Raw genomic sequence first — 63008 nt, 5'->3', positions numbered from 1 at the left:
AAGTTAGCTCGCTAGCTTCTATCTAAATACAATATAGCATGTCCTGACTGTGGGGTTTTGGAAACAAATTAAAACGTACAGCTCTGCTATCACTTCCAACATAAATGAAGACAGAAAACTAAACAGCAGTGACGTTTGTAGGGTTACTGAAGTTTGGCTAGCTGGTATATAATGATGTGCTATGTGACCGCTAGCGACACAAGTTATGTTAGCATAATATAAACAAGCTAACTTTTTTCCACTCGATAAAAGTTAACGTGAGTGTTCTCGGTGGTCAGGAACAAATGTAATCGCATGGCAGGATGCTGTAAAAGGACCAAACTTCAGCCAGGAGAACAATTGAGATAATCCATCCCCAATACGAGGTTAGTCATTCATATACTGCTGCATGGGCGGGGCTGTAGTTACATCCTAAGGTTTTAAAAACTAAGCTTAAATAAATGATTAGCGGGAATAAAAGCCGAGGGAGGTCAACAGTGATCACTGACTGTTTTAGGAGCTTTTTGAGATTAAATAGAAGAAAATATAAAACATTAAACATGTTAACAACACAAAAGCCATATTAAACGCAGACTACTTTAGGGCCGGAAGTAGGATTCGTCACGTCATCACTTAATGACCGGATAGGGATATTGATACAGTCTACAGTTCTTACAGTCTACAGAAATTGTGTATCACTATGGAGGAGGAAGAGTAGTAGCAATCTATATACACTGAGAAAAAGAACAAAAAAAACCCCCATGATAACATATCTATACATCCCAACTGGTTTCTTATATTTCAATGCACAAAGTGTACATAAGACAAAGTGTAAAGTTTTTATGAGTGCTTAATGACTACTTAATGAAGACATTGCTATAGTTTCAATGGAATCTGACGTGTAGTCAAAAAAAGAGGAAATTGACACAGCTTTCCATATTGATCTCTGATATTGTATGTCCTGTGCATAATTTTAAAAACATTAAACAGAAAATATTCTTAAGTAACTCCAGAAGTCATGCAGTTTAATAGGAACAGGTTCATACTTTAATAAAAGGGTATTTTCCCTTGGCACAGATCTGCTATCAAATAAATAAAGCAATTAATCAAATACAATCTAATATAAACTAAATGTCATGGAAATAGAAAAAAAAACATTAGATGACCATGGAAGATGCGAGAAGACAGCTAGAGCTAAACAGGTTTACAGCAAACAGCAAGTGAAAGTGTATATCTCTGTGGGTGAACAGACAGATTTCCTTCCAGATAAGTGGGACGGTCACTGTGGATACTATGGGACAGCAGGAAAATGAAAAACCTTGACAGTTATTTAACTATAAAAAAAACCCTATCTTTATATATGATGCTGGTTTAACCTTTCTGCAGTCCAATATATACATCAGGTTAAAAACAGTGATGATACATAAATCTTATAAAGCAAATTACTGGTGCATTAGATACTACTGTGACTCAGAATACTGACAGTTCAACAGGACCAAAGTAGGTGCATCAAAAGCAGTTTGTGTGACACAGATTAAAATGTTATGTCTGAAAAGCGGCATTCATACATTGAAATTCATGTTACACTCATGCCCACATAACAATCTGCCAAAAAGAGTAATAAAAAATACATTTTGTTAGATTTTGAGGGACAGCTGAGGACTTGGCTGCTAAAAAAAGAAACAACAACAAAAAATCTGAGTTTTCTTCCTCACAAAATATAACTCTGTTACCTTGGTGTGATAAAAGAAACAATAGGGATAGCAACAGTGCTGGTTACAGAGGGAGGTTGTAAGAACACAAGGGTTTCTTAGAGGTTGAGGTACGCTCCCTCAAAGAAAGTCTGCTCGACAAACCAGAAACGCAACTGCTTTCCCAACCCTTAACAAATGCTGTTGAGGCACATGCTATCAAGAACATTTGAGGTTTTTAGTGAAGGTTAGTCTATGAATGTGAAGCGGGGCATTAAAAAAATTCAAATGAAGAGAGAGCTCTGTGTGTTCAGTCAAACACTTTCGGGGTTAAAAGAAATTTTAAAAATTCCAACCTGGCTTTGGGTCTGACTCACTCGAATTCCTTCAGAAGCCCTCGTCCACCATGACAAATGAGACCACCCTACAGTCGCCTGCTCACTGTCCATTACCACGGGAGAACCATTTTCACACTCGTATTTGGAAACTAGTATCTACAAACCTACAGCGCTGAGAGGGCTCCAGTAGAAATGACTTTTTATCTAGGAAAAACAGTAAGAGGTGAGAAAGCTAAGGCATGGAGCACAGCTGTGACCCCAGCCTGAAAATGAGGCCGTCATTGCCACCAGGTCCCATGAGATGGCCCGTCTGATGGCTTCTGCTGAAGACAGGCTACAGCTGTGAGACAACACCACAGGGCTAAGGGCAAGACTGGCATACGCTGCATTCCTGTGTATTACAATCACACACACCCTTACAACAAACTAAGACAATCAAACACAATCCTTTCAGTGTACTTCAAATGGATGCATTGTGGACAATTATGAGCCCTGGGGCCTGATTTGCAAAAGCCATATGGTGAAAACGCCCTTCCTCTGAATGGAGTACATTTTCATTGCACAAGGCACTTAAACACAGAAAACTACAGCTGCACAGGGGCAAGTTCTTTTCAGTGTGACACTGACACTTCTGAAAAGTGATTACCTAGAATTAAGGAAATCAACACCCTCATATCAGCAGCTAGTAGGTTACTGCTTCTGTCAGAGCTGAGATGGCACAGGTATGGTGATGCTAGTCCCCTCGGGCATCAGGGGACAATATGAATAGACAGTCCCCGGTGCTGGCAGGACAGCAGCAGTGAGCGGTGAATTATGGCTGCAGTGGAGACTGCAGGGCCCCATGTCATCCAGGACTAGAGGAATGAGACAGCTGAAAGAGCACCACAAACAGAGCCTTGTTGGCTGAGCGCTGAGGCCACATGGCGGCACGGTGAAAGACCTGCTGACAGCTGAGGGACAGGAAGATGCCATGGAAACAGAGGGAGAAGCCGTGCGACCCTGGGCAAGGATGACAAAGCTGCTACCAATTGGGGAAAGAACTAGACTTGGAAACAGAAAACCAGAGTGCGCAAAACTGTGAACAAATTCTGGGAGTGTGAATATCTGTATCTGCTAATAGCCGAAACACAACACTTCGGAAATATTGCATGCATGCTCAGCAAAGCATTTTTGCTGCATAAATAATAAACTGTAAATAAGTCTTGTTAAAGGCCACACTGCACAGTGATGAATGAACGCACCCACCTTGTGCTGGTAACAAGGTTTCAATTTATGCAAACATGCCACTAAAGCTATGTGATTTATCTCTAACATTTTAAATATTTAAATAAAGAAAAAGCTTCTTGGAGCGCATCGAGATCTTTACACCAGATGTATTCTAAAAGCTAACTGCTGTCTGAAAAAATCACAGGACATAACATAAAATAACATAACATTTTAAAAACACTGGCAACTCAGCTTTGCTTGTGTCATGAGTTAGAGCTTCTGAACAGCACTGTTGAGGGTTGGGATTTTAGTCACTTGCCATAATTACAGGTTACATTTGGGTGAGAGTTGAAAGTCAGTGTGAAAGAGTGTGTGACACTGGATCACTAACAGAGTTTGATAAAAAAAAAATGAGGCTGCTAGTGGTCTTAATAAAAATGCAGTTGTGAAGGAAAACACAGAGCTTCAGATAGTGAATACAAAGATATCACATTATCAATAAAGCTTATAAAATTGACAGCAATATTTACTTTATGTACAGCAAATGTTAGTTAATAAATGTAAGGAGCTATTCAACATTTCAGTACTGCAGATTGTGACAAAAGTACATTGAAAATAACCTCTGAATACTTAGTCAAAGTCACCTTTACAACAACAATTAGGATAAAATTAGAGGTAGCAGCGGATTTAGGATCGCTCTTCTTTTTCACTTTAGAACATTTCAACATTTTCCTTCCCATTTTTGCTGACGGGGCGTTGTATGCTTAAATCAGAATCTTCATAATCGTCTCTACAGCCTACATTAAATACTCACACACAAACGAGTGCACTTCAAGTGGTTTTCAGCAGACAGCGGTGTTGACACTCAGACACACACACGCAGACCCTTGTTTACCCATGCATTCACACAAAATTCCGCTCTCACACACACACACACTGCACCCTGCTCTGCAATCACTTAAATTCCTTCATATGTTTTCATCTTAATGTCACTCTTCCTCTTGTCCCTCTTTTCCTTGAAAACCTTTTGGCTTAGTGGTCTGGAAGGATTGTGGTGCTGGTTTGGAGTTGTACAGTTCATCCAGTAGAGGATCAGAGAACCAGGGCGAGAGGAACAAGTGAGCAGCTCCTCTTTGCTTCCTCTCAACCCCCCACCCTCAAGCTCCTTAGTCTTATATTACTGTACTGTGGCCTCCTGCTGCATACCCAACCTTCTCTATGTTTGGCAACCTCTTTAATAATACTGATTAACAACATGTCAGTATGTGCACCCGTCCCATGATCCTCCTCTCCACCTCAATGTCTATCAGCATGCCACTACATGGGTAACTGCCCAGAGTTTAAGGAGGGAGCAGCCTGCACTCTGTGTCTGCTGACCAGGATGGGTTTTGTGGCCTTACAGGAGTGCTGAGCTGTTCCAGGCAAGATGGAAATTCAGGACTGGTAAAAATGGTGGTAGTGGTGATGGTGTTCATGGTGATGGTGATGCTCATGCCGCTGCACAACTTGCGCCAGACCCCCCTCATAGAGCAGGACGCTAGGTAGGTCCCTCACCTGCTCTTTCTCCACCACTGGCCCAGGTGCTGGTAGAGGGCCTAAGGCTCGGTAGCCCTGGCTCTCTTTGGACCGTTGCTTGTGTTTGCGGTACGGAGCTGTAGACTGATGAGGAGGAGTCTGACTGGGTAGAGCTGGAGGAGGGGGAATACCTCGGCTCCTCATCACTCTGCCATTGATCTGCGCAGGAGGTGTACGGCTGTGTGTCTTTGGAGAACGGAGGGCATGTTTCCCTGAGTCTTGGCCTCGCAGCCGGGCAGAGTGGAGGTTGTCTGGAGCAACGGTGTCCACAACAGTCTGTAAGCGGCGGTGATGGGGATGGGAGTGACCATTTTCTGGTTCATGGGAGCGAGAACGAGTCTGGTTAGATGACCTGGCCTGAGGCTCTGCTTTAGTCATCTCTGCAGCAGGGGCTGTGGAGGAGAGACAAAAATGTTTATTTTAAACAACTGCAAACAACTAAAAACTATGATGGGGTCACAGAACTGACATTCAAAGTGAAATGGGCCCTTTAAATTCAGTAATAAAATCAGAGAAAATGGAGCAACTCAATGACTGAGGGGTTAGAAAGCATATTGTGTGGCAGAGAATGGTATAACCTCCCAGTCTGTGGCATCTCATTCCCCTGCTCTCTTTACCCAAATTTCCCATCTATTCCAACTCTGCTATCTTAACAATGGCAAATGGCAAAAGAAGAATTTGATCAAACTAAAGTGAACCACAGTGTAAAAAATGCTGTGTGACCAGCTTTCTAATAAATTTTGACTTAAGGTTTGACGGTAGGATTCTGGCAGCCACGTGTCAGGTTCTTTCTCCATGCAGATAACCCTGAAACAACTTGACAGAGAGCAGATCTCTGTTAGCACTTTCCTGACAGAGCTAACATTAAAATAATCACATGTCATCACTAACCATCAGATCAAGGCTGTTGCTCATTACACCTAATACTTCACTTAACAACAGCCCACTCTGTTGATGGGCTTTAGCCTTGAACACTTGATGTATTGTGCTTGCCTGAGCCCAGATGTTTGTACTGGCGAGGAGCGCAGTGGGCTGCTAGTTCCATCTAATGGCTCCAAGCAGGTGCCGCAGTAATGAGGGCCCCTGGATGCAGCTTCAAAGGGCCACCGTCTGCATTTCTCCCTCCCCTCCCCTTCCACTGGCCCCTGTCCACTCACCGGCTCCGAAGCGGGACGTGTAGTTTTCGATGCCTGCCAGGTCCAAGTAGTGGTTCCTGCGTTCCAGGTTCTCATCCACACAGTGGCGCTGGCAGCCAGGCTGGGTGTGGTGGTCACTGTGGTGGCGCCTGTGGACACAAGCGGCACCGCTCATTAGGTAGCAGTTTGGGCCACTGAGGTTCACTTTGGTAATGTTTGGAGAAAGTAAAACAAGTGTTCCTTATGATCAGCCTGTGGCACGGTAATTGTTAGAGAAGTGAGATTGTGATAGGAAAATCACTGGTTTGAATGTCAACTGGGAGTACTTGAACAGCACAGAGAGTGAAGTGTCTCTGCTGTTTATTCTTCCTCATTGCAATGCACTGGGCACAGCTAATTAGAGAGTAAAGGAATATTACAGAACCCATGTAAGAAGTCCTCCTAAAACAAACTTTGCCCCTAGACGTGTTTTGTAGGAATGTTTCTACTTTTAGATTGAAAAATCAGTGGCACAAGCCTTAACATGCTGCTTATTCATATATAACTGTATACACTACAACCAGCAGACACTGAGACACGTACAAGAGAGATGGGTTTACCTTAGGAGTGCTCGAGACTTCTTCTCTGCACTCTTGGGGTCTTCAATGCACTTGTCATTTTTCTCTCTTGGGTGGGGTAAGTCTGAGTATGTGTGAAAGACAGGAGGCTATTATCAAAGAGAGCAACACAGAGCTGCCACACACACACACACACACACACACACACACCCAAGCACGAACGACAACAGTCACACAAGCCTCAGAAGAAAGCAACCTTTGTTTTGGGGTTTTACTTTGAAGATCTATAGAAAAGGAAAAACAACAGTGCTTCATTTATTCTATTTTCAACTCCCAGTCTTTTATAAGGCGTGGAATAAAAAAAAAAACATGCAGACTTCAGAAATAGTTTATTAAGGATGTGAGATCTGATGCGGTTTGAAATTAGCATGAAGTCAACCAGCAATCTTTTCAAAGCATGCTCTGCCTCAATCTCTTGACAGATATTTATAGCCGGAACAATAGGACGCAAACACACAGGAATATATACTTTTTGAGATATTTCTCCCTGACGACTTGTTTACCAAGTCGTCAGTGAGAAAAGTTAAGTTGAACGCAGCTATATTTTCCCAGCAGCTCTGAGAAGGGGGGGGACGAAGAGAGGGGGAGCAGGGGGGGAAAAAAGGGAACTTTGGAGAAAAGAAAAATGGCTGTGGTTATCAAAAGGACTCAGCACATCTCTTAAGGTTTCTTTCAGAGTATTTGAAGGCGCTGAGGGAGGGGGCTCTCTCTTGGCTCTGTCACTCCCCCCATCATTAAAAATGAACCCCATTGAGTGGGAGAGATGGAGCGACGCCGAAACTGCAAGGAACAAAGCGCTGACAGGCCTGAAGAAGCCGCCTTTCTGCATGACAACAAACACATGTCTGGATGAGCTGACAGCATGCAACACAAGGGGGACCCCGAAATGCCCTCTCTTCTCCGCTGCTCCCACCCACTGCGTTAATGCGAGCTTTACCTGTGGCACCCTGCGTGCAGCTCCTCCACCGCTGGCTGGAGTCAGGAGCCACAGAGAGCTTGACACGTAATGTCTTGCTGCTGCCAGGAGAATGGTTGACTGAAGCGTCGACAACCTCGTAGATGGTGTGCAGCAGGCTGGTGATATCCTGCAGGAAACAGAAGATGAGAATTTGTTAGGGTTTTTTTCATCTTTCATTAATTAAATGTTCAATCTTGCAGATTCTTAATCACACTGGTACAAATACAGATTTTCAAGAGAAATGGAACATGGGAGAGTATTCTTATGCCGACACTCTGAATCCATGAATCTTAAGCTTTAAGCATTTAGACCATGCATAATAAATATCATGCTAGCGAAGAATTTACAGAAGTGTCTTAGACAACAGTGAACAGAGAAACTGACATCAGTTACTTCTGCTTTCCAAGTGAAGCGATCAAGTTGGGTGTAAAGACAAGTTATAAATTCATAAAAACAAATGTCTTGTCAGTGGCACGGAAGCCTGTCAGGCCTGATATGAGTTGTATTAAGCTGTGAGCGCTGCACTTTCTATATTTGTTAAATTTGTTGAAGATACATCTACAGTAGCGGCAACATCTAGGCATAGTAACACATACAAACAAGGATCAGATAAATACTATGCTGAAAAGTGGAAAAGCTAAAACTGTTTATACAAACTAATAACTTTTGTTGTCAATGCTGTAAAATGAAAAAAGTTCACATAGCAGTAAGCATAGCTAGCTCTTGTGGCTCGTTAATCGGTATATTTTGCACTGAACTAATGACTCCCGCTTAAGTATCGGGAACTATGATGGATTCTTTCCTAGGTACAGAAGTAAAATGTCCAGACTCGTATCATGTGCTGCATCTCAGATGTCTTTAGGAAGTAAGAGGGTTTCACTATAACTGCTAAGAATCAAGACTGAACCACACAAGACTGCAAAAGCATGATTTTTACTCACTATACCACTATGACTCATAAAAAGGACTATTATAAATTCTACAGGGATCAGTTCCACATACTGGTTTCAGACACAGACAAAATGTAAAAAATTTCAATTAAAATAAAATAAAAGCTTCCTGTGTCATTTTTGGGTTTCCTTTTCTTTTTATTTGTGTGAATGGATTACAAAAAAAGAGAGAGAGAGAGAGCTGGAGAAGAAAGCTTTTCTTTCCCCCCTCCAAGCCGCTGTCTCATGAGCCGTGGAGCCACAGGCAATGCCAAAAAAGCTGCACAGCCAACCACACAGAGGACAGCTCCAGTCTCTTTGCGCTGTTTCAAGTTGTTCTCAAAAAACACGGGCCTTTCTCGATGTTCTCTCAGATCTGTACCAGGCAGACGCAAGCCACAAGGTGCCTCACAGGAGCGGAAACACATACCTTTGCTGGATTCAGTTCTTACAAGTAAGACTGGGTTAGAGGCTTTTTCTATCCATGCTTCCCTTTCGGGTGTGGCGATACCAAAAAGAAGTGAACAGGGAAGTTATTGATTTTTATTCCAACCTAAGGTGGGACATGATTCAGGATAAGCAAACTGCCGGCCAGGCTTTTTCTGTGCAAATCTCTTTAATGTGTGAAACATGCAGGAGAATAAACAAATGCGGATTTCACGTTTTAAGGATTTCAATTTAAATTTAGTGCATGTTTTTGGCAGTTATTTGGATGTATTCACTGTCTTATTATCATGTCGTCTTTTATTTATTCATTAGGCAATTAAAGGCTTTTCCACTGAAGCAGACGATTACCTCTCGCGTAACTTTGCCGCTGTTGTCAAAGTCGTAGAGGGTGAAGGTCCACTCCTGCCTGTTATCCTCCTCCACCGACACAGCGCACTCCAACTCCTGAAACAGCCCAGCATTGAATCAGTACCATACAGCGTGTGAGTGTGTATTTGTGTGTCCTGCTATTGCCCTAGTTTCATCCAGAGGGGGAAGTAATAAATGTCCTGTTTTGTGTTGACACTCACTTCAAACTGGAGCTGTTTCTGAGGCCCTGCGGGAGATTGGCTGTCCCTCTCCTGCATCTTCTCCTCCACACAGCAGCTGTCTGTCTTCTCCGGGGGTAAAGCCACTGCAATGGCACACACACAGACACACACAAAGATAAAAGAGAGAGCCTGAGGATGGCAGCATTGGGTGCAGCCATAACCTGAGGATATGTCGTCGCAATCAAGTGCGCCTTGTAAGCTCTGACTTCCGAGTTTGGCAGCCACAATTAAGACATGTCATCCATTCCAGCGCTCCTGGATGTAAAAACACAGCCAAACTCTTAACCATTTTTGCCTTACAGTTTTTATCATTAAATTGTATTTTTATTTATTTGATCCCAGTTATATATTTTGCAAGCAGAACAGCACTTTGATGAGCTTAGGAACAACTTGCAAATTAGGTTGGATTTTTTGTTTGGTTGGGTTTTTTTTTTTTCACTGGGCTGCTGAGGTGCACTGAAGTTGTAGGTTTTATTTACACTGTTTTTGATCATGCTCAAAGGCGGCAGAAAATCAAGGCACAGTTTGGTTCTCACAGTTCAAAAATGCTTTTTGGAGCATTTCATGTTAGCAATCAGAGCAAACTGATCCATGACAGTGTGGGGTCAAGTCCCTACAGCGATAAAAAAAAAAACAAGGATGTGATTCTTGTTTTTTAAAAGACATTTAAAGGAGCCTCTACCAGAAACTGAAAAAACACTTTTTCTGCATGAAGTTAGGCAAAGAGTTCATTACTTCATCATTCCATTGAGCAGAAGTACTACAGAATCAAAACAATAAAATCAAGGCTGGGAGATGAAACGTTGAAACTGTGACAGCCCTAATTCTCTGGTGGCAAAAGCTCTTCCATCATCCACACACATAGTAATAGTTTTAAGCCGTTAGCTACAATATATTGCATATCATCTCAGTAGGTTCACCCTAAGAGGGGATGTTAAACATGAAACTGAATGGCATAACATGACTAAAACATGATAGAATATGGCAACCAGCATTTGAATATAAATGGTGGAAGTGAAAGAGCTGAAGGTCTCCAAGAGGCCCCCGAGCCCAGCTCAGTGCAGCAGAGCTCACCATTTTATTGGAAAGATATATACCGTACATCACCATCCAGGCTCACAGTTAGACAGTCTGTGGAAAATGTGTCGCATACATTTTACCAATTAATATGACATCGTTATTCACCTCTTTACTGTACTAGTCTTTACTGAACACAGAGTCACCTGGACAGGGTTCAAAGTAACAGTGTTGTGCTAATACAAACCACGAGACCTAAGCGTTCTTTCAACCCCAAATCAGTGAGCATAGGTGAGGCTATGTCCCGCTGTTTGATCAGAGGTGCTCAAAGTGAACACTGTGTGTGAAAGCAAATCTACCACTGATGTGAATGCATCTGCACTGGCTCCATGACTCTGCCTTTTGATGAATCAGTTGGCACAAATGTCTGTATAGAGTGCTTCAGGGATGATGTGTTTTTGTAGGCCAACCATGAAGAAAGCATCGCCATGGTTACCTGGGGAAAAAATCCATTAAGATTTTTCAAAAATCTTTGGTTTACTCGAGAAAATTTGCTTATTATCTTAAACATATTCTCCTCAAGTTAATTCAGCTGTGACAGTTGTGACATTATATGCAATTACCAAAAGTCACAATGCAATATTAGCTTACGAACAAACAACATGACAACTTCAGCATCACCACCACTGATCTCTAATCTCATTTGGTGTGATGATGTTAAATGTCTCCAACAACATGTTTAGTTTCGTTTAACCTTGTATTAGCAAGTGCCTTTTCTGGGATACATAAAAGCTCTGAAATTCACCAGTGGAGTATTTAAATGGTAAATGGCCTGTATTTGTATTTACACAACCAGTCATCCACCCATTCACACACTGGTGATGGTAAGCTACATTGTAGCCACAGCCACCCTGGGGCACACTGACAGAGGCGAGGCTGCCGGACACTGGCGCCACCGGGCCCTCTGACCACCACCAGTAGGCAACGGGTGAAGTGTCTTGCCCAAGGACACGACCGAGACTGACCAAGCTGGGGCTCGAACCGGCAACCTTCCGATTACAAGGTGACCTCCCAACTCTTGAGCCACGATCGCCCTGTAAATGTTCAAAGAGTTGTGTTAACCACTCTTTGTATGTTTTGGCATCTAAAGAAAGACAAATTCATAAACCTTAACTTTGAAATGAGTGAAGTGGAAGTGCCTTTAAACATGAGGTCAAAGTTGAGGAAGGAGTTGTTGTTGTTTTTTTACTGTATTACAAGGTTCAACTGTCGCTGTTCAGTTCAAAGTCTAACTTTCAGTGTTGGGTGTTAGCCCAGATCTAATGCAACCAAAATTGTCTTCTATGCTTTGAAATCAAGTATTTGTTTAGAACATAAGGCCACAGACACAAACAGTATGTAACTGAGAATCAGTAGGTGTACCAGTCAGGACCTTTACAACTCTATGAATTACCCAGACACATCATTACCTTATTCTAACAGATGTATTCTAGTATGAGCCCCTAGTATGTTTCACCTCTGGTCATTTAGGTTTCCCCTTCCACCATCCCCATCACCCAATCACAGCCACGAAGGCTGTATCCACCCATAAAGCCACACCCCTCACCCCCACCCTCCCCAAACCCCTCCCACCACACTTTGAAGTTCCATTCTCAAACCTTCTGGAAGAGGATCAGACCGGCTGTAAAACAGAATCACTAATTAATTAAGCCAAGTCAAATCTGAAACACTGTTTGTTTGCTCGCCAACAGAGCAGACACAACAGCCCAATTTCTTTCCTCCTGATCCAAAGCAGATCAAAGCAGACCTGTCTCATCCCTGGGTAGGGGAAAATGCCAGAAATGAAAGGCATCATCCCAGGGAGCTTTTACCAACTTTTTGGAGAGAAGCAGCATTTGGGGTCCTGCTGTTTGATCATCTGAGGTGCTCAAAGGGAACATTGTGTGCGAAGGCAAATCTGTTCCGAAGCAGGCTCAATATGGTGGTGAGATGCTTATCTCACGGCTAATGAAATGCCGGGAGGAGTAACAGTAATCTGTTATCACCCTCCTCCCCCCCTCTGACCCCCTCCCAATCACAGACATAAGCCCACTCTTTATGAGTGAAGCTGCCGCTACGGGATTGGCTGCACATCAGATCTGAGGGGCAAGATGAGGGCAGTCGAGTCTGGCACCCTCCATGCCAAGGCCGTTCCAGTGACAGAAATACACTTGTGCATGCATACGCGTTACGCAAACACACACACACACACGCAGAGAGCATCGCAGGCAGGTTGGGAAAGCTGCCACACACTGTGAGCAATCACACTCAGTCGGCTAAGCTAAAATACTTTATTACACATAGCAGCCCCCCACTCCTCCCCTATATGTACAGGCAGAACCAGCATGATTTCGGGAAGGCCTGGATGGGATGCTTCTTGTATTGAAAGGTAACTTTTCCTCCAGCAGTTTTGTGACCAGCTGTAATCGCTGTGTATCCAACACGTGAGCCAGATGTGAAAGGAGGTGATGATGGAAAGGACTGTTTCTCTTTTTTAACAAAAGGTTAAAGAGTATATTAAAAAGTTTGCAACGGTAGGTTTTCTTGAATCCTAGCAGTACAGATGTAAATAATCCTTAAGCTAATTTCATCACTGAGCTTTTTTTCCTCTTCTCAATTTTTGCTGCATGTTTTCTTTAACTTACTTCCTTAAGGCAAGGCAAGGCAAGGCAAGGCAAGTTTATTTGTATAGCACAATTCAACAACAAGGTGATTCAAAGTGCTTTACAGAGACATTAGAAACAAAAACAAATAAAAAGCATGATTTAAAATTGATTAAAACAAGCAAACAAACTAACTAATTAACAAACAAACAAACAAACAAAACAGTATATAAAATCAAAACAGATAAAATCAGAACAGTAGATAAAATCAGTAGTTAAAATGTAAGTTTTGAGTGCGGATTTGGTGCTTTATTCAAATGCAGCTGAGAACAGGTGAGTCTTCAACCTGGATTTAAATAAACTGAGTGTTTCAGCTGATCGGAGGCTTTCTGGGAGTTTGTTCCAGATATAAGGAGCATAAAAGCTGAATGCGGCTTCTCCGTGTCTGGTTCTGACTCTGGGAACTGATAAAAGACCGGATCCAGACGACCTGAGGGATCTGGAAGGTTCATACTGGGTCAGGAGGTCACTGATGTATTTTGGTCCTAAACCATTCAGAGCTTTATAGACCAGCATCAGAACTTTAAAGTCTATCCTCTGACGGACAGGCAGCCAGTGTAAAGACCTCAGAGCTGGACTGATGTGGTCCACTTTTTTGGTCTTAGTGAGGACAAAAGAAGCCCTTTCTCTTTGTTGTTCGTACTGTCATTTCTTCTCTCTCTCTTCCCATTTTATCTGTTAATTCTATAAAACCTCCACAGCTACTTGTATCAGGGACCTAGTAGTCCCTTTTTATGTGTACAAAAGGTCAATTTATTCAAGACTGAAAACAGACAACATGAACATATCAAATGCCTATAGAAATATTTTAACAATTCAAGCTATAATCAGCTTTGCCCAACTTGAGATCTAAGTAAGATCTGTAACTACTCTGTTTCTTAAACAAAAACAAAATTTTTTAGAGGTCAGTACTATGTAGATATTGACACATAAACTATGAAGTCTTTTATTAAGCTGTCTTGAACTGTGGCTATTAATCAAAGTGAATGAAGAGAGCAGCATACTCTAATTAGCAACATCTGTCTTGAAGGGAGGACAGGCTTGGCCCATACACAGTTTAGCCCAGTTGCTAAAAATCATTTCAAACTCCATTTATCAGTCACATTATCTCTTGTCTCTCTGCTATTATCCACTGAAGTGAAACTGAAGTAAAACGGAATTTTCTGACATGCCTCCAGATTCTGGCTTGGTCTCATTCGACCCTACATTTTTGCCTGCACCTCACGTCCAATCGTGTCTTTAAATGGGAGGGAGAGACTTTCTCCTCCCAGAGCTCTTAATCCAGGATCACATCACATCAGGGAAAAAACATGGGGGAATGGAGGCACTTTGCAGTGCACCGCTGGGGAGGGGCGGATGAGAGATGGAGGAGGTGAAAAGGCAGGAGGGAAAGTAAAAGGGACTTCATCAGCACATTGCTGGGGCTTAGAGAATGGGTGTGGAGCAGAGGAGGAAGGGATGAAGCACTGGATCAAAGAGCCACACAAATACCTGAAGTTCAATTCCAAATAGTGTTTTTGGGATAGGGTTTTTTTTTTTCCATTCAACTGAAACAGTACTCCAACTAATTTCACCACAGAGAGGAAAAAGATTGGGAGAGACCTACCTTCTAAACGATAGTGTTCATTACCAATCCCCTCAGCACATGCTTCATCCATGGAGTCCTGAGAAAGAAAAAGACGCATATATCATTGTTTAAGTCACATAAAGCAAAAGTCGTCATATTTTTGTCACATAAAAACAAACATCTTTAACGATGCAAATCCACAGCACTGCTTTTCAACGCAGAGTGACATGGCCGAATCGAAATTACAGCTTTTATATGTCTATATATGAACAAAGTTTGACAAGTGCGCGCTGAGCTTAAACAGCAGCGGAAAGTTTAAGAGGTTGGTAATTGCAGGACTGAAACAAACTAAGCAAAAGACTGGCAGTCAGATTTGAGACTATGAAAGAAATTTTTAAATTACTACCACTGACCCGTCAGCGGGTTCTGAGAAAGACTGTTGGCTATTTCAGTGTCAGACTCTCACTACAGCAGCAGGCTTGGGGATTTCTTTTTATCCTGGGACATTTTCACCTGGGACCCCTCTTCTGGAAGCTCAGACTGTTAGTGCATACCACAGAGGCTGGAGGGACATGTGATCCTTAGAGTTTACTAGCTGAAAATCATTACTCACAGGCTGACAAATGCATATAAATGCATGAATGTTTTTCGTTGCACATAAGCCCCTGCAAAAGAAAAGCTGCTCCATTGTTAAAACTGCACAAAATGTGTTAAAAAGGAGACTTGTCACTGGCGATGATTAACCCAGACAACTGTTAACGAACTTTATAAAACAACGTGCATGTTTATTGTGCCTTCTGTGATCATAAATGTGAGAAAGACAGGTGTGTTACAGTGTGAGAGCAGATTTCTGAGTACTCCAGTGTGGTAAAGGGTCAAATTGGCTGATCCTACTCTCCTCAGTCTACTACTGGCTAGGTTACAACACCGTGGGTGGCCTGTGGAAGAGAATACAACTAACCACAGGACTAGGGCTGACAGACTAATACCCCAAAGCAGAGACCTGGGAAAAATCTGTTTGTTATTGGTATGAGTAGGTCAACATAGATTCCAACTTGGCTTCATGACCCTGCTCTACAGAAGATGTTTGCAAATCTGGGCAACTCACACCTGGCTGATTCACAGGAGAATCGGCCAGAAGAAAATTATACGAATTTGATTTTGAGGTTACTTATGCCTGGGATTTCCAGTAAATGTTCTAGTAAGCTGCAGTTATCTTAAATAAAGTATCATTATAGGTCTGATAATACTAGTGTTTACTAGTGGAAGTTTTAATTTCTTATACAAAGTCTCTTGTTTTAAAGAAAATTATTCAGCCTGAGTTCGGTTAATCACTACTTGCCCCCGTCACAGAGACTCCCTTCCACAGTACACATATCTCACTACTAAAGTGCTAAAATGATACAGAATAACACTGCATGGTTACTAGATAAAGTATCGACTTCTCTTTTTATATCAGTATACATAATTCCACCTCATTTTTAAACTCAGATAGTGAAAAAGCCACAAAGGAGTGAGCCTGTTGATGTGTGCGAACCTATTCAGATGGTTTACAGACACTGTCACAGTCACTTAACCCCAGAAAAACAAAATCAATCCACAACAAACATTCCTTTAATTCCTTACGCACCAAAAAACAGACCCTCGCGCACGCACACAAACAGCATCTTGAATGCGTTTCAGTTTTTTGATGAATGATCCAGAATTATTGAGGGGTTAGCCAAGAACATGAGAAAAAGGGGGAAGAGGAATGTACTAATTGGTTGTTGTCTGTGGTGATGGATGGGAGCTATATTATTAGCATGCTGGGGTTACTCTCTGGGATTTGCTCTGGTCAGTGTTAAGGAGAAAATATCCCAGGATTTTTTTCTTTTTTTTGTAATTTCACATGCACACACCCACACACAAGCAGATCCAAACACATTCGCCTTCTCCTCTGATCAAAACTCTCTAACCACAAATAGATGTGAAAATACCAAAAGACCAAACAGAAATAATTCTAAAACTGGAACAGAACAGCCTTATTTCTCCTCTAAAGTGCATTTCCCTTTTCCATGTAGCATGTCAATGATTATTTTTGACAGTCTAATTAAAAACTTCATGTTGTAAAGCTGTCAAGTATAAAGATATAATGGTTAAATCTGACTTACAAAAGTACTTTACCTTGAAGCATAACTTCTGTCTTTGGCAATGATGGATCAAATCACCAAAATGCCATTTAGTTCTTAAAATAAACATTGTTTGCTTCAAGGTTTCCCACCACTCAATTGGTCACAAGAACAATAAAGCAATTTTTTTTGTTTAGCAACAGAAAAGGGAAGATTTATACTGCAAAACTAAGATTCTTGGATTATCTGTGCGTTTTATGTGACCTATTTATATAATATGCAGTCAAAGTTTCCAAATAATGAGGTCAGCATATATACAAGTAATTCTCACAAGCCAAAACCTCAGTAGACTCTGCTCTTCAGTCTTTATGAGGTCATCTCAAACATGCTGCTATGGATGTAACAACCCAAGCCCCACCCACCTGCTGTTTAAACCTTCTGTTTGCAACAGGCGGCCAATTAGAAGAAAGTTGGCTTTATGAGAGGGTGGCTTTAAAAGGGAGAGAGTGAGCTGAGGGAATTCACAAATGGCCAATATGAGATGGCCAAGATTATTCTGAATAATTGAAGAAAAAAAGGTGGAGCTGGAAATAAGGTCCCTGTTTAACGTCCTCAACACAACTGTTATGTCATTCCAAATAAAAGATTTGGAATGACACAAAGATTGTTTCTAGTTATCTTTTCTTTTCAGCTAGACAAATATCCTTTTTTGTTATTTTATCACCCAATTCTAGATGCAATACGAGCCAAAAACTCCACCAAAAAACACCTGAAATAGAAACAACAAATACTCATTTGCACATAATGAATACATAAAAATGCAATTAAAATCACATACTAGCAGCTATAGTTGATCTTAAATATAAAAGTCACATTTTTCAAAACCACAAAAATAAAGGTTTGAACTTATTCGTGCTGGTTGGATTTGAAATGAAAAAGCTCAACATGGATTTGCCCTAAACTGCGATGCTGGTCATCCTCTTGAAATGTATTTCTGAACTAATGAGTGGAGACGAGGCTCGACTGATGCAACATTTACAAACACGTAATGAGTCTGAATGCTCAGGGCTATCAAATGAGAAGACCGTGTCTCATTTCTCAAATTCACACACAGTGCGTGTCCGCAATAATCTTGAAAATGCGTGTAAAACAGTAACTACAACAGAGCCATCAATCTTATTTGGAAAAGAAATGAGGCAGTAATGGGAATCTACGGGACTCTTATAAATTCAGAGGGCAGAGGTCACTGTGACAGAGCGCTTCAAAGAGAAGACGCCCTTTCACCCCTCTCATCTACAGTAGCACAACCTCAGCTTAGACAAAATTTAAACCTCCATAATGACATAAAATCCACACTGACGCACTGTTGATCTGACTTATACAATAGGTGTTACAGCGTTAGGTGTTTGCACTCCTGTTTCTCATTGAGGCGGTTTTATGAAAACTCAATCATGGAGTTACTTCCCACTAGTGTCTCTGTGGGATTCAGCCCAAACTGCAGCCTCCAGGGCACAAACAAGCGTTTTTTTCTCGACTTAGGACCAGCTAAAACAATTTGCTGACATGATGTTTAATGTTCTGTGGAAACCAGAGACTAAAGCATTTCGCGTTCAATAGCAGCCCGTTCTTTCAGAGCTTCTTCGAGCGTTTTAGTGTAAGCGTACACGTGTGAATCCTGTGTGCTTTAAAGTTGTTCAATCCCCTTCACCAGAAAGTGATTTATTACTGGACTGTAACACAGAACACAGTGTGCCAGTCCCATTACAACATCCCATCTACATTGCTCGCTGGTCTGAAGGCCTGTTTAGTTTGGCCATTGGAACTGTTTTGGAAACCTCATCAACGGTACACTTTATAAATATGGATTTGGAAGTGCCAAAGATGGATGAAATGTTTAATAATATTTACTGTGCTAACATCATATACAGTGTTACTACTTTAAATGTCTTTTATATGTCTTATTTATTAACAAAACTGCCAGCTGTTAGATGTTATAAAAAAGAATGCCAAATTAACATCAGCTGTTTCATTGATTGGGGTTACATTAGTATAAAGCAAACTAAAAATAAAATATTATCTGGTGCTAAAACTGTGTTGAAAAGATTTCAACCTTCCAAAACCCATTAGTCAGAAAATGTGTGTTTAGATAGTCTAGACATAGATGGCGGGTTTACACACCTCTTTGTTCATGTTTAACTCTTTATCAAAGCTGTTTTATATTTTACTACTTATTTTGTAATTTGGCTGTTAAATTACAAAAAAAGAGTGCTCGTAAAAATGGGCGGGTCAATGGTAAAAGCAGGTTAACGTCACACTATTTTATTTAAATTGGCAATATATGTAAGATAGCAAAGTCCAAGTCCAAAGGTAGCAAGCTACAAAAAAAGGATGACTGATACAAATTTCCAATATTTATTTGTTAACTAAAGGGAAAATGATGAGGTCACTGTTTATTAACTTCGTAGCAATGTATTTCAACCACCTTACAACTTATCATGAAGACAGCACTTGATTCAGCAGCACCTTTTGTTCAGCTGGGATGTGTACTCGGCTTCATATACTGCAAACAGTGCTTACGCCTGTTGTAAACAAAGCTTCCTGGGTAGCCTTCGCAGGAGGCAACACACATGAAACCACTAGCTCCCTGTGAGTTCACTAGGCAGTTCCCACACAGATGCAATCAGACATCTTTGTACAATGGAGCTGGCAGGCTAAAGACTGTTTAAAGTTTTTATAGCAGTGTGCATGAGACAGAATCAAAGTTAATATGGATATATTTGTCATAGCCCAACCTGATACGAAGCCAATTTAATTCTAAATAATTTGTTGTAGCACATTCTGAAGGAAATTAAATTAAAACGTCACAGTCCTATTAACACATTTTACAAATTATTTTCATCTTGCTTCGGTAAACAACCTCACGGTACTAAAACGTTGGCCTTGTTGGCAGTTAAAATAATATTTTCTGAGATTAATGTCGGTGCGGAGTGAGACACATGGATTGTGTTTTGGCTAGATCCAAACGTGGCAAAGACCTGACAATGGGAGGGAAGGAGCACACAGTTTACTTTAGTAACACCCGGAGCGCTAAAGGCGGATTTGGAAAGGAATCGGTGTTACGAACAGACCAGGATGTCAGAGTGAAACGAGAGACAGCACTGATGGAACCAATGGAGACAAACGAAGGCTGACGACCAGAAAGTATCCGAGCTCCTGACGTGAAAGGAACGAAGAAAGCAGGTGAGGGATCTTCCTTTTGAAGCCATCCCCATGGTCACCTGACTACTACCTGAAAATTGTAAAAAAAAAATAAATGACTCAAAGGATCCCTTATTTGAATCCTGAAATAATCAGATAAGTCCCTGATGCAGTTCGTGATGTCTGGACAGACCTTTTATCCAGCCTAACCCAGATAAAAGGTCTTAAAATACCTACTGGAGGCTCTGTACCTGCCTATCATATCCACCATGCAAAATCATCTGGAAGTCTGACTGGCAACAGTTTTATTTTTCAGCATGACACTAATCCCAAACATATATCAAGGCAGTAAAGGCATATCCAGGTATGCTTTTACTGCACTGGCAGTAAAAGCATACCTGGATAGGTCTGTGAAGGTTCTCAGTCATCCAGGTCAGTCAAAGGAGCTTGCAAAGAAAAGCGTCTGGACTTTAAATCAGGTTTAAATCTGGGACTCTCCGCCATTTGACCTTAGAACTGAAGAAGCTTCTCGGATAAGAGGTCAAACGTCTTCAAGCAACTTAAAGAAGTCCAGACGCTTTTCTTTGCAAGCTCCTTTGACCATACCTGGATAGAGAAACACAGTGGAACACTATCACTCATGGATTGGCCTCCCCAGAGCCTGGGCCTCAACATTATTGATGAAGTGCACAATCATCTTGACAGAAAATGAAGCAAAAGGCAGACACATCCAAAGAAGAGCTTTGAATGTCTTTCAAGAAGCCTGTAAACATATTCCAGAAGACAACTTAAAGAATTTAGAAGAAAGCTTGTCTAAGGGAGTTCAAAATAATAACAACAGTGGTCATATCAAATATTCTAGCTTGTTACAATCATACAAACTCTGCTTTTGCCTCATATACTGTTTTTCCAGTAACTGAATGGGTTTGTTCTTGCCTCCCTGGATAGAGCAAGGAGACAGCAAAAGTGAAAAAGTGAGCACATGTCAGCACAGAACCAACTTGCAGAGTTAAGTTAGAAAGTTGCCTCTAGTGTCATTCTTACACAGGCACTGCAGACATGGACCCCACTGGGCCACTTTTTCTGCAAGTCTGTGTTTGAAGGAAAAGGGTACATTAAAGTGCAAGTAATATGTACTTGTATGTGATTGTGGGGAAAGTCCCACAAGACGTCTTGGTCTCTATGCTGTCTGCCTTCATGACCCACCACACAGGCTGACAATTTATGCGGCTGACGACAGCTCTCCCTGATCGCGCGCCAGGGCTCAGTGGAGTCAGGCCTCGAGAGCAATGGCAGCACTACTGGCACTCCATCAAAACCCAGGAAAAATCTCATTAGAACTGCGGCCCTCCCTCCGTTGCAAGAAAACACCTTCAGAGCTGCACAGTTCTGAGCAGCGGTGCGGACTTGAAGCGGCGAGCAATGCACACAGACAGCCATTTAGCCAAACAGGCAAGACAGGCAGAAAGTGGAAATAGCAGCGATGCTTCTCCAAGTATGGCTGCTTCCCTGAGTCTTTCAAACACGGGAGGGCTGAGGTCACTGACACTTACATAAAAGCCACCAGGCACTGGAGGGGGTGAAGAAGAGTACTGCAGAAAGTGAGAAGTGATGACTCTCACTTGTAAAAGATTCGTTATAACCACAACATGTTCAATATTTGCATTTATATATGTTAATTCACAGGCCATATCACAGAATACAAGCATATGACTTGCGCGTCCTCATACCAGGTATGTCAACACACACTGAAGTTGTCACCATATATTTATACATATTTCCATAAATCTAGTCCACTTGGCAACCGGAATGATTTTGACTGATTCCGACTAACCTGGACTGAAGCCATTAGGAAAGTTCATGAATTACTAATGGAGAAAACAGCTGTATAGCATGGGGATTTTTCCGAAGCTCCAAAGCACACACACACAGCCCCAGTGCTGAAAACCAAGAGTAAAACAACCACAAAAAATCTTATTAGTTTTAGAACTGCAAATTAGCTTATAGGTGTAGTGTTACCTCAAGAGAGAACCCCCCCCCCTTCCCCTCACCATCCTAAAAAGTAAAGTGAGGCAATTTCAAAGGACTGAGCTACACACCTCTTGGAATCTGGAGCAGTACCTATCCTGCAATGTATGCTAAGCGTCACGGTGGTGCCGCTGAAGGGAAAAAAATGGACCACCAATCATCATCAAAAAACAGTTTAGACCTGGATTCAAGCTTCTTTTTCAGCTCTTTATGCTGGAGTGCTCCTCACCTTCCAGCAACATTAAACAGCCTCATTCAAAACACTACATAGCAGTAAAACATGACGCTCTGAGATGGAGCCAAGATAGAGGGTGTTGATGTGAGGTAGTGAAGCAATGCACTGCCTCTGAGTGAGGCTTCAAAGGGGATCGGTTTTCACACATGAAATAAAGATCTCAGATAATCATATAGCATAGCAAAGCTGACGTGAGACGGTCCCATTTATGGAGGGTAGGAAGATGGGGCCATTTTTTAAACCACCTACAGCCTGAGAGCCATGGCAAATTAATGTCTCTGCATTTCTCTCCAGCCAAACATGATAAATCTGGGGGTTTTTTTTGTTTTTACAAAGAGACTACCAGGCTTATCCTGATATGATGAAGTAGTTTACTGAAATCACTCCAGTAGAACAGATGCTTAGGCTGTCTAAAATTTCAGAGCGCTGCAGCACTCTGAACAAATGCGTAAGACACATTTCATAAGTAGTCTGCAATGCCAAAAGGAAGTCATATCTGCTCTGTTTTACAATGCAATTTTATGCCTTTGATAAGAAACTCAATGCCTTTCCAAGGGGTCACAGTAAGAAAATCTTTTGATGCTGAGCCTTTCACATGCACCCTTTCACAAAATAACTGCTATCTGGTGGATGCTTTTAATCTGAAGCACCTTACGGTACATCTGGCGTATGCTAGACGTACTGTATAGTAAACATACGACACAGCTGACCAACACTGTTACCGGTTTAATGAGAAACAGAAACACAACAGAAGGCTTATAATCAGATTAGACAATGTGAAAAAGTGTTTCCTCTCCTTCATCTCAACCACTTTGTCTGCGTTGATTTTTCACCCCCACTACAGAAAGTGCAACACTTAAGTTGAGTGGATAACAAACCTAAAGAATAATTGAGCAATTGCAACTCCTTAAACTTTGTTGACTAAAGAGGGCTAAATGTGTAATTTGACGTCTCAGAGGGAGCTTCAAAGACATACACACTCTCTGCAGACTCGGCGGCCCCATGCCTGACACCCCCTCAGTCACGGCACACCCACCTCTCTTCCTGCACCCCAGGAAGGAAATTATAGCCACAGAGTTTGGATCCATCACCAGGCAGGTTGGAGGAAGCAGCTCTATGATTAAAGTGTGCATGGTCAGCAATACACAAAGCTGGAAGGGTTTGAGGAGGCTGCACATGCCGGAGGGCTTACTGTGTTAACTCCAGTTCACAACACAGGTCATGGAGAGATTCTCCACACACAAACACACACACACACACACACACACACACACACACACCAGGCTAAAAAAATCCTTGCATATGGTGTGGCTCAGCAGACCTTGCCCTGTGTGTTGTCTGTTAAATTAAACAACACGTGTCCGTGTGGTGTAAGTGCAAATTTTGCACACGTGTTGGCTTTCTCTTCAAATTCATTTGTTGTTATTGCTTTTTTGTTTTTGTTTTTTTTTTTACACCACCATCAAGGGCAGCGATTGGATGCCTTTTCTTTGTGGAGCGATAGTGCACAGCCACCAGTCATTTCTCCACGTCAGATTAACATTGCAAACACTGCTGGTCACATTACCTCACCCACATCAAAGGCTGCCTCCTGAAAGGCTCAGTGGAATATTAGCAGAGATTTACAGCCCTCATCTCTATGCTTCAGAAACATGCTGATCCAAAGTAATCTCCCTCCCCCTCTCGCTTTTTTTTTTGTGTTCTATGTGTGAAGTTGGCCAACACTTTAATGACCCATTTACAAAACTTTTACACCTGCAAAGATAAGCTTTTACAACTCAGCCAGCCCCTCGGGCAGTAAACCCTGCGTGTTACTTGAGGTAACAACCTTGATTAGCTTTTGAAAAATATGTAACCACTGCGATTAACATTTATCACAGTGTTTATCAAAGCCACATCTTGCCAGACAGGAGGAAAGGGGGGAAGCATGGTGTCAAGATCAAGAGTCTAACGCCATGATCGCCCCTACAGCAATTTAGACAACTCATCACGTTTGTTTCATTTCCTACAACGGGAGAATTATTGAGCTTCATCTAGGGAACTTTTCTTACTTTGTTCAAACCCTACTTGAGATATTGAAGAGTATTAAAAAATAACAGAGCCAGCTCTGCCAGGATTAGATATACTTTGCCAAAGCTGTAAACAAAACTATTAGCACGCATGCTTTACAGCAGTTACCACTCCAACATGTTAACCGTAGTCATTCTGCGTCTTCTTTTACTGAGATGTCTACAGTTGAACTTCTAGTTAACAGAGTTCATAGAAAACAGTCACAGACAGACATAAAGATTACATGTGAACAGAAAGCAAGGTTTTTATTTTAACTTTTTCTTTGGGAGTCAAGAGAGTTAAATGGGATATGAGCAAGAGGTTAATCCTTAAAACATGTTCTCAACCAGCCAGTGAACTGCATTTTGGGAACGTCAATTCTCAAGTGAAAGCTACAGTTTGGAAGAGAATGGAGACGGCCTGTCGCTTGGCCTTGATTTACAGGTGGTTCCCGTCTGCCAAAAGTAACAAATCACAACATTATGGCCCTCTGAATTCAGAGCCAAGCCCAGTTCCAAAGAATAGGGAAAAGAGAATAGGAGCAGATTAAAAGAGAAGAGAGGGTGTCTTACACAAAATGACACACCTCATCTCCAAAAGCTTATGTGGTTAGATATCTCATGAAATCTGTTCCATTTTGAACCTTTCTTGGCAAAAAGGGCAGAGCAGTTCTTCTGGGGTTACAGAGTGCATGCATGCACTATGGTTGGGTAATTTGCCAAATATATTGGCACAACTACTTCCAAGGTGTAAAGAAGAGGTCAAAACTTCAGCAACATTTGTATAAAGAACAACTTCATTGCTAGGCTGAAGCAGCTTCTGAGTATATGGGCATTGGCATAGGTCATCAACTGGTGGAGGTTTTTCTTGTTTTATTTTATTTTGTTTTATTTACTGATCTGACTTAAGATCTGCACTAGAGCTAAGAGTTGTACACTGACAGAGATTCTCATCATGTAAGACTGGCAAATCTAGTGATGTAAAGATCTGTATGATTCAGGTTAAGTACGGTGGAGGAAAGCACCAATGTGAAGGTCTTTCTGTGTCCATCACATTTGCAACTAACACGTTATTTCAGAGACCATTCTAGGTTAGCTGGTTTACTTTTAGTAGCTCTCCAGGAGAACCAGGTTGTGCATTTTAACAGAATATGGTATTTGCCAAATGAACAGCCATGTGTCAGTCATTACTGTAAAATAGGATGGATTATATATTTAAGACAAATGCTCGGAAACACTCTTGCTTCCGTGTCTGAGTGCAAGACTCAATGTGTTACATTGTGTCTAGAGGGTTTTAGTAATTAGTCAAAGCTCTCTTTGAGGAGAGACAGTCCTTCAGTCGTCTGGGTGGCTTCAGACGCCAGTCTCAAGTACTGCAAAGTGTGGGAGGAAAAGGGTTTTAGTCAAGAAGTCTACCTCAAGGGCAGCAAGACAGTGACAGGCACTTCAGCCTTTTACCAAAGACAAATGAGAAGATCCACCCCAGTAACTTCACGTGCCAGTGGCTACAGTTTAAAGTTTTTGCTCCAAAATAGCATAAAATGCATGATGATGATGTTTCCACGATGTTTTAAAATCTTACATTTTCTGAACAAAATCATAATTTGTATGTAAGTTTGTAATGTTTTAAGAACGGACTCTTTTTGAGCAATTTTTCATTATTGGATATACTACATGTCAGATTAAAAGCTGGCACACACCAAATATCTCATCTACTAAGCTAGTTTTGTAAGGTCTCTTTTAGGTCTGCATTCTGGGCTCATTCCAGCCACCATACACAAGAAAACAACCTGTAGATTAAATGCCATAAAATCTGATCTTTGTAATCAAATCCCCCCAAATGACAGTTGCTGGTGCATTTATTCAAAGCCAAATACTAAACCTTGTCACTGTAATAAACAGTGGGACTCCACGTGGTAGGTGGCAGTTATGAAAACCTCTAACATGTGCATACTGACCAGATGGGACTGACCTCAACACCAAGGTGGCCAAATTCTTCCTTTCTGTCTGTGCACACTCATGCCCATGCACTCACACACACATGAACGCGCAGCATGTTTGGAGCAGCCATCTTGCCAGCCACAAGCCACCACCTCAAAACATCCCTCACATCTGACCTTTTAACTGTGGACTTATAATCTCTGTAATTACAGAGAGTGTTTCAACTTAGCAAGTAAACATAGCAGCAGAAATAGACACTTCAACTACTATATACAAGCGCGCTGGTGCCAGAGGCACGTTTCTATTCATAGCTGACTGGAATTAGTGGCTTGTGTCACTGCTCACCATAATGAACTTGCAGTGGAGTAGTTACACATTTGCAAACTGCTTCCAAATTTTACTAACATTGTTCATATTAAAGCATAGATAAAATTAAAAATAAAATTCCTAATGGTTTAATAGACCAGCTGCATTGTGTCAGAATCGTAATTGCCATAAATAGCATACAGGAAGCATTAACATCCTTTATGAACAATGACAATGAGAAGATCAGAGTAATATACACAAATGTAGGTTTCAATTTAGACAGAAGGGGATTTAATTTAATGTTGTTTGAATTGGATTCCAAATATAAAGTTGTCTAAATGAAGAGGAAATATTTGATGGTAAAAAAAAACAGGACACTTTAACACTCTAAATACATGCCTATGGTAATAAGACTTGCACATCATCTCTCATAAACCCACAGTCAAACCTATATTTACATTTCAGACCATGTTGTAAGTCTAAAGAGCTTGAAAATTAGACTGCAGTCCCTAAAGACGTACAAATCCTACATTTAAGAATTTTTTTACATGTGAGTGGGACATTTCTGTTGCTATGAAAAAGTTAAGCGAAGAAGTTGTGAGTTTGAAAGACAGGGTAAATGGCTCTTTGGGGAGCAGAGGGCTGATCTTCTCCATTCAGTGCCTACAGGGTGAGGTCCTCCTTGGATTGTGGCACCTGTGGAGAATAAACACACCGGGGGTGGACAGCTTTCCTTTCAGCAGGGTTGATCTTCTGTTTAACTTTCCTTCCACTAAAAACATCCCCTAACAGACAATCCAGACCTCCTCCATCCCTGGCGCCACAGGAAAAGTTGAGGAGCCCTGGAACCTCTGTCAGTAAGAGGCACAATGCTCTCCCACCTCTGTTTACCTAAACCCACTTCCTCCATTCCCTCCACCTCAGGTGGCCTTAGAGCCCTGGTCACCAAAGAGCACAAACACAAGGAGGATAAATACACCAGCAGGGTTCAAGGAAGCTGTGAACTCCATCAGTGGCATTTCCCTAGGTCCAGTTTGTAAGACAAAGATGCGGAAGAGAATCACACTGAGACTATTAGCTGTGATAAATAGATTCACATAACAGGATAAACACATGAATAGTGCGTGTATGTATATCAGTGAGTGCTTCTGCGTTTCATGGTCCACAAGTGTGCATGTTCACTACACACTCATGAGAGCTTGATCGCAGTTTTATGCAGATGTTAATCTCGTCTTATATGAGAGTCAGTTTGAGTGCTCAGTCAAATTATTCAGCACTTACTGCATGGGCCACAGCGCAACCCGCAGGGGGACCCGATAAACAAACAACAGAGAATTATTCAGGGTTTAAACACTTAAACACCCACTTCAGCTGAGCCTTTTAAGTGGGTGATTAAATTGAGCACTGAGCTTCCACAGAAACCCCAGGACTACCGCAGGGTCCCCAGTCACCTAGAGTTTTCTCCCAGACCCATGCACACAACGCCGCCTAACCCGGAAGTATGAAAGACTATTTTTGCATTCGCTTTACGCAAGAAAAACAATGAAAAATAACAACAACATATCAGACCACAGCTTTCTCATCCTCTCAATCTTCAAAATTTTGCAATTCGCTCCGAGAAACTTCTAGCTATCTACATGTTTTACATTTTATTACTCTTATTTATAACTTCATGTTTCTTGTCAAAAATTTAAAAAGCAAAACATTTATAAGTTTAGCACGTCCCATGCAGAAACACATCAAAAAAGATAATGACGTCAGTTAAAGAAACTCTGTAATTAGAGTCGCACCATCCATACTGTTTGCTACTTATCAGCCATTTCAATCCACAGGGAGACTAAAGAGGAGAACATCCTCTATCCATTCTTTCGAGTCGTGAAATAAATGCCACCCTCAAGTGCGGAACAAAACTCTCCAGCCAGAAAGACACTTTGATCAACAGCTATCCGTTGCTCCATACTGAGCATATATTTGGGAAAACAAAGCACAATCTCAGCTGCTAATCCCCTGAGATTCAGAGCACATTCCCGTGGAAGCCTTTGATCTGTGAAGTGCATCCGGACAGCTGACTCCAGACACACTGCACACTTACATGCACACGCTTGAACAGATATGCACATACATGAGCATTTCACTCTGGCTAATAACATGTTAATAATTTTATGTCTACTGAGACCTACAGTGACAGTTCCTTCACAAAGAATATGTTAAAGACTTCTACGTCTTAATAAATTCCATCTTAGGTATAATATGGTGAAATATATGGAAATTGATTCATTAGATTTAACAAAAAAGAAACACAAGTAACCCTGATCAAGTGTCTAAATGCTACTAGAGCTCAATCTTACACAAAACCTCAACATTCTTTGACATAAACCCTTTACAGAAGACACCATTCACAACAGCTGAGAGTTATCCACTCTGCTTTGTCACACAGGAGAAACTCTTCCAGCTTTCAGGAATCTTTTTGACATATGATGCCTGATGTGACATTAAAGCCACGTCCACTTCCTTGAACCTCCCAGTCCCCCAGCTACGCTGATGTCAGCCCAAGACTTCCACAGCATCTTCTCATGGGAAAATAAGAAGAAAATCGCCGAGCCCCTCCATGGCCAGGTGGTACCCCTCCTCCCAAAGGCCAGGGCTTTTCTTCTCTTTAGAGTGTGGCTCCAAACTTTTCTCCCAGCCTCTTCAAAGAGCAACAACAGGCCTTTGGTCCCTTGGGAGCACAGAGGGGGTAGAGCCCAATGGGAGAGGGGCATACGTCACACAGCACGCACAAGAGGGCAGCGGTGGGAAAAGAAAACGCACAGGGAGAAAACAGAAAGAAGGAGAGAAAGAGGAAGAGGAGTCTGCATTTGAAAGGTGCTTTCAGCTTCTAGACAAGGGCCCTTGCTTTGTGAAAACGACAAGGAAAGAAAAAGCACAACAGCAGAAGCGAAAAACGAAAAATGAAGGGGGCGCAAAACCTGCCATGTCTTTTATCAGACTTGGAGGCTGAGGGAATGCGTTTAAAAGCTTTAGGCCTATTTCCAAAAAAACCTTTCTACTTTCAAAAAACAAAACAAAAACAAATCAAAGACCTAGCAACCAACTGTGAGACAGGAGGAGTCGGGGCCAGAAGCTCCACTGTGATTCACTTCTGAGTTGCATTTGTCGACTGATGTACCTTTGCTTTTTGTCTACGCTCCTCACAAACTGATGGAAGTTTAGCTGAAGAAAAAAACTAATCCAGGCCTTGGAGAGTGGTAGCTTGGCAAGACTGGACATGGAGGGGTTTTTTTCTATACAGAGGGTAGGGCTTTAGGGTGGAGTGGCCATCAGTGTCACTAAAAACACCCCCCAGCGTGGCCCACTTCAAATGCAGCCTCGTTTCATCAGCCGCAACTGACACAAGGCCACAGGGTGAGCGCAACAAACAGATGGAGGATAGGAAGGGAGAAAGGAGGAGAAGGGAGAAGCAAAAGAGGGGGAAGGGGATTTCAGAATCGAAAGGGAAATCTTATGAAGAAGGCAAGTGACAAGTGGCACTCAGTTCCAAATGAGTTAAGCTCAGAAAGTAGTCACCAGAAACTTGAACTTCCAAGTCCAAAAGTTGTGAAAATCTTCAATCCCTATCAATGTCTCTGTCAGCAAAGAATTTTACAGGCTGCACATAACATATCAGATTTATTGGTACGTGCAGACACTATGCTGTGCACTCGGGCTAAAGTGTGCCAAGGCTCACATGACCTGGATCTCGTGTGTTGAGGACCAACAGGTCCACCTGCCCACACCACTCACTCACTGTCTGCCAAGCTCCCGCAACCTTACATCTGACAACACAAATCATGAATGGGTGTAGAGCCTGCATGGAATCATCATTAAGTCTTCAAGTGCTTTCAAGTACAAGCCTTAGTGCATCCGTGTGTGCTCGCACACAATTTCAATCTAAAACCATTAAATGAAGAAAAACTGCCAATGTGAGGCACTCTACTCAACAATGACCACTTTAAAATCCGCAGTGTTCTGATGGGGAATATGGTTTGAAAAAAAAAATGGTTCAAAAGAATTCCAAGCGTGGACTCCCCACTGTTGACACCCGACCCACATTCTGCCGGACCCTGTTTCAGCATGGAGAGGGGGCTTAAAGAATAATGGGTATAAATAACTATCTCACCAGGTATTCTACGCAATATGGACAACTTTTAAAGCAAAGAGAGTAGACTTGTATTCTCGCACAAAAGATTAGCTCCCATTTTTGGTTTTATTGTATTTTAAGCTTAAAACACCGCATGGCCAGGCTCTTAAACTTCTTCTCACACATCATTAAGTCTTTCAATTTAGTTAAAATTATATGGTAAGCATTTTCTTTAATAGAGGCAAACCTCCTTCATTTTAACAACGACTCATGATCACTGAGATAATGCATTATTTATGGAGTCAATGAAACAGGTTTGGAATGACCTCCACTCATGGAATTATTCCGTAAATCCACTGGAAAGGTTGAGACTTGGTATGGTTTGTGTAACTCTTCTTAACAACTACTGTGAAGAAAAGCAACACACGGTGCTTATGCCACACAACCCAAACATAAAACGTATGACTATGCAGTTATATAAGACTGTAGGGAAATTACCGAAAGCTATTTCACATCACGACACAGCTTATAAACCACGTTGCTTGTGATTAATGATTAGGTTAATGTGAATGTTTATTCAAAGGCGACATTCGACCGCTCCCTTATTCACAAGGGGTTTCCGCATGCGGGTAGCTTGGCATATTTTTACGCCAAATGCCCTTCCTGACGCAACTCCCGCGGGATTTGTGTTTCCTCCCGGGATCAAACTGAGTATCTTTTGCTTATTAGGCAAATGTGTAACTCAGTACACTACAGAGCATGAGGGATTGCAAAGTCTTGTCTTTATAAAAATGTAAAATATGCTTCATGCCCTGGCACAGAATGGGGAAAAAAGCATAAATGCTTTAAACTTTAATAATCATTACAGATTTAGAATCCACTTTATAATCACAAAACAAAAGAGAAAAGTGCTCAAATAAATATTGATGTGGAAACAACTTTTCTTCTTTTATTCATTTTCCTTCTGAGTTATAAAATAAGCTATTAGACACCGAGACTTGAATTATTTATACAAGCTGAACTCTAAATTGTTCAAAAACATCCAACCCTTTTGGCGGGGGCCTCATCCATCCTGAGCCAAAACTTCACACATGACTGTTGCTGGGAAAAGCAGCATGTGAATATGTCGAGGAAAAAAGTAACGAATGTTTGTTTTTGCAGTAACAATTTATGGTAATTGCATGATAATAATGTGGTTTTAAATGCTTAAATTGCCCAAAGCATATGAACCCCGCTGAACATATAAACAGCTAAATAAATGGAATGGATTTTTGCTGCAGCAGCAGCTACATGCTCTGAAAGAAAAAAAAAGGATTCAGATTGTTTTTCCTCCAAAAAACCCCTCTTCAAAATACATCCCAGTGCCTGCTGTGAGTGTGATCCTGTTACCATGTGATGAAGTTTGCTGCAGCTCTGGGCACATGTCAGGATGAACAATTTTTTCTGTAGATGCCAAGCTCCCTACACTTTATTCTACAGCTCCGCTTACCAAATCTACCAAAGAACTCTTGCACCAGCAGACAAAACAACAGCGGATTTTATCTTTGGCTTCGGTGGGAATCAGCAGACCATTTTGTTGCCTTACACTTTCTCGGGTTGTATGCCAATGACTTCTCATACTAGTGGTTCATTAAGGAATTATAATCTGCATGTGTATTTCTGTCTCACTTGTGTTATTTACAGTTCAAAAGCATGGGCATAACATGGTTTCAGCTTGCTGCATGTAAATGATGCCACGGAGCTGCATGTCGCTGATGATAGGATTCTAGTATTTAAGAACAGTGAACACTAAAGGATCTGTCGAGTATATTAAAAAGGAAAATCATGCCATGCAATAACACAACAGAATATTACACTAGTTGTGATATATCCTGGATTGTGGGATGCATTTAATAAATTGATGTATTTCTTCTCAAACTGTCTGGATTGTGAGTGGAGGGACTGATTTTCCTTTTCTTTTTTTTTCTTTTTTTGGGGTGGTGTTGTTGTTTTTTTAATTCTTGATGGGCTCTAATTCCTCAAACATGCTGCCTTTGAGGAAGGCATGGCAAACCAAAGAGGCTTAACGCTCCTCTGAAGCAATTCCAAAGGATTTCCCCGCTTGACAATAACAGCACCGTGTTTACGGCAATGCCAAAATACAAAACAAGCATGACCTCCAACATTTCTTTCTCCAGCCCTTACGATCCACACTTGTCACCGGACTGTCACACTGAGCTGCTTTCAAGGCTTGATCTATTGTTACCTGAAAGATAATCCCTCAATCAAGTGCATACGGCTGCGCATTTGTGAGCTCAACGGTCTTATTTTGCTCACAGGGAAAACAAAAGTAAGATTGCGATTGGTTTACTTTAATTACCGACATTTAACTCACCGTGAACAGCCACTGTTAAAAGTTTAGCCACCAAAGAGTCAAAAAAAGACTGACAACACTTGAGGTTAAATGTAGCTTCGCGTGCTATCGTAGAAGTGACATTAAAAAAATATGAAATAAAATGTTTTTTAAAAACTGCTTAAGGTGTGAAACATGTACGAGGAGACACGCAATACTTGAGTAACAAGACAAACTTTACAAATAAAATAAGTTGTGGAGCAAAACTTCATTATGAATACCCGAGTGTACGTATACAGTCACACTCACCCGTGCAGTTAACCCGCAGTTATTCTTGTGGTGACAGTCCTGTTGCTCGAGGCGCGAGCTCGTGCAGTAGTATTTCTGCTTCACGAGCCAGTCATCGATTCCCTTCCTCGCCAAACAGGCATTCACTACAAAACTGTCGCCTGAAACACAAAAGCAGCGGTATTAGCAGTGAGTACAAACCGTTTTCTTCCTCTCTCTCTAGTGTGTTCACACTACAAGCGCGTTAACCTTCAAAGACTCTCGGAGCCTTCGCGCTGCAATAAACTGAGGCTGATACGGACTCTGGAAACTGCTCCGCTGTTCACAAACTGACCGAAATGCTCAGAAAATGTTTGAGTGCATCATGTAGGGGAATAAGTGCGCTTACCTTCTGGACTCTCCCGCGGTTTACAAATAGCAGCTTTTGAGAAGGAGATAGAAAAAGAAAAAGAAAGACAAGAGACAATGAATGTGTTACTCGAAAGTATCGCAACACCCAGCAACTACAGCTGTGATTTTTCTCTCGGGAATAAGACGTCTTACCATGTTTCGAGTGCAGTTTACCCATTTCTATGCATCGAGTTGGAGTTGAAAACCATCAGATGAATATAATCCAAAGAAGGAATAACAAAAAATAGAGACGCGCTACGATATCCAGACAGAGGAGCGTCCGTGGAGACCGAGAGCAGACTGCGCTCAGAACAGGACCATAAGACCAGGGAGCCAAACGAGCCTTTGATCCAGAGCGCCGCCACTGACGAGACTCACGATAGACAATAGGCTGTGCGACTTCCTTACACCGATTTCAGATTAAAGCACAAGCGACTGGCGATAGCTCAAGTAATAATGGACCGAGAGAAAGGCATGTCATTCTGACTTTGAAAATAGCAAATATTTACAATGCGGCACACTCTTAGAGTCTTAAAGACGTACAGCCAGAAACCAAACCTAGTCTGGTTACAGGTGCACCACGGGTTAAAACACACACAAACATACAACAGAACCCCTCAGTGACCCATGTTCGTGCGTTACAATGCTTTTATTATGAAAATTACATCTCAGGTTTTCCGGAGCGTCGTGACATTTTCTGTCTGCCTTTACGCATCCCGTTCGGCTCTGGCTTTCAAGCGCGCGCGAGGTGACGCCAAAACATTCATTTCTCTGTTTCATTTTTGCCAGTTGGGGTCTGGTGGCATCCTAAATGATCCCAAACCAGCGACCTCAGCTGTTATTTCAAATCCAAGCGTGTTTGTTGTGAGGGTTTTTGTTTGTTTGCTTGCTTGCTTGCTTTTATATTAAAATGAAATACAAATAAGCAAAACATAAAATAAATTCACTGGAAAGCTGTGAAACATTTCCCTCGGTTTGGGGTTTGGGTTGCTTACTCGGGTAGAATAATTTCTCTGCGTCTCACATTTGCAAAGTATGCAAAATCTTTTTTTTTTCTTTCATTATTTTGATTGAATTACCTTTGACGAAGCGTGCAATCATTAAATACAAATTCTCTTTGTATTCTCTTTTGACCTCTGACTACTTTTTCACTTTTTATCAACATTATCCTCTCAGATGGGCTTCCCAGGGGTAAAAGTCATTTCATACGGGGCTCCGTGGTCAGTGCCCGCCTGTCTTTTTGGGGTCTCTAATATGAAAATAAGGGTCTTAGTGGACTGAGGCAGCAGATGAAAGCGGGCTAAGATTCTTTTGATGTCTTCAGATATAAGACAGAAGCCACTGTGCCATTTCATGCCAGGCTGCCAGTAGCTCAGTGTGAACATAATATAACGCACAGTGGGCATCATCTTTTGGGAAAACACTGCAAAGTCGATACTCTAATCATCACCAGTGAAAGACTGAGCTTGAACAGGAATTGAATATTAGATTTATTTATTTATTTTCTGGCACCAATTTTAGCAGCATTACAATTAGTGCTCAATCACAGTGTTCTTTTGGTCTGAAACACATCAAATCCAACCTGATCCATTATGTGAAGTGGAATTTTTTTAGAGTGTTTGGTTCAAGAAATAGATAAAAGAAATCTTTTCCTTTCACTTGTACAACATTTTCTTCCTCAGATTCTTGTATGATTTAATCTCAAAGAACTCACACTGTACAAAAAACTAATTAAAGTATTAAGTTTAATTATTATTGCTAAATGCAAAGTTTTTCTCAATTCAGTCAAACCATTATGTGCTTTTTGATTTGAATTAATCCGATCAGTCATGTGTCCTTTATTTGGTGTAGCTAGGTTTTATGAACAAATGTTTCACCTGACACTTCACATCACATTTAAACACATATTATAAATAACAGGAGGATTTGAATCATAAAAGTTTTCTGAGGACTGTCACCTGAATGCAGGTCGTGAGAATTGCATAAAAGGTAATGTTTCATGTGCGTTTTCAATCAAACAGCAAGATGCTGGCATGGTTTTCCTAGAGCTGGATGTCTAAATTTAGTCTTCTTTTGTCGTTTCTGTGTCATGGAAATTTTTTCCTCTCCCTTTAAATCTTAAAACAGAAGTCTTTGTTCAATTTTAGGACATAATTTTAATATTTGATGTCCTTGGATGCAAATCCATGTTGTTACAGTGCTGCTAATCACTCCTATACTATCACTGGGTCCTGCTGTCAAGAAGTCAACACTGTGTTTTTATGTTTACATATTTCCTTTACCTGTGGGCCTCCAGCATACAGGCTGCCAGTATGTGAAGCACACATGCTGGCAGCCTACAAACTGTTGTTTATTTGTTTAAATTAGAAGGCAAGCTGATTTTCATTTTTGTGCATATTTTATGTGATCTTTATCCCACTGTATTCACCTGAGGACTATTCCCATTTAAAAAGCACAGTTGTTGATAGCATTACATTTTTGAGAAAGGGCCTCAAAAAACTTGCATGTAAAATGCAAAATGTAATGAAGCTTTCAAATGCTCAGCATTGCCGATTTACAGTTTTAGAAAGCCACCTGCGATTCCATCTGTCACAAATTTCACAAAAGTTTTGATACTTTTGTGGCAATCTCCACTCCCACTGAAACATACAGACGTGACCAGACTAGATGTTTTGTATGGTTTAAATATTCTGGAGACGAATATCAGCCACATATTCAACATTCACAGGTTTAACTTTCACTGAAGTCTAACCAGCATGGGAGTTTAATACTACAGAAGAAGTTATAACTTGTGTAGTTAAGCAGGTAATAACCACCTCTGCCTGGAGGAGAGTTGTTAATATCAAAACTCTAATCCTGCCTCAGACTCGATTTTTGAGGAAGGACACATCTTTCAGGATGTGGCTGTACAGTAGACACATGTCCTTAGGCTGGTCCACATGCACAATGTTTTCCGCATCATGACTCCATCGTCACGTGTTGTACTAAGAGGAATCAGACTCCCCTTTGAACTAGTCTGCCGCAGACACAGATGAACGTGTTATTATAGCAACTCGTCTGAATTCGGTGGAAAAGAAGGCCTGTCCCTCTGACACACTTCCTGTCCTTTGAAGAGGCCAACGGAGAGATGGCTTTGCAGGCCCTATTTCCTAGCTTTCCCTTTGATGCCTGTGAGAGAGGAGGAGGTGGAGGGGGGGGTTTAGAGCCATCTCCCGAATGTGAACCCCCAAACCTCCAATCAATCCCCATTATCAGGGGTACAGTTTATTTTTTGCCTGACACACAATCAAATCAGAGAATAAATGGAGTAAATATTTCGCTTCTATTGAGGCATTCGTCAAATGGAGTTGAAATCAGTCCCTTGATTATTGTTCTGTTTTTCCATTATGGCAAAAAATGCTTCATAAGAACAAAGCTAAATTCTCTAGACACCTGTCTGATTGATGTAAGTATTTATTTGCCTAGGGGAGCACCTACTTTGGTGGTCAGCTCTGGCTCATTCCATCATAAAACTGGGCATTCTCCAAGGAAACAAGCATAATGGGGGGTATTGAGGCATCTAAATTCAGGGGCATCTAATGGTTTGTCTGTGTTTATGTCCTTGTAACAATGTTAGGGGCCTGATGCCTGGCGAGAGCGCTGGAGGGAATGCTGCCTGGTGGTGAAGAGGGGGATGTGAAGCATATAGAGGGAGAGAAGAGCAGCTGCTGGCCGCTTAAAGCTCAAACATGTGACTGTTGCCTTTATCTTGAGGAACAAAAGGGCGTGGATGTTGTAAAGGGCAGAAGACAATCGAGACTGAAGTACAGTGTTGATTCCTGCAGTGGTGGTGACTCAGCCCATTGTAGTGGCTCAGCGTGTGATGTGTCAGGCAAAGGGTCTGCAGGGGGGGAACGACAGCCTGGCATGTGTTCGCCTTTCTGCATGGTGGAAGTAATGGAAATAACCTGGATTCTGAATATTTCTAGACTCTTTGGTGTCAGTTGGTCTTTGAGGCAAGTAGAGTAAAAGTGTGTTAAATTACATGAAGCTACACACTGCAACACTGTGCAACAAGTTTCTTTAAGAGCTTGGAAATAAGCACTGAAAAGAAAAATAAAAGATAACAAATTCCCTGCATTTGAAATTATGAAGACCCCCCCCCCCCCCCCCCCCCAAAAAAAAACACATTTACTATTAAAATCTAATAAAATCGGTTGTGTACATGTTAAAGGGAACATTTGTAGTTTATATATAGATTATCCAAAATATTGGAAGACTTAAAGCAACACTCCTAGTCTTGGTTTGGTCCTAACTAGCTTTGTTACAGCAGCATAAAATGCACAAAACGCAAAAAATAAGTATTGGGTAGTGAAACAATAAATTTGAAAAAGTGCATGTTGCAGACAGCACATTCTAATACTAAGACTGCTGATCCTGTACTTAACATTAGTGGTTTGTAGTGTAAAGTAGGGGAATCCTTATCATCCCGCTTAAAAATTCCTTTTTATCTTAACAGCAGCACATAAAACACCTCTAACGGGGCCTGAAGCTCGCTGACATTTCTTTTTAGTAAAATGTGTCTACATAAAGCGAGCAATAAAGAGAGCAAGTGGCGTGCAAAGCAACACACAGAAGCAGATCTTTTTTTAGGAGCACCACTGAATGACTACTAATTGTTCTGACGTCAAAAAGTCTCCAAATTTAGGCCAATATAATCAATACTTTCTGCTTCTGTACTTCTCTTTACTATCTGTACTAGACACTGGCTGCTTTTTTGAAGCGGTGGGGGTGTAGCCCCATCCAGAACGAGGACACAATTAGTGTATTCAGCCGAAAACAGTGGGGTTCCCCCTTTGATGTGGGGATCAAATGAAGGAGCTGTGTGTTTTTGTCCAAAATGACAGGCTTGCCAGGTTTACTAATGGGTAGCTAATAGAAAGAGAGGTTTATGATGCTCATTAATTACACAGTCTGTCATGTGTTGGAAAGCTAGAATAGAGGAGACGGGGAAAAGAGAAAGAGAGTCGGGTGCAACAGAGGAAGCAAAAGGAAGAGAGTGGGGGTAGTAGTGGTGGAAAGCAGGCTGGGTGTACCCTGAAAGGGGGAAATGATAAATGAATGGAGTGAAAGAGCAAGGGTACGGAGAAGATCTCCTAAAAGATCCATACAAAACCTGTCTTGATGGAAAGCAAGGAGAAGATGAAGAAGAAGAAAAAGAAAGGAACAGGAGGAGATAAAATAATCCGTTCCTAAAGATAAGAGCAGCCACCAAGACAGGAGCTTCAAAGAGCAGGAGACACTCTCATGGGAGCGTGCCATAAACCTTTTCCTCATCTTCAGAGGAAAATTCAGTCCCTGATCCAAACACGCCCAAGCTCTCAGCACCCACCACTCTGCAGGCGTCCAAGGCCCGGCGACTCCTGGGGTGGCGTGCACACTTCCAAGCAACTCTGCCTTTGAACTCCTTGGACTCATGTCGAGTGGTGATGGTGATCTGCACATAAGGTGCAAATGTGAATAGTTAATGAAGAGAGAAGAAAAAAAATCAGAGCCTGTCATTTCCACCACAGGAGAGGCTAGTGATCTCTGCTATCAGCTTCAACCAGCACAACTCCTATGAACCCTCTGGAGACACAGTTTGTCATCTCAAGCTGATCCACTAACAAAAGCCTTGCCAACAGTAGCCTATCCGTAGAGACGTAAGCCCCTTTTCCATTAGTACCTCCTCAGATCAACTTGCCGCGGATCGCCACTACTCGACTAAGAACAACTGGTTTTACATTACAATCCTGTACCACTTAACCTGTGTGGTTGTCGTCATAGCAATGCGTTTGAGCGTCCGACGATGTAATTAATATTTGACACAAGCGCTAAAAAAGATGGACGTCGAGGCAAGAATATACCTGCTGCCCGTCTGTGGCTTTTCAGCAGACCCTCGTTGCCAGATTTTAATTTTCGTGAACGAGACGCTGTCATGACTCATCGAATGACGAGCAGGATACGCATTGATCCAAGAAGGTAGTAATGGCAAAGGGGCTAAAGTGAAGGTGTGACTTGTGGGACGTTGCTAGCAGTTGTAAGTTTAGGTTAAATGAGGCTGTCCTTATGACTGAGCCCAGCCATTGAACTGTGAGAAACCAAGCAGCTCTTGTCCACGTAGGGCTGGGCACCAGTGGGGCCACTCAGTCAGACAAGGTTTATTTAGCTAAGCTCGAAGTCTCCCACACATAGAGGCTTGTGGTGCTATGGAATTCATTATCCTGGGCTGTTAACAGGCCATTGGTGTTTTGAAAAGTTTCAGCAGCCTTTGAAATTGCTCTCTCTGCTTGGGTTCAATCATGGAAGCCACGATCAAATTGCACTGACTGTTATATCATCTTCAAGGCATTCAGCTCAAGACCTGAGGTCCACACAGGTAAACAGTTGTAGGATAATACCCAAATATTTAGCAGCACTTTCTCCCATGGTTTGGCACAGTGAAGCTCTTTCTGCAGAAAGACTTCCTGTCCACAGACTTGTAACCTTTCACACTGAGATCCCCCTATCCAACCACTGCAACTCAGAGTTGTAAATTCTGCAAATACGAACTGAGTCACTGTAATGCAAGTGTTGAAAACACGCAGTCTGACAAACAAAATACTGACTCCTGCTGAGAGAAGCAGTAAAGGCACCAGAAGTCATTAAGTTTGCACATTAGTACCGTGTTGTGAAACACAGGAGCGAACACAGGCCCTTTTAATAAAGTAAGGTAATCCACACAGCTGTAGGAACCATCAAAGTCAATCAATTCGACCATTTTGTCGTTCACCTGTGTATTCCACTGTAAACAATTTAAAAAGTATTAGAATTGCTGCATGGAGTTAGATTTAGTGGATGCCTATATTTTCCTAACTATATGCAGTCACACGTCATATCAGTCTCCAACCACTGAGTTGTAATTTGGATTGTTGCGCTACACTCAAACAGTTAAACACTGTTTATCGTCGTGCAGTACATGATTGCTCTGTATTAAAAGTTTAGATGGCCTTACAGTCCAGGGTCATCTTGTCATGGTTATCACATAGTTTTCTGCCAAACACTTGACTAATAGCCACTTTTGCACTAGAAAGCATATGTTGCACAGGTACAAATACACACAAGTTAATAACTCAGGTGCTCTATTGTGGTGTATTGCATTGCAGTATTATTGTACGTATAATTGTATTTATGTCTGTTATACATGTACCTTTGGGACTGCTACAAATGTTGTTGTAATCAAACTGATATTTCTCATGCTATTTATTTATGAAGCTCTATTGTTTAAACTTCTGAACTATCTTCTATTCTCATTTAAATCCTCTTAAATGCGCATGATTAATTGAATCCTTAGATATTCATGCTCAAACTAAGCTTGGTAGAAATGGTTTCAGGCACCGTCTCCCTTTAAAAACTGGGGGTTGTTTTGTTTTGTTTTGTTTTATCATTTTTGCATCTCTTCTGTTGCTTCTGCCTGATGATTTTCTTTTCAGTGTTTAAAATCTCTCTTGTAAGGGAGAGTTTAATCTCAATAAAAACCATTTTATGAATAATTTAAAAGAGATTATCCTATATGCTTTACTTTTTCAACCGTTTTTTCTGCTATACAAGATAATGCTTGTGAGCTAAAAGTTCAGAGTTCAGGCTGTTAAATATTCTCTTTCATACGGTCTTTGGTTTATTTGTTGGCATTTATATTAGATAGATATCCTTAATATGGACATCTCAGGCACACAGCTCCAGCTGTGAGTGTAGACAGTGTTTAAAACTGTTGTTTCAAACCTTTGTTTTTCAAGAGGCAGCTGGATTAAAGTAGAATTGAATGGATCTAAAACAGCTTGTTTTGGATAGTGGATGGATGGACCTGTGGGATATATATAAATAAAGACTATTTAGAACAAGGTGTCATGTAAACTTCTCAGTAGTGTCCAGGAATGAGCACATGGGGATAAAAATGAGAGTAAAGCCCTCTTTTAATCAATTATTTTCTTTGCAGATGTAGATTTACTACAGAGGAAAAGTTAGAGAATCTGACTTTTATAATATGTTCCCGACAAACACAAAACATGATGGCAACATCTTAATTAACAATCTGAAAATACTAAAAAACTTATGTATGGCTGTGGCTCAGGAGATAGAGTGAATCCTGAAGATCCTGAACCCAACAAATCCCCCAATGCATCAGTGCTAGTTGAATGATAAAGTGCTCTGAGGGGTCAGTAAAACCATAAGTGCTATGTAAATACAGGTCCAATGAACATTTAATTATTCACATTCACTAAATGATCAATTTATTAAGCTGGAGGATAATACAATAACATTTTATGAAATGCTTTATGGAAGAACTATCAGGAGGATTTTGCAGCAAAGTATTTTTTAATTGTCCTTACTTAAAAACAATCTCATAAAGCACATCATTTAACCAGACAAAAGCTGCAGAGTGCTGTCAGCAGAAACGGGCATGCCTCATCAGCTTTGTAAGCAAGTACTTAAAATTATTTTTCCACAGCAATAAAACATTTCTCAACTGGCTCACAGCTAACACCACAGAAATCTGCCTGTTGATCCTTAGCAAGAAAGCAATTAGGAAATGTTAGAAGAAAAACAATAAAAGCAACACTAATTCCTCACTGGTTGGTTTCTACCTCCATAAAATGTTTCAACCACTGTACAATACAGTGAACAAATAAATAATAAAGATTACTGATTCTTTTTATAGTCCTATTTCAGTCACAAGCCAAACCAATTTAAATTGTAAGTGGTAGCCTCCAAACTTGAATACTGAATGGTTACAATGTGAAGACAGAACAAAGTTAAACATTTAGTTTTTAAGTCTGAGCAGAGTTCTTTTTTCAAAACAACATTCATAGTTTTGATCAATTCTGTATTGAGGAAAAAGAATGCAGGGTCCCAGCTTTTTCACAAAATATTGTCTTAATAGATATGCGATTACACTGGATATTTATATATGCATGGGTATATCACCGGATTTGATACATGACTATAAGTACACTCATGAAACATGAATAACAATATTAAGAATGTATAGCCACACTACTGGCTATGTGAAGTAGAACAGCAGGGCTTGAAATTAAGCACCATTGGAAAAAGCCCCCAGTGACAAAGCTAAAAACTGTTTGTCAGTCAAACCACTATAGTCATGACTGATATTTCCAGTAATATATAATTTGGCAGCATAGCAATGGGACACCTCACTACCCTTCATACCCTGCTGGGAGAGCAGCATCAAGGCAGAACAAGTATACATCAGTGACAACAGATATGATATTGATTAAGACAGCATGAAGGGCTTAGGTGCGGTGGAGATGGGTCGTAAAGTATCTTACAGCTGTACAGGCAGGCTTACATAGCATGCACAACAGTGGATACTCAACTAGATGTGTACAAGGCTGTGCGCTGAGCCATTATGCTGAGCTTCACTCTGTGCCCTGCCTAAACTAACTCTATGTTTGATTAAACTTATCATTCAGGCAACATACTGTCACTTCTCCAATTACTATCCAAATGAGGCTCATTGCAGTTATCCTGGCATGCAGCGCATTTTTTTTTGTCTGGGACAAAAATCTAATGTTGCTACCAGCTTATGTTGCCAGTGGTTCCAACTCTTTTTTTTTTTGTTTTACATTTTTCAGTTGGTATTATCTGTACTTTAGTTATTGTCTTATTTTTGCATTTCAGCACTCTAACATTGGTAAGATTAGATCGCTTAGTTTAACACCAAACTCACCTATGTTTGTTAAACATCTGTACAGCTTAATCTGGAAATACACACAGCACTGATATTATGTATCTTGGAGAACACCCTTACATCACTATGGAAAAAGGTAGAAGTTATGTCACTGGAGGTCAGTGACATAACTGACCTACAGTTTTTCTCTTTGGCAGAAGTCTACTTGTTTCCAAAATGTCTTTTAGTTTGGCTTGAGCCAGAGTTTTCACCGCAAGGAGAAATCACCGAAGTTGGTTAGCTTCTGTGTCACTCTATTGTCAAGACATGCCTATGTACCACCTTGAGTGGTACATAGGCATGTACCACTCATGTACCAACATTTTATGTTGTATACAGACAGTGTCCTTTACAGGGAAGAAACTGCAGTTCCCTCTAGCAGCTGATAAACTGCTCTTAAATTAACCAGACTTCCTAACTCGCCCCCTATTTGTCCCCCTGTTAGTGTATGCATTACTACTGCTCACTTTGTAGTACGCAAAAATTTTCTATACGCAGACAGTAAAGCTGGCTACAGAAATTGTCCTCTTTCCTACAGAGTGATGACCAAGGTCAGCTGTTAGGCTACAAAAAAACACCCATCAAAGGTGTCAAATGCAGCTGGTGCAGTAAATGACCATCCACAAGCTCCTTTCATCGTGAGAGGAGGTTATACCTTTAGGGTTATGTTGAAGAGTAAAGCCAAAGTCAAACTTGAAAGTGTGGAAATTAAATACTTACACATTTACATTTTCAGATGTAATAATAAAGAAATTCAAACACTCTTTGAGTCATTAGAGAAACTAAATATTTTACCACCTCTGCTAAGAAACTAAACTGGCCACACAGGTAATGATAAAGTATTTCAGTACGTACATGTGACTCATAAAGTATTGTAAAAGATGTGGAGTGCTGCTCAGTACACTGGTACTTGTTTGGCTGTGAAAGCGTTCTGGATTGAGGAGCGGGGGCAGTCACTCAATGATGCGTTACGTGAGATGCTTTCCAAACAGTGAGTGAACTGACCCCTGAAGCCAGGTCACTCCATGATGCCCCAGTGTCCAGCCAGGCTCCACCCTCTCCTGTGAGAAGGGGCAGTTGGGGACTCACAATGCCGCAATTCTTCTCTGTAATGAAGTCTTTTTCCCAGAGAGAGAAAGGCTGGCCCATTGGATGTCTGGCAGTCAAACAACTGACTCCAAAGTTGGGGGTGGGGTTGAAGGTAAATGAAGAGGGGGTGAAGGGTCCAAAGAGGCTTGTCATGTCATTCTGCTGGAGGCTGTCCCATTTAGTTGGGTACCAGGAGGAAATTGAGAGAGGAGCAGGGACTGGAATTGGTACATTGTTTATTGGCTTAAGATAAAAATAAAAAAAATCATGATGCTTTTCAGTTGGTACAAACTTTATTTTACATCCAGTGATCCAAATACTTTGTGGGTCAGTGAATTTGAGAGAAAGAGAGAGAGGAAGAGAGAGAGAGCATGACCCCATCCCCCAGGCTAAATATAAGTGAAGTATCTGCCAGCTCTCCATGATCAAAAACTGAGTTTTAATGCATCTGAATTCACAATATAGTTGATAAAAAAAATTGTTTTCTGACTTTGCCATTATGCCATTATGGCTTATAGATTCCATCTTCAGTCAAACTGCTGAATTGCAGGTAAAACCTCAGTTAATTTCTACAACTACATTATTAATGAGTCTTTGTTTTGGAGGATGAAGCAGGGTCAGGTTTGTCTCCCTTTGCATGTTGGGAAACATCTGGAAAGCGTATGGGTCACGGTACAGTCTCTGACTGTGAGACTCTCAATGTCAGTGACCTTCACCATCACCTGTTAAAACTTTGTGTGCCAGGTACCTTATAATGCCCTATTTCAGTGACTCTTATCAGTATGGAAGTTTCAAACTTCCACTGGCTTACAGACTAAAGAAGCACCAAATCCTTTCAGTGATCCTTTTTTAACACATAAGGAAACATGCAAGTGATTTAACACATGCTAATATCTCAGAGTTTTTGAGTCAATTTTTTTAATGATATTATTCATGCAAATTTTTTTTTGTCTGACATAACTTAACAGGAATTTGAATATGCAAAATCTCTTGGCAAGGAAAAAATATTTCTGGCAGCAGAAGCTTTTTTGTTTCTGTTTTAATGCACATGTAGTATAAACGCTATGACCAGTTATGCTTGATCAGGTTTTGGTTGTGTGCAACTAAACAGTAGACATGCTGAGCAAAAGAGAGTTTTGGAAAATGCAAACTCTCTCTTAAAATCCCTGGCTATCATCTGAAGACAATTTAGTTTTTTAAAATTTCTTCTATGTTTATAAACAATGGCTAGAACATGGAGAAGGAAATCTCTGTAAACCCGGATATCCATTATCCACCATCCAAATAATCTGGCTAGACCAGATGTCCTCTGCTGCCATAGGTTACATCACCACACTAGCCAATGACTTTCCACACTGGTGTTACCTAAATCTTTGAGTATTAAAAAATACAAATAGAAAAAGTTAAGCTTTAAAAATATCATTGCTTTTGTGTATAGAGTCGAAGGAACACATAAAAGCTTAACACACATGTGTAATAATTAATAATTCGCTGTTGCGACCGCGTCTTGGTATTTTTTCTCTTGGTCTGTTCCAGCACAGCAGAATCAAAGAGGAGCTTCTTTGGTTTCTCTGTTGTTTTTGCTGTATCTGACTTTGAGGCATGATTATTGCTAGAAGACCTCTGACCTTAAAATGGTAGTGCAGCTTAATCCAAGATTACGCATGTTTTCTCAGTACAAAGTACAAATCTCCCTCCATCTATCAAAGTTAAATGCTTTGAAAATCGGAGAAACAGCCCAAGGATAAATCTGTGAGGATAAAAAAGCAACAAATATGAAAAGGCCATTTCTGACCTCAGGACAACCCCAGATACAGCCACTCACATTATTTGCTCTCACGCAAATTCAGATGGAATGGGAAAACAAACAATATCCTATTCATATTCTGTTCTTTCTTGTTTAACTACTGCTCATGCAGATCTTTCCCTCTTCATCAGAACATCTACATGTCCACATTTATATCCCCATAATATTGCCTCTAATATTATCTTCTAAGACCTGGCAGCACCTTCATTTAAAGCATTTTGTCATTGGAAGATCACACACAGAGCCACACCTTGACGTGGCAGGCCTCATCACTGGTTTGTTTGCTCAATGTCTCCGGTTGTTCCTCTTGGTTTCAACACAGTTTGAAGTCTTTTCCACTGCAAAGTTTGCAAGGCTGTAATTGGGAGCAGATGAGGAGGCCCCTGCGTGCCTCCAGAGTGATGTCAGCCATGGTGTAGAGAAAAGGACTGAGCGATGAGGAGGGGGTTAAGGGGATGGGTTCAGGGCAGATACATGGATTAAGTAAAGGTGGGCAATTCTTTGCAGATCTGCAGGTGGGCCAACTGGCATCAGCACCATTACGAAACATTCACACAGATACCAAATGTGTATAAATCTTTTTTTTTTAAATCCTTAATTAAAAGCATCTTTGGGGTAGTGTTAATGAGATAGATTCTTCTTTCCATGATGGAAATTATGGTCTCTTTATGGTATTGGAAACGAAGCAAAATGCTTCTTTGCAACACAAGACATATTAATATGCCGCACAATGTTTTCACCATCTATTATCTAATCAAAGAGACTCGTGAAGCTTTTTTTTCCCATTTTAAGCTTTAGTGTGACTGCTTTTTGTAGTGCCCTGCTTGTTGAGATTCTGTGATCTAAAATGTAAATTCGTTAAGCACTTTGCTCTTATCCTAGTACACACAAACTGTGCCCACCTAGTGCTGCCCTGACCCATTTCGCTGCATGCAGGACATTTGCATGAAAGGAATGAAACTCGATGCCAAAATAAACATCAATTAAAGCTGTCAAACGCCACCAAAAACAGCTGCAGCTTTGAACAGCTCGACCAGCAGGCTTCAAAAGAAAGCCATCTTTAAAGGGCTGCCTTGCATGTACCAAAGGCCAGGCTGGAATTAGCACGGCCTAGGTTAAAACAGAAATTACCTCTGCTAATGAACTGAGGCGAAAGACGATTTCAGTAAATCCTCTGATAAAGTAACAGATATCGCTTCTGTCATTTATCATTCAAGTGCACGTGCATGCAATGTATACATGTGAGTAGTAAAGAAAACATGAGAGAAAATATAGGTTTGTGTTTTCTAATACAGACAAATATGTATTGCTAATATAACTTGAAAACATGAGCACTTTTTAAGCAGACACATTTCAGTTCTGTTTGCTTTTTGCAGCTGTAGATTTCAAATAAAGCACCGCAGCTATTGTAAAGGTAAAGGTTGTATAAACAAAGCTGACAGGTTCTCGGGAAGAGGGGAAGGCAAACAAATATTTGTTCCCTTCTTTGCAGAGAGCACAGGAAGAACTGTGGTAATTTGTCAATACAGCCTTTTGTTTGATTTTAATCTGTTATGGCTCCTCTACTCTTGTCCATTTACTCATACAGAGCTCCCATTGCGTTACTGCCACGGTTCATTATTGCTTCAATATCATATATTTTTTTTCTAGACAGACTAAAAAAAGGTTTTGTTCAAGATCTGGCTTCTCTTGGGCTCACACACACTGTAGCAAGTAATCGCTGCATTTGCTCTTTAGGATGAGTACAGTGGGATTTAGACGAATAATAACCTCACTTATACAATATGTAATTAATTAATGACATGTATTAAAAAGATGAGAAAGTAAAGAGAACCCAATCAACCATTAATTGGGATTATTATGTTAGTTCCAGTAATATTGCAAACATTTCCCATTTCTCAAGTAACTGAGAGGTATACTACAAAACCAGGCTTTCTTTGTGTTAGCTGGTTTGACAAAACCTAAAACCTCAGAAGGAAATAATGTGTATCACAACAGTAGTTATCAACTTTGTCTGTTAAGCCAAGCTATCGGCTTCTGCCTCTGTTTGCTCATATAAAAAGGGGCATTTCGTGTGTCAAATAACTCTTTTTGTGAAGCTGCCATGGCTGCAGATTAGAACTCTAAAACTTTAAAGTGGATACATTTTAAACATTAAAGGTTAGCATCCCACAGCCTAATAAGGGAAACATGAAAACTGCTTAAGTAGACCAAAGTGCAGTACATTTTTTGATTGATCAGATACTATTGGAGTGTGTTCTGTGCTCTAGTTGCTGCACTTCAGCAGACAGACTTAGCAGCAGATCAGAAAACATTTATATGTTTTCTGTACCACCAAAGGAATGCATGCAAATTCCAGCGCAAATCCACAGTTTGCGCTGCTTTAACACCACAGCTGGGCTTCATTTATATTGTTACTAAGGCAGGGCTCAACATCTTGCACATATAAAACATATTTGCCCTTCAGAAAAATCTATACTGCACTTAAGAAAAAGAATCAGTGGCACTTCCAGGTGACTAAAAACAAACAAACTCTGAACATAACCAGCTCCTGACCCTCAGCACTAGTGCTCAGCACTAGTTACCATGGGGATTTAGCCAGTTAAAACAATAACCTGATTGTAAGCTCAACATAGCTTAAGTTATTTAATTATAATCGCACTTTGTAGTACATCCCTGAGACCACACTTAATACTATGTTGTTTTACTGTAAAGACATCATTTAATACTCGCTTGATATAATGCTGAACGTCTATCGCATATAAAAATTTGCGCCTGTTAGCCAGCAAGTTAGCACTGGCATTGCCATTACACTTGGGAAGAGATGAAAAATAATCACTATTTTAACCTCCTAGGACCTGGCGTCCACATATGTGGACATCACATTTTGGGTTATTTAGACTAAAATACTCAATTTTGCTCTACATGGGCCTGATATCCACTTACGAGGGCATTGTACTGCTACTGTTCTATCAAAATTTTAAACAAATATCCTCATATGTGGCTCTTATTTTTCTTAAAAACAAAAATAAAGTTGAAAAAAAAATCTGGTAAGTCTTTGTTTTTACATTCATCGGGCCCCAATATGCTCAAATATCAAAGAGAAATTAAAAATGCATGCTGTGGAAGTTCGGGTCTTAGGAGGTTAAAGGTAAAGGCACTGAATAGGCTCATTGTTTTAAATTGTTTAAAATGGCAGGTAGAAGAAAGATGGGTACAGTCAGTGAACTCAAGTTTGTAAATAAATTACTTTTCTTTTAGCCATCTTACTTTTCCTCTGTTACTATTACATGGCCAAACCTGCCACCACATGTACGCAGGTATTTTAGTAAACTTTTAATATTGTCTATCCATTTTGGCTCTTCGTCAAAACCAAAATGTTTTTTTGTCACTGAAAACTGAGCTTTTTGAAAAACTCCTGTCAGCATGAAGAGTTTCAAAACCTCTGTGTCTTCATTACTATGTGGACAAGGAAACCTCTACGATTTTATCTACCAAAGTCAAGGAGTGCAACTTTATCAGACTGTGCTGTGTTATTGTTTGTGAGCTTTTGATTAGCCAATGATTCTTCACAATTGGGGTGATGTCGCCGCCTGCTGCTTTGCATTTTCATGTGAACAAAAATATTTTTTCAAAATGAGCTCATAAAAAATCTCTGTTAAAAAAAATACTTGTGTATGTGTGGACATAGCTGGTCAAGATGGTGACAATAAAGGGTGAAATGTGTTCAGCTTTCAAGGTTTAAAACTTTGATTTACATGTTTTAGTATGAAAGCTGTCAAAATAATAAGTAAGCATGAAAGGAAGCAATTTGAAATACAGGGAATTATTATGATAAGATCCTAAAACTAAAACTAAACTATTTAATACTTAACGGAACTGAGCCAAGCAAAATATATTGTGCCTTGTTATGGTATGTATGTTTTTACCATGTCAGCATGATAATACTTATTGGGATTACAATGTAATTAATTTTGCAGATATTTGGTCACATTTTGTTAATATAATGTTGTTGTTTTTTAAATAACCTAATGGTGGCAATAGATGATAAACACCACTAAAGATACTGCTGTTAATTTTGTGGGACACAAACATCTGCATCAAATTTTCCAAACATTTAAGAGTTGTTGGAAAGAGTTATTTAAAACTACCACGAGTGTCAACCAAAGCAGCAGTCAGGGAATTGAGAGTGTTTGTACAAAATGTTATGATAATTCAGTCAGTAATAAAAAAAGGGAGAACTATCCAAACAAGCAGTGTTTCCATCTTTAAAGCCACACTGGTATAATGACCAAAAGAAAAAAAAACAAACAAAAGATAAATATAAAAATCCCTTTTTAGAAAGGCTCAGTGCATTGTTTGTACCCATCTGTCTTTGGACTGGCTTTTTACACAGTTTAGCCGTTCTGCTACGATTTTTGTTTATTAAAGTCTCCTCGAAATGAAAGCAGAGCGTGTTCCCTCTGCTGTAAATTCTCTCTGATGTAGACAATAAAACATTTTTTGGTCTAAAAAGTTTACGCTATCACATTTTGGAGGTGGTATTAAGCACATTCATATTCCTAAGGACCCAAACAAACGTAGACCTCTATGTTGTATTTCATATGAAAAGCAAAGCAATAAAGGCCTCGGGACATTTTCTCCACTGAAAGGGTAAACACATTTTCACCTTGCTACACACAGAGTAAAGCACCAGCCAAATTACCAAATTAACACAGAGCCATTTGAACGTCGGAAGAGAAGAAATAAAAGCTTCGCCCGCTTTGATCTGACGTCTGCAGGAGGAATCTTCTAGGCAAAATGTTAATCTACCCTCTACATTGCAGATTACCCCCGCCCTCCTTCAAAATGTGACTTTTCTCAGATGGTCAAGGTAATTTTGACCCACTTAGGCTGCTTTGATCCGAAACCCCTTTTAACAGATCCTCCATGCAAGAGTTCAAACTGATTTTGTCACTGCGACCACAGCCCCTTTGCTGAGATGCTCAGTCGAAGCTAAAGCTCTTCGAAGCTGCCAGAGTTGCTGACAGCCAGCAGAGTTGAAAGCACTTTCTAATGCTGACGTTCAGTGCAAGTGACTTGCTGCTAATGGGTTGCACTCCCATTTTTTTCCAGTATGTGTACGTGGAAGGGGATGTCTGTCTGATACTTAAGAACAGCAGTTTTTTATTTCTTTTCAAGAAAATTATGCAGTTTGCAAATTACCTTGTTTGCGCCTGTATTTCAGATTTTTTTCTTTCCTTTTTTTTCTGAGACAGACTGACACCCTGCTTTATGTGGCGCTCCTTTTAAAGTCTCTCCTACTATGATTCTGGTTGCTCTGTTCTTAGACAGTGAATCGGTTCGGATTCACAGCGGTACCCCACAGTAGCTGAGAGGTGACAGCAGCAAAGCACTGTCACAGCGGCATCACACACAGAAAAAAAAAGAAATGTGATTAAAGAATCAGATAACGAGACAGAAACACAAGAGAGTGTTGAGAGACATGTTCACGGACTCTTCAGAAGCGATCTCAGAGCCTCTTTGCTTGGAGACCTGTTCGCTGTCAGCACTACTCTTTTCTCCAACTTTTTTCAGGAATGTGTGAGCAGCATTCTGTCTGAGTTTACTTTGCTCAGTAACCAAAAAGCAAAAGCTTTACACTTCAGCTTCACACTGCAGTTGACTTGTATTTTCATTCCTTACTCGTGATGGATTGGTCACTTTTTCCCCACTTAGCAGATAACACTGAAGTGCCTGGTTCAGCTCATGAACCCATAATGCTGGGAGTGTGGAAATATGTCTAGCAGTAAAGTGCTACTTTGGCACTAGACTTTGTAGGATGGCATAAACATAATCAAATGCTTTACGCACCAGCGACCTGCGCAAGGCTCTAAAATATGGAATGATTGCCATGGTTTTGCATTGCTGTCTGTGTATAACACCCCAAAAGTCTTCAACATGGTTTCAAGGCCAGGTGTGATCAATACTTTATGATCAAACTGTCAGTTTGGCAGCAGGTAACACAACAGGCAACAACAGCAAAACACAGTGTGGGTAGAGTTAAAAGGCAGTTTAGCTTGTCAGGCTTATGACGGTCAGTAACAGGCAGGCAAGAAAAGCGGTTGGCAAAAAGCTGTATTGACTGGTTGACATTTCCCGCATGTAGTTAGAGCAGGCAGCCTGCAAAGTTCTTTATGTTAGCTGACCTCTATGCAGGACCACCTCCTATCAACATTTTAGAGTCTCCTACAAAACAACAGTGCCTTCATGGGCTCACTTCACTTCAGTATCTTTGAAAAACACATTTTAAGTACAGAAAACAGTATAAGAATGTTGTTGTGGGGCTGGGTAAAAACAAGTCTAATGGAAACATAGAGGTTAAAAGCAGGGTAAGCTAACTGGTGGCTCAAATGTGAGGTTTCAGAAAGTTTCAGTCCAAATACATTGCAAATGAAAGGAGATGTTATTGTTTGTTTGTTTTTCCGCAAAATAAAATCTGTAATGCATATTTCTCTCGAATCATTGGAGTAGGATAAACAGTTAATTTATTCTACTCCATGATCAGGTGAGGTTAATTTTCCAGTTTGGTATAATGAAATTACTGCAGAAAAGCGGGCCCCACATTTTAAAATGGGCTACTCAAGCATTTAGAGGTTGAATAGTAACAAGGTCTAATATTTTTTTTACCTAAAATAATTTTGCATCGTTTCATTGGAGCAAAAGCTTCAGGTCCCATGCTGTTTGCTTCAGTTTGTCAAAATACACTATTTTTCTATACAGAGCTAAGAAAATGTTGAGATTTTGTCTGCAGAACCAATGAGTTGTTTTATGCACAAATTGAAAAAAAATGCATTAAAAATACTACTTAAGGGTATCGACCTGTTTACTCATGTTCCACCAGTGTAAATATATTTTAAGGACAAGATCCTAATTAGCATTTATCTTTAAACTGATCCTACTAATTACATGAAACGTCTTTATACCATTAGGACAGTAGTTAATTTTGACCTTTACCATAATGTAAAAGTTTGTATAATGATCGATTATCAAAGGGGACCCTCATAAAAATATACCAAAAACAACGGAAAAGTGTAAAGCTGTTTCCTCAGTCTGTAAATATACCTCAGAACAATGAGATGTTTGGTGGGGAAGCAAAGTCACTGAGGTGTGCAGCAGTGTAGAATTTCTCATATAGTTATTCATCTCCAAAGGTTTATCACTCACTACTGAATGTCTTGCATGCAGTGGTAACACCTAAAAGTAGGGTGAGGAAACTGGAACTGGAAAAATAAACAAAAAAACTTGAACTGAAAATTACTCTCGCTGCCTTTGATGTTATATGTTTGAATAGAAGACATCCTTTAGAGTATTCTTATATGAAGGAATAATTAGTTACAGCTGTGAGGGCACCTCACAATGTCAATCCAAGATAGCGTTTAGTGGGAAGAAATTAGAAATGTGCAAATCTGCTGTATAGGACTGAGGAGACTGCAATGTACATAAACCAGGGTAACACATATCTCTATAAAAGAGTGCAGACGTTTGCAGTAGAAAAGACACATACTATACCATACAAACAATATCACAGGTACAACATATTTTGCTTGGCATAGTTCCATTAACTATTGAGAAAAAAAAGTGACGATTAAGGAGAAAATGTGTGGGTAGAAAACTGGCATGGAAAATTGCACATGCACAAAAGAGCGTGTTTAATATATTTTTTTAAATCTATCTATATGCCACTATCTGGTAGGTTTTATTTTTGCCAGATGTCCTTTGCATGATTAAAGAACAAAAAAAACTAGTACTAGCCCTTTGACCAGTGTGGCAACTTGTGATGTGATTAAATGACCAATTAGGGCGGGCTCAAAAACAAGTCAGTTTCCATAGACTCAGTGTTGAGATGCTCAGTTTTACAAAGATAACTCGGATTTTTTTTCAGCCAGGAGACTTTTATTTTATCCTGTTTGGACCTTTGTGTTTTGCATTTTGTTTTACTTTTTATTCACTCTGATACCCATCTCACTTTTTACCTTTGTTTTCGCTTTGCCCTTGCTTGGAATTGGGTTCTAAAAGCTGTGTCCCATCACCATTGTGTCATGAAAGGTCACAACGCTCAGAGACAGTAGCAGCTTTGATGAAACAGCATTATTTCATGGGAATGAGAATGGTCTGACTGATAAGATAAACTCGCAGCAACTACTGAGAAATGTGTATGACCTAGAGGCATTGTTTGTTTGTGTTTTAATTCAAACCCTGCATATTGGCTCGTCTATTTCACAGTATATTGTTTTTCAAGTTGACTAAAAGAATTGACTTCACTTCAAAAGATTTGGTTAATGAAGCCATTTATCATAATTTAAATAATCCACACAAAGTAACAAAGTCACACTGCATATTTATTTGTTTCCACTTTCCTCAGCACTGAGAAACAAGATCCCGGCAAGACAACATCTTGAGTTTCCCGCACCGTTCCCCTGGGTGGAACCTGTGCTTTTTCCCAGGGATTGGAATGTGTCCCAACTTGCCATGTGGCGAAAGAACAAGCCTTTTAACTTCTACTCAAAAATGCAAGAAATCTGCTAAGAATTTATGTTTCTCCTCTGGGTCAGATTTGCACATTTGTGTCTACTGAAAAACCATTTGGTGTGTGTTTCACTGTGCTCTGGGAAGACATCCTAATGGTAATTAATTGATTCCTTGCACTCCATGGCAATTATACAGTTCTAGGGAGAAATGAAAGAGAGTGCCAGCGTGTTTTGCATTAATAGCATAACCTTCTTTTGGACACAAAACGTGTGATGTCGTACCACAGGGAGTGCTAATTTGCAAAGAAATGTGTTGAGTTGTTATTATGAGAAATCTTAGCCTTTATATTCCCATCTGTTAATGCTATGATAATGGAAACAAAGACCAGCGTCCTTTCTTCTACCAAGGTTGCTCTGTGTAGAAACTCCAAAAACAGACGATTGGAGTGTAAATAAGTGTCCATTTAACATCAGTCTTCCTTTCAAAAGAGAAAAAAAAACTTTAAAAGCTGCTTTATGCTAATGTCAAGCTTAATTGGCATTAGAAAAATTGCTCTGGCATACTGAGGGCTCCAAGATTAGCCAGAAGAGAAAGAACAAGATAAAGCCTTCAAAAGGCTTATTTCAGAGGAATTGTAGCGTCCTTTGAACATCATCCAAGTTTTAAATACATTAAAAGCCTGTTGGCATACATGTAAATTAAGCGGTACCAAAGTGTTCCAAAGAATTCATGGTGAATCAGACCAAGGGTGCAAGAATAAAATGCAGAAGAAACATGTCCCAGAGAGAGAAGGGGAGGAATCCTGCCATCTCCCTCAAGCCTCTGCTTTTCTTTTCTTCTCCATGTCCATTCTGCCGCAGGCCAAGTGGCTTAACTAAGATGAAAAGAACAACAGCTAGGAGCTCCCTTGGCAGCAGAGCCCTCACGCTGTCCAAAGTGCCAGTGGTGGACCATTGTGTATAGCACATACAAAAGCCTGTTTAGTGGCACTAAGCACAGAACACCAGGGATTCCTCTTTTTTTCCTTAGCTGTCTGGCCAAACACTGGCACAGTCTGGTTGGGATAGGCCTGGGTGCAGGAATGTGTGTTTCTCACTGTCCTGTACATCATGCACAGTGCATGAATGCAAAGTGGGTTCGGTATCATTGAATAGCCCCTTACCACCTTAACTTCCCATATACTGCTTATGCCACACCTTTGTCCAAGCAATTCCTATAATAAGGAAAAAAGCAATAGCTATGCTGTTTTCCTGCAACCTTCTGTATCATTGCTTGGTATGGTAATATGTCTTTGTATAATAAGTCCAGACTTAGTAACCTGGTTAAAGTGGCTGGTCAGATTTCAGGGAGGTCTCAGATCCAGTCTGTGGACTTCTATAACAGGCAGGTGCTGAGGAAAGCAACCTCTGTCATGTTGCGTTCAGATCACCCTCTTTAATGATTTTCAACTGCTTCCATCAGGTCGTCGGTATAAAGTGCCTGCAGTGAAGACAAAGAGACATAGATTATCTTTTGTACCCAGTGCTATTATCATGGTTAATAACACTAAACCATAAGGGTTGTTGCCATTGCACGCTGCACTTTTTTGATGATAAAATTTAGGTTGTTTTCTCTGGGCTTATTTTTGTGGGTACGTGCTGTGTTTGTTTGTTTTTATATCTCTCTATGGACATACTGCAAATCAATTTCCCATTGGGGACAATAAAGTTACCATTGAACAACTGACACACAGAGCAGATCGTGTTGGGGATGAATATGGCACATCTGAAAATAACACAGAAACAGAATGCACGATTTAGTGTTAAAGACTGAGATCACAAATACAAATAGCATAAATTAGCTTCCTCTGAATGGTCATCTGACTGTGTCTCAGAGGTAGGGTGAAGAGTTGGGTCTTTTGGGAGAGGTTCAGCCCAGAGCAGGGTATTACTTTCAATCTGTATTTTTGCTATAGATTGACCGTTAATGGAAAAGTAGTTTTGTTGTGGTGTTGATATAACCAGTGGTATCTTACACTGGCTCAGTCATCTCAAACTCACCTGAGTGCCTAGTGCATCAAGACGGAGGCAAATGGGCGAGTAGGTGTGAGTAAAAATGGAAGACCTCAATATGATGAGAAATACTACTTTAGGAAATTCTAAAGACATAAATTTACATTTACGATGCATTTAGTTTCTTTTCTTACATTGTGTAGCAGTTTTACTATAAAACATATAATCATATAAAGCACAGAGGGCGACAGCATAATGTGTGAGGTTAATGTAGTAAAACTTTAAATTATTTGGCACAGCGCTCTGAAACTCTGGTGGTGGATTGTAGCAGTGCTATTCAAAATGATATCCCCCAATTGTTTTGTTTGGTGGCGCTTGCTGTACAACACGCGTGTTTCACATCTTTTTCATACTTGTGAAACCATTCAGTGAGTCTTTATTTCTTAATTTGGTAACAATTTGTAGTTTTATGTTTGCTGTGCTTTTTATGAAGATTTTTTTTCTGTCTTTTAGTAAACAGCATTTTTAGTTGAAGCCCCTTTATTCCTGTGTTTTTATGGATCATTAAACTTAAACCCATGATAATCTATGATCTATACATAATCTATGTTACAATGAAACTAAGTAAACTTATTTATTTCAGAATGAACGTTGTTCAGTAAATTTGTCCACCCAAGAGAAGTTAGACTAGCGCTATTACATATAAGAAGCTTGGATTTAATTTACACTTAGCTAAAAGGAAATGACTCTGACTTAAAGTAGAAAATTGGATTCCAGTGTTCGCTTAGAAAGAAATATTCATATTGTTTTGTTTTTGTTGTTGTTTGTGGTTGTTTAGATTGTTTTTGCAAAAAAATAAAAATGTTCAGTGTAGCAGTAAGAAGATTAGTGTTCAATTCTCACTTTGGCCCTCGGACTGCATTCACCTGTGGTACTGTAACTATAGATCAAACAAAAGCATACATATGTCAGAAGTCTTCAGCCCAAGAATTAAGTTACATTCCTTTTTTTGTAAAACGCTTTTTTTTTCTTACCGAATAGAAAAATGATAGAGATGAAACGTCCTTACTTAAGTGCTAACTGCACTTGATCAACATGGTCAAGTCATCTTGTCTCCAAGAGGATTTACATCTCAAGACGAACAGTGACATGAAAGCTCTGAATCTTCAAGAGGGTGAAGCACTTCATTTAAAGTTAAGAAGATTTAGATCAAAAGGTTAGAGAGAGTGAAAAAAAACACTCAAAGGATGACCCTCACAAAAAAAAAAAAACATCATGGCCCTCGAAAGTGCTAAGCTGTACAAGTTCACAGCCTTGGAAGGACACAGTCCGTTCCTTCACATCCTCCGAGAGATGAAAGGGAAGATTGTCCGCTCCCTTTGATTCAGACTTGGCCAGACAAAGTTTAAGAATGCTTGGCAAAGTTTGTGTTCTGAAACCTCAAAGTTCCTCAGGACATCCACTCCTCTTTCCTCCTTTCCCCCATCCTCCTATTAATATCAAACAAGCAGGGAGAGTTTGTGCAATGTTAATTCTTAATTACTTGGCTTATGTGATGCTTAGTTGTGCACAGTGACTGTTTGGTTCTGCACAGATTATGACTTTGCTTTGTTGGAACAAATGGTTGGCAAATTTTAGGATATCTGTAAACATTTGTGTCTCGAAACAGCCAGACTGTTACATATCCAAATGAAGAAATGGAAATAGAAAGTCATAAAGGAACAAAGGTTTCTTCATCCAGTCTTTTGAGATGGACAATATAGATGGTGAGTGGGTGCCTTAGAGGTTAGAGAGCCCTGGTATGTTAACCGAAGCCACAGGACTTTAATTGTTCCCTCCACTAAATAAGAGTTTAACGCTTCTGACCTTTCAGCACTGACCTGGCAGACGCAGATTTATTTGCAACGCTTTTTGTTTAAATATAACAGTATGAAACTATGCTCATGACTATAATTGTCGTGGTTCCTCTGTCCTTCATTTTCTGTTTCTGTCTTTCACTCTCCATCACTTCTTCCTTGTATATGTGTCGTTGTTGTGTGTGGGTGTGTGAGAGTTAACCCGCCTTGTTTTTCAGGACGGGATTTATCTCTGGTTCCCACCCTCTGCTCTACGCGCTGCTTTTTTGCTCTTTGTTTGATTTGTTTTCCTGCAATTGTATTGACCTTGTCATCTTTTGCGCATATGATTAAATTAAATTTTATTCATATAGCGCCAAATGAAAACAACAGTTGCATCAAGGCTTTTTATATTCTAAGGGGAAGGCCGTACAATAATACAGGGAAAACCTCAACAATCAGATGACCACATATGAGCAAGTACTTGGTGAAAGTGGGAAAGAAAACTCCCTTTTAACAGGAAGGGGATCATTTGTGGATTGCTGAGCTGAACCTGTATCTGTTGAGGAATCTTTCTGTGAAAATGAGAAACTGAACTTTCCAACTTTTGCTTTTTGGAACCCTGAACTAAACAAAGGCCCAAGCCTGTATTATTGCTTCCCTGTAATCCTGTTATTAAAATGTTGAGCTTTGAGTTTGGAGTCCTGTGTGGGAGCCCTATCTGCCTGAAAGGTTATAGCAAATACAACGCTAAATTATAAGAGTTAAAATCTAGAGATTGGCATGGTTTTTGAAGATTCAAAAAGTAATTCAAATATTTTTATGATAAAAGGTGGTCCGCCCATGTTTCCGGAAGATTCTTTACATTTCTGGGCAAGTAAAGTGGCTGAAAAGGGTGATAAAAGGGAGCAATAGCATTGCTGAAAACTGCAGTTCCACTAATGGTCACCTAAGGATTTGATCCCCATGTTACAGCACAAATAATCAGTTATGGTCACCTCCTCATTGTTTAGTATAACAACTGCATGAAAAGGTTGATTTATGCCTTAATTGTTATGAAAACTTAAAATTATGGGATGGTTGCTAGGTGCCAAGTTTCATTTTCACTTCTGTGTTAAATGTATGTAAAGCCAAGCATTTATGACAACATTCATATAATACCTCTGCAATTTCACTACCAAAACACTTGGCAGTAGAGATATTATCTTCAAATTCATTCACTGCCTTCCAGTCAGTTTAAAAAGTGGTCACAGAAGAAGAAGTGGCTGGAAGAAAGAGGACGAAAGGACAGTATTGAAAGGGATAATCACAGTTTTTGTGGGCTGTGTTGGTGCATATCTAAAGAGTACTGCAGATATAATATTTGCTATGAGACTTGATGAATTATATAAAAGTGTAGAGAGGTCAAGAGGACTTGTACTGTGTCTTTGTAGAGAAACATATGATAGGGTGCCTGTGGCATGGAAGTGTCAGTGAAGTTTATGAGGGTGGTGCAAGATATGTAAGAGGACAGCAGGACCGTGGTGAGGTGTGCGGTAGGAGTGACTGATGGGTTGAAGGTGGGGATGGGATTACATCAGGGATCAGCTCTGAGACCCTTCTTGTTTGCAGTGGTGATGGACAGGTTATATGCTACCAAAAGGTAATCTACTAATTATGAAAAGGTTATTTTGTCAGTAATTTTCCCCACCCCTAACAGTCAAACCTAAGTGTCAAACAGTTTCCTTCTGGTAACAAATGAAAATGGATGGGTATTTATTTTTCTATTCTTACTGAGCACTCAAAGCACTTTAGACTGCAAGCCACACATTACCCATACAGTCATGGAGTGTTTTATTCTGTGAACTTTAAACACTTTAACTACCTTGCATGTATGGCCAATTGAGAATCACCAGTTCACCTAATATTCGTGTCTTTGGACCCCAGGAAGAAGCCAGCTTACCCAGAGGTGCTGGCACAAGAAAACCTGTGAATCCACAGTGCTAATCACTGCACCACTCTTCCACCCCATCAAAAACACAACTGTAAATTAGGGCTGCCACAAACGATTATTTTGATAGTCGACTAGTCACCGATTATTTTTGCGATTAGTCGACTAATCAGATCATCCATCCATTGGACGTAAAACGTACAGCTTATTGCACCAGCACGCATCTGCTCTTATATAACTATCATTAGCTTACAGCTTGAAGTGTTTAAGGTATGTGCTAATTAAAAATAAAGATAAGATGATAGTTTATTAAAGTTTAATGAAATTTGCAGATTGTTTCGGTGAAGTTTAATAAACTCCTTGCTATCTAAAATATAACAGGACACCGGAGTATATTCTCGAGCATCTCACACTTCTGATAATCAGTTGTCTGCTTGACGTTTATTCAGCTGTGTAAAAACTATAACTTTATTTCTCAGCCAAACCGATTTACTCAGGAACAAATAAAATACTAAAAAAAGCCAAACAATAACATTTTTAAGTTATCTAAGTGACTTATATATGTTTAACCTGAGTAACAAAAGACGGCAGTGGCTTTGAAAACGATTTGCAGGGAGTCCGGTGTTCTCACAGGCTCTAGTGAGCCTTGCCCCCGGCTAGCTATCGAGCTAGTGAGTAACAGACGTCTCCGAAAACGTCGGAGCGCTTTTGAAAATATGTGGTGTCTTGATAAACTGAGCAGATATTTGAGGTTTACACAGTTACATTCTCGCCTGAAAATATGTTAAACTTTATTTTGTGACCCAAAAAGAATAATAAGAGTAATATTAAAACTAACTAGCTGCCGCCATTGTTGGCAACTGCGCTGGGCAACGCTATGAATTCTGGGACACAGCTTCTTCTTCTTCAGGGTTTAACGGCAGCTGGCATCCTTGTACATGCAGTGCTGCCATCTTCTGTTTCAGTCCTTTATTACACTCTTAAATACTACTATTTATTCCTGCGTCTTTTGGGATCTTACAAAGCTTCAAATGACGCGTTGACTATTAAATTAGTCGTCGACGATTTTAATAGTCGACGTAATCGTGACTAGTTGACTAATCGTGGCAGCCCTACTGTAAATGGAGTTGTGTAGTGTCTGATTTAATTTTGAGTAGTTCTCTAAATGGAGTGCAGATATTTGGAACCTCCAGTAAATAACAATTCAGAGGTGTATTGTAACGTTTAATGAAAAATCTAAAAGTGCACAACAAAATAACATCAATGTTAGATGCACACTGTCCACTCCGGAGATGAATTCTGAGAACGCAACACACAACATGTGTTTGGCTGAACACATGTTGTGGAAAGTTTGTGTTCAGTCTGGTTTGATGATGGCTCTGGAGAGAATCACACATTTCTGAAATTCCAAAGCTTTAGATCAGCCTGACAAGAGTAACTGTTTGAAATAAATCTCTCAAATAACTTTCCATGAGAAAGCCCAAAAAAAAAAAACCCAAAAGCATTTGATTTCAAGTTCTCCCTCTGATGTGCAGCTCAAAGTGATTCAATGTGAAAGACTTTCTGAATTAACTTCAGAGAAATCTCCAAGTAAACAATAATAGGAAACAATATTTAATCACATGCATTTGCTTGTATTCATGCCTGCACATCAGAGGAACTGTTCTCTCTGTAGTGGTGGATGATGCGGACTTCAAATGCGGATCATTTTAATTGACACAGCGCTTCATCTTCAAACTACTGTTGACAATCCGCAATTCATGAGCATAATAATTACATAAATAGTACATATGAAAGGCCTATGTGAGAGGGTCTGAAGCAGCATTATCAGAGAGTACGCAGCTAGTTGTGATCAGAGTCTCTCCCGACTCCGGCCTTTTAATGGAGATGCAAGTAAGATTACAGCTCAGTGGCTTTATGCTGCCTCCAGCACTCAGCTACACACTTATAAGTATATACAGTATTTCACAGCACTAATTAACTGAGCAATCACTTTTAACAAGTCAGCTTTGTAACAGAGCCACTCCCAAAGGACTTCAGCAACACCATCAAACCACTGAGAGAGCTCCAGCATTGTCTCTTTGGTGTTCTAAGCCCAGATATGCTTATTCTTCTGCAAAATAAAATAGAAACTCCAGAAAGAACCACCACTGAAAACATGAGTAACTGTAGATGGATCTGCTGCTCGTGTATGTGAGCAGGCGAGTGTGTGTGTGTGTGCTGGTGCATACTTAAAGCCTTGCTTTTCTGCCAAAAAAGGATGTCTTGAAAATATGGGAGTGTTCTTTCAATGCACGTAAGAGTTGGGTGTGCACTGTTAATATTTATAATAGCAGAAAACACCCCACCACTCT

The 63008-nt window shown here is 40.4% G+C and overlaps 1 protein-coding gene across 1 annotated transcript; it reads right to left on the bottom strand.

Annotated features, from left to right (window-relative positions):
* Positions 1-2653: 2653 nt before the first annotated feature.
* Positions 2654-34078, bottom strand: nkd1 (NKD inhibitor of WNT signaling pathway 1). Its single transcript, XM_006779776.3, has 10 exons — positions 33900-34078; positions 33745-33777; positions 33378-33517; positions 14792-14849; positions 9446-9549; positions 9225-9320; positions 7480-7627; positions 6525-6606; positions 5947-6074; positions 2654-5181 (listed from the first exon to the last, which is right to left on the bottom strand). Exons 1-10 carry the CDS (start codon positions 33922-33924, stop codon positions 4649-4651), a joined length of 1347 nt encoding a protein of 448 aa, XP_006779839.1. The 5' UTR covers positions 33925-34078; the 3' UTR covers positions 2654-4648.
* Between the last annotated feature and the right edge of the window lie 28930 nt (positions 34079-63008).

The sequence above is a fragment of the Neolamprologus brichardi genome, chromosome 1 (genome assembly GCF_056152115.1).
Source record: "Neolamprologus brichardi isolate AB-2024 chromosome 1, ASM5615211v1, whole genome shotgun sequence".
NCBI classification, from domain to species: Eukaryota; Metazoa; Chordata; class Actinopteri; order Cichliformes; family Cichlidae; genus Neolamprologus; species Neolamprologus brichardi.
This window is presented reverse-complemented; position numbering and strand designations above follow the sequence as displayed.

What these genes read in the sequence shown, in the direction of transcription:
- nkd1 (XM_006779776.3), bottom strand. Translation starts at nt 33,924, where the DNA reads ATGGGTAAACTGCACTCGAAACATG. An exon ending in CTGCACGCAGGGTGCCACAG is followed by an intron (nt 6,607 to 7,479) that starts GTAAAGCTCGCA and finishes ACACATACTCAG; the next exon opens with ACTTACCCCACCCAAGAGAG. An exon ending in AAGTCTCGAGCACTCCTAAG is followed by an intron (nt 6,075 to 6,524) that starts GTAAACCCATCT and finishes TTGTGTCCACAG; the next exon opens with GCGCCACCACAGTGACCACC.